General features: G+C 41.3%; 2 protein-coding genes and 1 non-coding gene across 4 annotated transcripts; all 3 read right to left on the bottom strand.

Moving 5' to 3' along the window:
- Window positions 1-29718: 29718 nt before the first annotated feature.
- On the bottom strand, window positions 29719-62893 carry KAT14 (lysine acetyltransferase 14). 2 transcript variants are annotated; one of them, XM_033094886.1, is made up of 10 exons: window positions 62182-62893; window positions 60171-60289; window positions 56111-56232; window positions 50704-50885; window positions 48848-49267; window positions 48158-48726; window positions 35654-35790; window positions 34554-34729; window positions 33018-33208; window positions 29719-30439 (listed from the first exon to the last, which is right to left on the bottom strand). In XM_033094886.1, exons 1-10 carry the CDS (start codon window positions 62438-62440, stop codon window positions 30266-30268), a joined length of 2349 nt encoding a protein of 782 aa, XP_032950777.1. In that variant the 5' UTR covers window positions 62441-62893; the 3' UTR covers window positions 29719-30265. The 2 variants fall into 2 exon arrangements, with proteins under 2 accessions (XP_032950777.1, XP_032950778.1); XM_033094887.1 differs by having other exon boundaries at window positions 48848-49264; window positions 62182-62468.
- Window positions 34554-66757, bottom strand: LOC117015949 (protein PET117 homolog, mitochondrial). Its single transcript, XM_033094888.1, has 9 exons — window positions 66525-66757; window positions 62182-62911; window positions 60171-60289; window positions 56111-56232; window positions 50704-50885; window positions 48848-49267; window positions 48158-48726; window positions 35654-35790; window positions 34554-34729 (listed from the first exon to the last, which is right to left on the bottom strand). Exons 1-2 carry the CDS (start codon window positions 66618-66620, stop codon window positions 62762-62764), a joined length of 246 nt encoding a protein of 81 aa, XP_032950779.1. The 5' UTR covers window positions 66621-66757; the 3' UTR covers window positions 34554-34729; window positions 35654-35790; window positions 48158-48726; window positions 48848-49267; window positions 50704-50885; window positions 56111-56232; window positions 60171-60289; window positions 62182-62761.
- LOC117016362 (U6 spliceosomal RNA) lies at window positions 44347-44451 on the bottom strand. Its single transcript, XR_004421886.1, has one exon. It is a non-coding gene; the product is annotated as a U6 spliceosomal RNA (small nuclear RNA).
- Window positions 66758-72089: the final 5332 nt, after the last annotated feature.

Here is a 72089-nt window from a genome sequence, read left to right as displayed (position 1 = left end):
ACTATACTTTCAGGTTTATTAGTGTTCCCACAACCAGACTGAATGTTTATGATATATTTAGTTTTGGCAAAGACTGGCAAAATTTTTTGCTGATTTTTTTTTTTTTACCTGTTTGCCTTATATAAAATAAATCCAACGTTGTTGCCATGTCTCTTTTGATCTGCTCTCTTAAATGGTGGCTGAGGTGTTGACACAGGCCCATAAATGTCTCACAAACATTAATTGATTGATATTTTCAGCTTTAGTTTCATTTGACAAAAAAATCAGAATATGCCAAGATTAATTAATGCAGCTTGGTGATTGGGTAAGCATGGGAAAGAGGAGAAGCAAAAGGGAATAATTAACAATTGTTGGGTCTTGATATGTTCCCAGCAAGATGCTATGAATATTTATAAAATGAGAATAGATCCATGGGCCATGGGCCCACATAGGGAGGTGGACATGCCAAATGGGGAAATGCTCATGAAAGCTCCTTGAAAATGCCGTCTTGGGTTGGGTTGCCCTGGAGACAGAATTTGGGTCAGGGAGTCAGGTGCACAGGATAGACTGAGGTGGTGTGCTCAGAAGAGAGAGAGGGAGGGAAGCTCTGTGCCTTCATTTCCTGATTTGCATTTAGGGATAAGTATCAGAAATTATTCACAGATTCAACAATTGTTTTTGAGCACACTATATTAGGCACAGTTTTAGGTGCTGGGTACACCACAAACAAAAGAAACTAACCCTCACCCTCATGGAGAAAACATTCTTGTGGATTCCATTACTTTCAGGTCCCCTTAAATCCCTAGTGACCAAAGAACCTTGTTCCAAGACTATCATCCTAGAGCGAGGGCCATGCAGCCTGGACTGGCATCTTCTAAGAGGCCTAGAGTCCTTGGTTGATCTGTGTTATCCTCATGGCTTGCCAGGGAGACAGAGATGGGGGTAGGTATTATTTCCACTTTATAAACAGGGGTATCATGGTCCCGGAACCACCTCAAAGTCAGTGGCAGTGGGATCCAATGGCAGTAATATGCTAAAAGTAATGTCTCCCGCTTACTAGACTTCTCCTTCAGTCTTCCAGCAACTAGCATTTGAAGTGAAAATGAATTTGGATTTAATATGAAGATTAGCTCATCAAAATCCTTCTGTGACATTTCAGACTCCTGATGATGAATGCCTGAGGCCACAAGATTCACATTAAAAGTGGATATTTGTGCTGCTGGCTATTGAAGACCTTGCAAGCACGTGCTCACCTGTCCCCAGAGCTAGGAACATGGTCCCTAACCTTGAAGGTTGAGCCTGGACAAGTGGGACTCAACAGTAAAAATATTTTGTGGCAGTGGAGATAACAACATTCTGTAATCCTGCAGCCTGAAAACAGACTCCTGTGGAAGGAAGTCAGACTGACTGGGGAAGGAAGAGTCTCTGTGATTGAACAGCTGCTTGATGAAGTAAGTGCAACCAAAGAACAAGTCTCTCTGAAGATTTCGTCCTGCTGTTCCGCCTCCATCTCTTTCAGGTGGAGTTTTGTTTAATACTGTGATCGTCATGGAGCCATTTAATTAAAAACTGTTTGGGAATGGGTTAAATGACTAGTCAGAAGCTTTATATTACTTGAGGGGGTGGGAATAGACATGGGGAGTGACTGCTAATCGGCTAATGGATGCAAAACTCCTTTTGGGGATGATGAAAATGTTCTGAAATTGAATAATACTGATGGTTGCACAATTCAGTAAATATACTTGAAACCACTGAATTATATAATTTAAATTGATAAATTTGATGGCATATAAATTATATTTCATAAAGCTGTTGAAAAAAATCTTTACATTAATTGCTAAAAATTTATAGTTTTCATAGCAAGGACAATAAGCAGAGAAATGCACATGAACCAAGTAAGGACTTAAGAACAATTTTAGCCCATTTCAATCTTAATAAAAGGCTTATTTTCTTTTAATTTCCAAATCCTGGTAAAACAAAATAATTGGCTATTGCTTTGCCTAGGTTGGAGCTTTCATAAATGATGATACATTTTGGTAACTCAAGACTTTACATTGCTGTGGGGCCCCCAAATCCATGGCTCCAGAGGTGTTAAGAAATGTTTTCATCATGATCAGAACTGTTAAGATCGATAGGAGAAGAGAGGGCCAGTGTATTCCCTATGGAAATTAATCCATTAAGTTAACGCAGAAAGAAAATGTTATATAGTCGTCCCTGGATGTTAACAGCACTGGGGAGACCAGTCCATCTGAGTTCACCACCTAATCTCCTTGTGCCTTGGTTTTCCCAGCTGTGAAACGTGACAGAGACATATCAAGTCATGTGGGATGGCTTTGTTACATACTGTCCTAGTCTTGGTCCAGTCCTGACTCTCCCAGCCTGTGAGTTTATTATTCTCTTGGGAATTATATTGGAAACCGGGGGAGGGAAGTTCTTGAGTGTGGGTCATTCAAGTTTCAGTTAAATAACTGCTTCAGTTAAATCCTGCAGACCAACTTGTTGAACTAGAAGTCTTCTAGTGCTATTGCAGGTATCTAATACGACTGCTTCCAGAATCATTACTAAGACAACACACTTGAGGTCTCCACTAGGAGAGGGAGAAGTGTGCACTTTTGGACAGTAGCTGCCCTTCTTTACTTCACTGGCAGTTTCTAACAATCATTCTCGTGGCTGTGCTCCAGTAGCCAGGTGACAAAAATGTAACCATCAGTCTACTTCCTAGAGGTTCAGCTGTGGAGATTTATTTTATTAGGTAATTCAAGGTATACTAGGAGAGACTGTACCTTAATCCACCGTGATGCTTAGTCCTGAATAAATAGCCAGGGCTGTTTCTGCCTAACCAGGAAATCCTTAAAGTATAAGAATCACGGAAGACTACAGTGTGAGCCTTGGACAAAGCCTGCTCTGGAAAGTCCTATGACAAACCTTTTCAGGTGGGTGAACAACTTTAGATGTGCCTGGTTCTGAGACACAGAATTCTTTTGAGAAAGCAAGTTCCACCTCATGGCCATGTCACAGTTGGGTGAAGTCATTTAAGAAGTATCGTAAGTCCTTGAAGGCTTGGGGAACCAGTTTTCAAAAAATTAAGTATCTTTAGAGAAAATTGAGTCATTGAGGAAATTAACAGTTGACAAGTGTGGAGTGGAGTATCTGCTTGAGGGGTGGGGAGTGGAGGGAGGAGAAGGGACAGTCTGCTCACAGGGGTCTCTTGGACAAGCAAGGCAAACAAACAAATGTACCAACTGCAAATGACAGAAACACTTCATTCATCAAAGACTCGAGAAGCTCCAGGTGGAGTGGTAGATGGTTAAGCCCTGAGACATTAGGGAGGAAGGCCACGTGAAGTTATCCTGAGATAAATGGGGAGGACACTGTGCACCCCTGCACTCCAGACAGGAAAATGGATACCAAGTCACCTGGGACTTGGCGCTCCTGGCCCTGGTGAGGCACCAAGCAGGCACTCAGGGAAAGGGAAAATAATCAGTGACTGAGAATCAAATAGAGGTAACCAGAAGGATCTCACGAGAAAGGAGAGTCCTGAAGGTGACAGTTGAGATTTCACAAAATGAGAGGGGAAGAGATTCTTTCATGATCATAGAGGACAATTTGGAGGCAGAAGAGAGAGAAATATGGAGGGAATGACCATGCTTTTGTTAATGTTGATGAAAGGGTATAATGTATCCTCCAAATGCAGCACCTCAGGATGAACTCGATCATGCTTCGCACACTTTAATGTGCACATGAGTCACTGAGCATCTTGTTAAAAAGCAGATTCTGATTCAGTGGCTGTGGAATAGGGTCTGAGATTCCACATGTCTAAAGGCTCTCAGGGGATGCCAGTGCTAGTGTCCAGTAAGGATCCAGAGCGTCTTCCTAACACACCTGGAACTTTTAAGAGAAAACCCAACCTGGCCTTTGGTGAGGACCACCTCATAATGCGCTTGGCTGACAAAGAGGATTCCCCTGCCTGTACTCGGCAGATCAATTATTTTGATCCAATAATAATAGTAATCATAATAATGATGATAATAATAATAAGCCTGATCCCTAGAGATTGGTTGCATGCAGAAATCTCTCTTTTGACCTGCAATCACCTTAGAAGAGCCCGGTTCCTGAACAGCTGTCCCAGTGAATGGGGGCCACCATCCATCTCACCATGGCTCCCGGCATGAAGGGCTTCTAAACGCACAATGAAACTGTTCCTCCCCGTAAACACACGCGGTTGTAGGACTCTGATGCAATGGGGACCAAAGGCCAGGACTGGCAATTGAACATTTGAAATCACAGAGCCCTTCAGAAGGTGTCAGGGTAGAGCCACCCTTGAGAGTGGAGGTCATGGTGCCTCTTGGGGACAGGTATGGGAAGGGGAGTGTGGGGCCAGGAGGCTTCCAGACTGGCCTTCGTGTTAAGGAAGAGCCAGGCTCTAAGATCCAAGTGCCTGTGTCCTTCATTCATCCTCATCCCCTTCACAGATGCAATGCAAGCATCCACAAGAAGAATACAAGAGGCCAGACAGCCCACGACCTGGCTCTGACCGTTGGGGATGGACTCACTACCTCGCTCTTTGCTGCCAAGAGCAGCCTGGATGACTGTTAGTCCCGAGGGCCTCTGCGGGGCTTCAGTTAAAGAACCCATCCAGCTCTGGCTATTCTTTGTTCGTTTCTTTCTGAATTGTGTATTTGACAGGAACTCATAAGGTTTTTTATATTATATGACAGTGTAAGCCACCAATACCTCATGAACATTTTCCAATGTGCCCTGGAAGATAATGAATTTAATGTATGTTTTAAATGGCTTATCTATTTCTTTCTTTTAATTTTTAATTTATTTCTCAACAGACAATAATTGTACATGGTTCAAAGCTAAAAGGTATAAAGTATTATGTAGTAAAAAATCTCCCTCCCAGGCTGGCTCGGTGGCTCAGGAAGTTAGAGCTCCATGTTCCTAACTCCGAAGGCTGCCGGTTCGATTCCCACATGGGCCAGTGGGCTCTCAACCACAAGGATGTCGGTTCAACTCCTCGAGTCCCGCAAGGGATGGTGTGTAGCGCCCCCTGCAACTAAAATTGAACACAGCACCTTGAGCTGAGATGCTGCCGAGCTCCCCGATGGCTCAGTTGGTTGGAGCACGTCCTCTCAACCACAAGGTTGCCGGTTCGACTCCCACAAGGGATGGCGGGCTGTGCCCCCTGCAACTAGAAATGGCAACTGGTCCTGGAGCTGAGCTGCGCCCTCCACAACTAAGATTGAAAGGACAACAACTTGACTTGGAAAAAAGGCCTGGGAGTACACACTGTTCCCCAATACAGTCCTGTTCCCCTACCCCAATAAAAAAAATCTTTAACCACAACAACAAAAAAATCTCCCTCCCATCCATGTCCCACAAGAAGAATACAAGAGGCCAGACAGCCCACGACCTGGCTCTGACCGTTGGGGATGGACTCACTACCTCGCTCTTTGCTGCCAAGAGCCTACTTCTCCTCTTTAGAGGCAACCAATGATACTAGTGTCACCTGTGTCTTTCCCAAAATAGTATAGGTTTATATAAGCACATAAATGTGTTTATATATAGATAAAAGGATATATATAAGAGAATATATATAAATAAGAACATATATAAAAAATATGAGAATATATAAAAATATGAGAATACACACACATACACAAACATACATACACACACACCACACACTATGTGATAAAAAATATGGTGAATGTTTAAATTAAAAAAAATTATTACAGTAAAATACACCTTGCCATTAATCCCCTTCAAAATATTCCCCCTTGTTTCGAACACACTTACCCCATCGTTCTTGCCACTTTCGGAAGCAGTTCTGGAAATCCTCCTTCATGAGTGTCTTTAGTTGCCCTGTGGTGGCTGCCTTGATGTCCTGAATCAAATTGACTTTGGAGAAGAGCCAGAAGTGTACCGTACCAGATCCAGTGAATAAGGTGGATGAGGACACACCGTAATGTTTTTGACAGAAATTGCCACACCAGAAGTGATGTGTGATACAGAGCATTGTCATGATGGAGAACCGTTGGGAAACCGTTTGCCCATTTCATAGGCCAATTTCTACGTACATCCTTTCTTAAACACTGTAATAAGCCCTTATAATACTAAGAGTTCATCATAGTATTCCTGGGTACAAACTCAGCTCACACAATTCCATCACGGTCAAAAACACAATTAACATCACTTGGAAGGCACTCGGCAGCAGCATTCACCATATGTTTTGATCACACTTCGTATATACTATCTATTGCTGCTGTAACAAACTACCACAAAGTTAAAGGCTTAATACAGCACAATTCATTATCTTATAGTTCTCGAGGTCAGAAATCCAAAATGAGTCTCACTGGACTAAAATCCAGGTGTCAGTAGGGCTGAGTTCCTTCCTGAGACTCCAGGAGGGGACCCGTTTCCTTACCTTTTCCAGCTTCTGGAGGCCATCTGCACTCTTTGGTTCACGACCCTCCTCCTCTATTTTCAAAGCCAGCAATGGCAGGCCAAGTCTCTCTCATGCTGCCTCACTCTAAATATTTTGCCTCCCTCTTTCACTTATAAGGACCCTTGTTAGTACATTGGTTTCTATGGATAATCCAGGATAATCTCCCCATCAGTTGATTGGCAACCTTAACTCCATCTGCAATCTTAAATTTTCTCTTGCCATCCATGGACCATAACATATTAACAGGTTTGGGATTAATACTTGGACTACTTACTTGTGGGGCATTACTCTGCGTGTGTGTGTGTGTGTGTGTGTGTGTAAAACAGACTAAAATAAATATAATAAATATTGTAATTTTATATATTTGTATCTTTTAACACAAATAGTTGCAAACCACACACTATTCAGATATTTTTTTTTTTTTGCATAATATGCCTTATCGGTGGTTCCAAATAAGTACACCAAGATTGAGTTTTTCTTTTTCTTACATTTAATCAATCAATATTCCTATTTGTTTGGATGAAAAACTAGCTTTAAATAAAGCATTTGCAGGAATTTGTCATTTTTACTTAATCCATTTTCAGATTGGTATGTCAAACTTTGGGTGGTAATGCTGTGGTTGTGGAGACCATAAACTGTTTTTGTCTACGTATGTGAACAACTGACCCAGCGGGCTTTGGCACAGTAAGTAACAGACTTTGCTGAAGTTATCATCACCACCTGCACTTGATCTTCCCATGGTGGGTGACTGTCCGTAGGCCAGAGCCATTGGAATCCACACCCCCAGGAATTCTAACTGTGTTGCTCTGTGAGAATTGGAATTTGAAGAATTGGTGCAACACTGGCACTCTGGCTACTGCTATCACTGTGATTAATAGACTATCCTTCATCTTTGACCCAGAAGACTCATGTCTCCAACCAGCCTCCATGAAGCTCACAGCCTAATTTGTTAACTTGGAAATAGGATAAAATCTCTAATGCCTCATAGCTCTTGACACACATGAGCAAGAAAACTGTTTATTATTGTAAATCACTGTGTTTGGGGGTTGTTGTTACACAGCATGATTGTGCAATTGCTGACTAATAAATAAGAGGGGTCACTTCATTAGTATAATTTGGCAGACTTTGCCAAAGGCTATGACTATTTTAAAGTTCTTGATACATATGACAACTTGCTTTCCAGAAGAGTTGTTTCAATATCCATTCCCACCAACCAGTGATATTTGAGTGGATTTTTCCTACAGAAATGCTAAGGTCATCTGTCCTTTTCCCCCTGATGCCTCCCCTCAAGTAACTTTTGCCTTCTTGCTCACATGTTTGTTTTGTTGTTGTTGTCTTTGGGTTTTTTATTTTTTTCAGTTGGCAATAGGACCCAGGAAATGGGGCAAAGTCATGAGTGAGTCTGTGAAGACAGCAGCATGTTAAGTGGACTGTGGGTGGGTCGATTGCCAGGAACAAAATCATGGGGAATCTCTGCAAGGCCTTGAACGATGCCCCAGTAAACCCATGCATGGCCTTTTAAGACCAGCCCCAGATTTACATAATAAATTGTATCTCATTATCTTCTCTCTGGTGCCTTCTTAGTCATCTCCAACAAGTTTGGTGGAAAGTGCTAGATGAAATGGTAGGCTTGTCAAAGCATACCCTAAGGTCAATACTTAATAACCTACTTCAAACGGGACTGTTTTGTGACTGTGCCCCTTGTAGCAGGAAGGAGCCAGCTGTCTCTGTGTGGGCCTTTAATTCCCAGAGGGTGTGTCTGCTCTCTCCTCACCTATCCCCAGTCTTAGAAATTACAAGTTCAAATCCACACCACCTCCCCAAATAAAGACCCACCAAGGCTCGGCCCACAGGGCCTCTCAAGGACCAGGATGAAGGCCAAGGAAACCCTTGGGAGTCAAAGGGGTTTTCACACAGAGAAGATAGTTGAGGCATTTAAACATGCAACTTCCACAGAAACCGTTGTTTCTCAGGTCAGAGTAGTTTGCCTTAAAGCTATAGAGTAGCCTTATTGATGAAGGTTTTAGAAAACTCAGGGAAGGTGTCAGTAAACTTATTCTGGAAAAGATCAGATAGTAAATGTTTTAGGCTTTTGTGAGCCATATGGTCTCAACGCTGCCATTGTAGCCTGAAAGGAGCCACACAAACAAATAGGTGGGGCTGTGTGCCAATAAAACTTTATTTATAAAAACTGGTTGTGGGCAGGCCATAGTTTACTGACCCCTGATTCAGGAGATAGTGATTAAAAAAAAGAGGGCTTAGCCCTGCTCTCAGCTGCTGAAGTGGAAAAAATTTTTTTTCATGTTTTCATTTAATAAACACTTATATAGCACCACTATGTTCTAGACATTTGGAAGAACTTTGTAAATACTGATGCACTTAATTATCACAATGACCCTATAAGGCAAGTACAATTATTCTCCCTGGTTTGGTACAGAGAGGTTAGGTACCTTATCCAATGTCACACCGTGGGAGGTGAGAGTGTCAGGATATAAATGTAGGCAGCTTGTGCTCTTATCCATCACCCCATGCCGAAAGGTAGGTTGGCCTTCACAGAAGGAACATCCATTGTATACTGTGCTCTGTGCTAGCCTGAGGGAAAAGGGAATGGGCACAGAGGTGATTAAGACCTAGTCCCACCCTCAAGGAGCTCCAGCCCTGTGGGGGATAGAGTAGTGCAAATTAATAATGCGTATAACCATGGGGAAGCATGAGATATGACATGATTCCATTTATATGAAGGTCAAGAATTAGCAAAACTCACCTATGGGGATAAAGGTCAGAAAAGTTGTGACTTTGGAGAGTACTGACTAGGCGAGACACAAAGAACCTTCTACAGTGCTGAAGAAGCTGATGTCTTCCTCTAGGCTTCTGGTATACTTAGGGGGAAGAAAAAAAATCATCAAGTGTGATTCAAGAAAATATAAAAAACTAAAAGAAAAAGAGCATGGTGGTATTGGGAGGAAGCTGCTCTGGTTGCAGCTACCTGAGGTCTCATCTGGGAGGCTGTCACAGTGGGCCCTTCTGGGATCTGGAGGGTCTCTTGGCCCCAATCCTATCTCCCCAGAGTTCTATGGGGGAGGAAATGGGGTCCTGGATGAGCTATGTACCAGTGTATTTGTGGACACCATTGATGGCCCCACTTGGCAGGCAGCCCCAGATAGATGGGGGCGTCTTCCAGGTCAGAGGTAAGGCCTTTCCCACAAACCCCTTTGGAATGGACTGGAGTGCCTGACAGGAAGCCTGGTTACACCTGTGGGATCTACAACACAGTCATCCAGGTGACCCCACAAAGAGGGATGGGGAAGGCCTCTGTCTGTCCATCTGCCAAGACTTGAGCCTGCAGGACATGTTCCTGACCTTTCCCAAGGCCCTTTGGAAGGGGGGCAGATTGTGAGCCCTCCTGGGAATCCTGGTGCCTTTCACAGGGTTAGAGACATGGAAAATGATCAGCCCAAACCTTTTAAAATTGACTTTGGGTACTCCCACTCCTGAAGGAAGAAAGGCTCTGTACTCACCATCCCGAGCTTAGAGGTCCAAAGATGCTCACATCTCTCTTATTCGGGAAGTCTGTCTCATTGTGGTGAGGACCTCAGACCTCAGGCTCTCAGCCTGAAGGCTCCAAAAGAGACAACATGGAGGCTCAAATTTCTTTATTTCCTGCCCCTCAACTACAGTAAAACTCAAGCAGAGAAGAGGTTATAGCTGTCCTTAGCCCCTTTCCATGCACCCACACATCCATGTACCCAACTACTCACCCAACATGTTTACTCAACCCCCAACTATCTACCAAGCCATCTATCCACAAACCACCTCCGACTTGTCATACATCTCTCCTTCAAGGAGCTAAGGGTCTTTGATAATGATTTTCTTCTTGAGGTTGACTGTGTGTGCTGGGGATTTTCAGAGAGGGCAAGATCATAAGGGTTGCAATAGTCAGGAAGCCTTCACAGACATGGAGAGACGGAAGAGGGGGATGAATGCTTACGCACTGGTGTCTGACTGCCCAGGTTCAGAACTAACACTTGGCTTTGTGAGTTTTCACAATTTTAAGTAACCTCTCAGTTCCTCGCCTTTCTGACCTGCAAAAGCCAAATTAACAAAACAGCCACAAACTTTCACTTCTCCTTGTTTTCATGCCCTTTGCAATGTGACTGCAGCATCTCCCAATCTCCCATCAAGTGGTAGACTCTATGTCCTACATCTTGAATCTGGGCTGACCTCGTGACTTGCTTTGGCCAATAGAATGTGGCAAAGTGATGGCGTGTCAATTCCAAGCTAAACTTTAACAAGCCTTTGCACACTTTGTCCTTCTCCTTCTTCTTCTCCACCTGTCCACTCTCAACCCTTCCCCCACCACGTAAACAAGTCTAGGCTAGCCCGTTGAAGGGTGAGACACAACATACATCAAAAATCCCCATTGCTTCCGCCAACAGCCAGCCAACTCCCAGAAGCTGTGCTCCCTAGCTGACCTGAGGCTATTCACAGACCGGTGAGGGAGCCCAGCCGAGATGAAAAGAACTGCTCAGCCTAAATTATTCACTCAGAACCGCTATTTTAAATCACAAGTTTTGGCGTAGTTTTATGCAGAATTTTTGTGGAAACAGGTAAGTAACAGACCTTGTATTTCACAGAGTTGTGGAGGGAATTAAATGAGGTTGTCTATTTAAAAGTATTTAGTTCAGTGCCTGGCATGAGGCAACATTTCATAAATGCTAACTATTATTCTTGGTGTGAGGCACTGTCTCCCATGTGGAGATCGAATGATGATCTCAGCCAAATTATTTTTGCTAGAAGTTGACTCCACCTGAGCATCCAACTGGCTGCTTGTGTACCATATGTGGCCCCACCTACAGAAGCCTGGGCTCTGCCTAAAATTTCTAGCAAAACATTCTTAAAGTTATATAATTAGCAGGCCCCCATGAACTAGCTGAGAAGGGATGTGTGAAGTTGGGTCGAGATGTGATAATGTTGGACTCAGCTTCCATATAAAGATGAGGCATCTGCCAAAAGACAGCAGACAGGTTTCAACAGTCTCTTCATGTCTGAAGAGAAATGTGGTGTGGCCAGCTTCCTAGAGGATGCTTCTGTCCTGCTCTGAAAAATTCTAGGTGTACAGGCCACTGGACATGAGGTATGAGCAGATGGCCTCTGAAGACCAGTCTTACTCCCGCTGTAGAAGAGCTCTGAGTGTCATGGATTGGGAAGAATTTGTGGTGCTACTTGACTCTGATTGAAATTGTAATTTCAAAAGTGAGTCACAGAGTATTTGGCACCAATACAATGGGGGTGGGGAGGGGTGTGAGACAAAGTGCACAGATTTCCATCCTTAGTTAGTCCCTCCAGCCTGTGGGTCTCAACCTCAGCCATCTGGTAGAATCACCAAAGCTGGGAAGCTTTTAAAACTCCCTGTGCCTAGGCCATACCCTAGACCAACTACAGTTGACCCTTGAACAATGCAGGCGTTAGGGGTACCCACACCCTGCACAGTCAAAAATCTTAACTATTAATAACCTACTGTTGACTGGAAGCCTTACCGATAACATACACAGTCAATTTACACATATCTTGTATGTTACATGTATTATATACTGTGTTCTTACAATAAACTAAGCTAGAGAAAAGAAATGTTATTAAGAAAACCATAAGGAAAAGAAAATACATTAACAGTGTTTTTTGAAAAAAAAATCCGCATATAAGTGGAACTGCATATGAATTCAAACTCATGTCATTCAAGGGTCAACTGTACATCGGATTCTCTGAGGATGGGACCCAGACACTGGGGTTTTTGCAGCCAAGGCTGAGATTACACAGTTCCAGTTCCATTTTAACTAGGGATTCCTCCACTCCCCTGAGTGTAGCCACCACTATTGTATGCCCACCAGCTACCAGGCAGCATGTCAGGTACTTCACATGCTATCACACGTGCTGCGTTCTTAACAAATAGGAAAACTGAGGCATGTCCAGCAAGTGGCAGGTGCAAGAGTCAAACCTAAACAGTCCAGAGGCCAAGCTTTTTATATCCCTGCCACACACCTCTATGATACAAATGACTGGAGAATCAGAAAACAGAAATGTCCACGAGATTCAAAAGGAAGCCAGGGCTGCGTAGGCAGAAAGAGCAGTCCACTGTCGCTGACTTGAGGAAGCCCAGAGAAGAAAGTGGGGTTCCTGGGATGGCTGATCTGGCAAGACCAGGCCTTCATAGACTAATTGGAGCAAATGAAAAGTGGAATTGGGCTAAGCAGCTGGAACAAAGGACACCGAGAGAGAGAGAATAGAAGCCCGGTTTTTCCTTATAGCCCTTTCTTCCAGGACTTGGAAAAAAGTATGGCAGTTGGTTGAGGACCAGCTGAGGGCCTGGTAAAAATGCTGCAAGACCTGTCTTTAGGTTGTTTTGTTTTTGCTTTGGTTCCTCTCTCCTTTTGTCCTCCTTCCCCCCACCACCTCCCTCTTTAATGAGTCATGAAAAAGACTTTTGAGGGACCCTCTCCACAAATTCCCCAGATGGAAGCAGCCATCTTAGATTGGATGAAATCACCATTTCAATTGTAGAAAGAACTCATATAAATGAGGAGAAACAGCAAGATTCCTGTATTCCCTTGATACTGATAAAGGACACTAACAATTTATAAAAGAAGAAATACTACTAGAAAACACACAATGGAAAATGTTCAACCACACTAATAATTTTTAAAATGGTGAATTATTGCCTATTTAAAAATTAGCAAAAAATAAGTGATAGTACCTAACCTGGTAGTTTTGAGGTGAGATTGGTACCTTAATACATTAATGATATATTATCAATAAGAAGGTGGCAATGAAAATATTCACATCCTTTGATTTACAAATTTCATTTCTGGGAATGAATCTGGAAATAAAAAAAATCCAATCCATGGCAAAAGTTCTTAAGCACAAATATGTTGTTGACCATAAACAAAAGTCGACTAGGTCTTTCATCAGCAAAAAGAATTTGGACAAAAAAAAAAAAAAAAAAAAGATTGCAATCTGCTATATGCAGCCATGGCAAGCAATGTGCAAGAAGAGCAAGAAGGAAATTGTTTTTAGAGGGGAAAAGGAAGTTAAGGGGAGGGGCTGCTGTAACCATAGAGCTCTCTTGTAACTATTGTTCTTCCTGTAGGGCTTTTGATAGACATAGGGTATGAGAGTTCCTCCCACAGACCTCCCCAATTCTTGTCTTAGTTAAGGTCTCTGTAATAAATTTTGACAATGTTTACTGCAATGTTATTTATAAAAGCAGAAATCTTAACGATGAACAATAAAAGAACAACTAATAAAATAGAGTCACTAAAAATTGGTCCCATTTGCTAATGAAGTCCATTTAGCAACTTGAAAAAAATGACTGTGATATAACATTAAGTGATAAAAGCACACAAAACTTCATGTGTACCATGATTACACTATGCTTAAAAAATAAACTGGCCCCCCAAAATTAAAGCAATTTTAGACTGTAAAATTGTTTTTTGCCTTCTTTTAAAAATGTTCTATATTGTGTTTATATTAATTTACAAACAAAACGTCCGGTTTATTTTATAGAAGCAAAAGCATCTAGATGAGGATGAAAGCAGAACAACGACACGGCTAGTACAGTAACTCAGGCAGGCAAGAGAGGACAAGAGAAGGTGATAGAAAAGGGTGAAGAGGGCATGTTAGAGTCAAGAAACATTTAGAAAGCTAAATGGCAGAACTTGGTCCTGACTGGCCAGGAGGAAGAAGGATGGAGTAAATCGAGGCTCGAGATATGAGTTTGGGCAGTGCATTGACTAGTGAATGGTGCTTTTCCCTGAGCTAGAAAACACAGAAAGGGGAGAAGACTGGAAGCAAAAAAGGGCCCAGGTTTTTTTCTTTTTTCTCCTCCTCTTCTTTCTCTTCCTTTTTAACAGTTTTATTGTGGTATAATTACATACCATAAAAGTCATCCATTTTAAGTGCACGACTCAGTGTTTTTCAGCATATTTAGAGCTGTGCAACCATTGCCACTATCCCATTTTAGAACATTTCCAATAAGAAACCTTATACCCATTTACAGTCACTCCCCATTCCTATCCCTACACTGAATAATCCCTAATCTACTTTCTGTCCCTATAGACTTGCCTTTTCTGGACATTTCATATAAAAGGAATCATACAATATGTGATCTTTTGTGTCTGGCTTCTCCCACTGAGCATAATGTTTTCATGGATGATGTTTTGTCCATGCTGTAGCACTTATCAGTGCTTCACTCCTTTTTATTGCTGGGTAGTATTCCATTATATATATATATATATATATATATATATATATATATATATATATATATATATCACATTTGTTGATCCATTCATCAGTTGATGGATACTTGGGTTGTTTCCATTTGGAAGCTACTGTGAATAATGTTGCAATTAACATTCATGTACAAGTTCTGTGTGAACATATTTTTTCATTTCTCCTGAGAGGACTGCTGAGTCACACGGTAATTCTATGTTTAATCTTTTGAAAAATTGCCAAACTGTTTTCCAACATGGCTACACCATTTTACATTCTCACCAGCAATGAATGAGAGTTCCAATTTCTGCACAGTCTTGATAGCACTTTGTCACGCAGGGAGTCATGCGGGGTCTCAGCTCCCGCTTCCCACATAAGAACGCAGGATAAGGTGAGGCCAAACAGGAACAGCCACGGAGCCATAGATCGGGGAGTCATACCACTATAGTCTCGCTGGTGGCTGGGTTGGAGACACAGGAAGCAGGAGCCACACAATCTGCAAACTGCTGTCCACTTGTCTCTGCCAACCAACCTCACTTGCTAGCTGCAATCCGCCTCTCTGCAATCCGTAATCCACACTCCACCAGGCCGCACCACTAACCACCACCTTGCTAGCTTAGCCACGTGCCACGTGAGGTGTCATGCAGGGTCTCTGGTTCTGCTCCTCACATAAGAATGCAGGACATGGTGAGGCCAAAAAGGAACACCCGTGGAGCCAAAGATAGGGGAGTCTTACCACTATATTCTCACTGGCAGCTGGGTTGGAGACACAGGAAACAGGATCCACATGACCTGCAACTTGCTGTCCGCTTCTCTGTCAACCAACCAACCCCACTTGGTAGCTGCAATCCACCCTGCTAGTTGCAATCCACCGTGCTAACTGCAATCCTCTCTTGCTAGCTCAGCCACCATCTCCTTGCTAGCCCCCATTTGCTGCTAGCATAGACACAGTAGTTATATTAGTGGCCAATGGCTCACTGGTTACAGCTGATGGCCAACTAGCCACAGCAGATGGCCATTGAATCACAGTTGATGACTATTTACTACCTGAGTGAGCACCTTTCCATGTGAGGCTGAGAGCCTGGAAACTGCACTCCTGGCTCTGTCCCCACACTCCACCCCTACAGGGTCTCGCCTCACAATCTAGGCGACAAGAGTCTTTCAAGAGGGACCCTGTGCGAGAAGCCTGGAGGTGAATGAAATATCCTGGACACAGCCAGGCTCTCTGGGCACAGCCAGGGTTTCTCAGGGCACCACCAGACCTTCTGGGCACAGCCAGACTTCCTGGGCTTCTTAGGGTCCCACTAGTCTCCCCGGGCACAGCCAGGGCCTCTCAGGGCACTGCCCCTCTCTCTGGACACAGCCAGACTTCCTGGACTCAGCCAGGGCTCTCAGGGCACTGCCACTCTCTCTGGGCACAGCCAGACTTCCTGGACTCAGCCAGGATTCTCAGGGCACTGCCACTCTCTCTGGGCCTCTCAGGGTACCGTGCTGGAACAACAGCGGCTCACAGTCAAGGTGCTTACATATTCTCAATGGCGGCCGGTCAAGACACAAAAGTAAACATCTGCCAGTTCCACTACATGGTGGTATGTTCCCAAACAAATAGTCAAGCTGTCCATTAAATTAGGGATGGAAGGCAATTCCCCATAGTCCATAGTCATTGCCAGGGCTGTCCTGGGGGTGAGGAACGACCTTGACCTCACCCTCATCTCCCAAGGAGGACTCAGCAAGCCTTTCCTCCTGGGACAAGTCCCGCATCCCGGCTGCCTCAGCAAGCACTTCCCAGCCCACAGGGACGCAACAACCTTCGCTTTCTCGGGCCTATGCTGGTTGGGGAAACTTCCACGTCTTTCCACCCCTCCACGGGGGTCCAGCTCTCCGGCAGCTGCTCCTCCTGGTCTTCCTGAGACTGAGTGTTCATACGCACAAACTGCTCCACCGCCCTTCGGAGAGCTTTCGCCAGCATTGTACCCTGCTCACTGCGCCATTTGTCATGCAGGGCAGCCTGTGGGGTCTCTGGTCCCGCTCCCCACATAAGAATGCAGGACATAGTGAGGCCAAACAGGAACACCCACGAAGCCATAGATAGGGGCGTCATATCACTATAGTCTCACTGGCGGCTGGGTTGGAGACACAGGAAGCAGGAGCCACAAGATCCGCAACCCGCCTTCCACTTGTCTCTGCCAACCAACTTCACCTGCTAGCTGCAATCCGCCTCTCTGCAATCCGTAATCCACACTCCACCACGCCACGCCACAACAGGACACAACACCACCACGCTACACCACCACCTTGCTAGCTTAGCCACCGCAGTTATATCAGTGGCTAATGGCTAACCGGTAACAGCTAATGGCCAACGAGTCACAGCTGATGACCATTTACTATCTGAGCCAGCACCTTTCTATGTGAGGCTGAGAGCCTGGAAACTGCTTTTTGGGCTCTGTCCCCAGACACACTTATTATGTCTTTTAGATTATAGCCATCTTAGTGAATATAATTTCCATTTCCCTAATGACTAATGATGCTAAACATCTTTTCACACACTTATTATCCATTTGTACATCTTCTTTGAAGAACTGTCTTTTTAAATCATTTGCACATGTTTAAATTGTATTGTTTTTATTTAAATTGGTTTTTTAATAGACTTTTTTTTAGAGCAGTTTTAGGTTCACAGAAAAATAGAGCAGAAGGTACACCTCATCGCCACATACACACAACCTCCAGCATTATCAACATCCCAACCCAGAGCAGTACATTTGTGTGGGGACAGAGTTTCAGAGAGCAGTTTCCAGGTTCTCGGCCTCATGTGGAAAGGTGCTGGCTCGGTTATTAGATGGCCATCAACTGCAATCAGATGGCCATCCGCTGTGGCTGGGTGGCCATCAGCTGTTACCAGTTAGCCATTAGCCACTAATATAACTGCCGTGGCTATGCTGAGGGGTTGCTTTGTTGGCAGAGAAGTGGACGGCGGATTGCAGCTAGCAAGTGGGGTTAACAAGTAGGGATCACCATCCCTGCTTGTGGATTGTGGATCATGTGGATCCTACTTACTGTGTCTCCCCCGGCTGCCAGCGAGACTGGGGTGCAGGAAGACCTCTCGTTGGGTTACTGGCAGATGTTTGCTTTTGGGTCTTGACCAGCTGCCATTGAGCTAGCAAGTGGGGTGGGTTGGTTTGCAGAGAAGCGGATGGTGGATTGCGGATCGTGTGGATCCTGCTTCCTGAGTCTCCAACCCAGCTGCCAGCAAGAGTATAGTGGTGTGCGACGACCCAAAATCTATGGGATGCCGCGAAAGCAGTCCTAAGAGGGAAATTCATAGCTTTGCAGGCCTACCTAAAGAAACAAGAAACATCACTAATCAACAGTTTATCTTCACATTTAAGGGATTTGGAAAAAGAACAGCAAAATAAGCCCAAAGGGAACACAAGGAAGGAGATAATAAAGATCAGAGCAGAAATAAATGAAATAGAAACCAGAAAAACAATACAAAAGATCAATGAATCCAAGAGTTGGTTCTTAGAGAAGATAAACAAAATCGACAAACCTTTAGCCAGACTCATTAAAAAAAAGAGAGAGAGGACCCAAATTAATAAAATCAGAAACGAAAGAGGAGAAGTGACAACGGACACTGCAGAAATACAAAGAGTTTTAAGAAGTTACTATGAGCAACTATATGCCAACAAATTTGACAATTTGGAAGAAATGGACAATTTTCTAGAGGCGTACAACCTTCCAAGGCTAACTCAAGAAGAAACAGAAAACCTGAATAGACTGATTACCACCACGGAAATTGAATCAGTAATCAACAGTCTCCCAACAAACAAAAGCCCTGGACCAGATGGCTTTACAGGTGAATTTTACAAAGCGTTCAAAAAAGAATTATCACCAATTCTCCTCAAGCTCTTCCAAAAAATCCAGAAGGAGGGAAGACTCCCAAACACTTTTTACGAAGCCACTATCACCCTGATCCCCAAATCAGACAAAGACACCACAAAAAAAGAAAACTACAGGCCGATATCTTTAATGAACATAGATGCAAAAATCCTCAACAAAATATTAGCAAACAGAATTCAGCAATACATTAAAAAGATCATTCACCACGATCAATTGGGATTCATCTCTGGTATGCAGGGGTGGTTCAACATCCGCAAATCTATTAATGTGATACACCACATTAACAAAATGAAAAATAAAAATCACATGATCATATCAATAGATGCAGAAAAAGCATTTGATAAAATCCAACAGCCATTTATGATAAAAACCCTTAAGAAAGTGGGAATAGAGGGATCATATCTCAACATAATAAAGGCCATATATGACAAACCCACAGCTAACATCATACTCAATGGGGAAAAGCTAAAACCATTCCCCCTAAGATCAGGAACAAGGCAAGATTGCCCACTATCTCCGCTTCTATTCAACATAGTTCTGGAAGTTCTTGCCACAGCAATCAGACAAGAAAAAGAAATAAAAGGCATCCAGATTGGTAAGGAGGAAGTAAAGTTATCATTGTATGCAGATGATATGATACTATATATAGAGAACCCTAAAGACTCCACCAAGAAGCTATTAGAGCTGATAGATGAATTTAGTAAAGTGGCAGGATACAAAATTAATATTCAGAAATCAGTTGCATTTGTATATACCAATAATAAAACATCAGAAGGAGAAATTAAAAAAACAATCCCATTTACAATCGCTCCAAAGACTATAAAATACCTGGGAATAAATTTAACCAAAGAAGTAAAAGATCTATACTCAGAAAATTATAAGACACTGATGAAAGGAATGAAGGAAGATATAAATAGATGGAAACACATATCATGTTCATGGATAGGAAGAATTAATATAGTTAAAATGTCCATACTGCCTAAGGCAATATACATATTCAATGCAATTCCTATCAAACTGCCAACGTCGTTTTTCACAGAAATAGAACATATAATCCTAAAATTTATATGGGACCATAAAAGACCCCGAATAGCAAAGGCAATCTTGAGAAATAAGAACAAAGTGGGAGGTATAACAATACCTGACTTCAAATTATACTACAAGGCTACAGTAATCAAAACAGCATGGTACTGGCATAAAAACAGACACATAGATCAATGGAACAGAATAGAGAGTCCAGAAATAAATCCATGCCTATATGGCCATTTAATCTACGACAATGGAAGCAAGAATGTACGATGGAGTAATGACAGTCTATTCAATAAATGGTGCTGGGAAACCTGGACAGACACATGCAAAAAAATGAAGTTGGACCACCTCCTTACACCATACACAAAAATAAATTCAAAATGGCTTAAAGACTTAAATGTAAGGTCTGAAACCATAAAATACCTAGAAGAAAATATAGGAAGAAACTTCTCAGACATTACCCGGAGTAAGATTTTTACTGATATACACCCTCGCGCGAGGGAACTAAGAGAAAGAATAAACATGTGGGATTATATCAAACTAAAAAGTTTTTTCACAGCAAAGGAAACCATCAATAAAACAAGAAGGGATCCTACTGAATGGGAAAAGATATTTGCCAATGATATATCTGATAAGGGATTAATATCACAAATCTATGGAAAACTTACTCAACCCAACTCCAAAAAAACAAACGATCCAATTAAAAAATGGGCAGAGGACTTGAAGAGACATTTCTCTGAAAAGGACATACAGATGGCAAATAGACATATGAAGAAATGCTCAACCTCACTAACCATCAGAGAAATGCAAATAAAAACCACAATGAGATACCACCTCACCCCAGTCAGAATGGCTATCATCAATAAATCAACAAACAACAAGTGCTGGCGCGGATGTGGAGAAAAGGGAACGCTTGTGCACTGTTGGTGGGATTGCAGATTGGTGCAGCCACTATGGAAAACAGTATGGAGGTATCTCAAAATTCTGAAAATGGAACTACCTTATGATCCAGTAATTCCACTCCTAGGTATCTATCCGGAGAAATCCAGAACTTCAATTCAAAAATCTCTGTGCACTCCTATGTTTATTGCAGCACTATACACAATAGCTAAGACATGGAAACAACCAAAATGCCCATCGGTAGATGACTGGATTAAGAAACTGTGGTACATTTATACAATGGAGTATTATACAGCCATAAGGAAGAAAGAAATCTTACCATTTGCAACAACATGGATGGATCTAGAGAACATTATGTTAAGTGAAATAAGTCAGACAGAGAAAGATAAGTACCATATGATCTCACTTATTTGCTGATTGTAAAGAAAAGAATAAGTGAATGAACTAATCAGAAACAGTTTGGGAGACAATGAGGAAAAACTGAGGGTTGCTAGATGGGCGGGGGGGGTGGGGGGTGGGGGGGAGGGTGAGGGGATTGGAGGGCAGTTGGTGACCACAGGATGGCCAGGGGGTTTGAAAATTAATCTGGGGAACGTAATTTGGTGGTTACCAGAGCGTAAGGGGGTTGGGGGGTGGGGGATGAGGGTGAGGGGGATCAAATGTACGGTGATGGAAGGGGAGCTGACTCTGGGTGGTGAACACATAGTGTGATTTATGGATGATGTGATACAGAATTGCACAACTGAAATCTATGTAATTCTACTAACAATTGTCACCCCCAATAAATTAAAAATAAATTAAGAAAAAAAAAAAAAAAAAGAGTATAGTGGTGTGAACCCCGTAATCCATGGCTCCATTGGTGTTCCTTTTTGGCCTCACCATATTCTGTGTCCACCTGCCGGGAGCAGGACCAGAGACCCTGCATGACAATTTGTTACAGTAGAACCTACATTGACACATCATTATCAACCAAAGTCCATAATTGACATTAGGGTTCACTCTTGGTGTTTATTCTATGGGTTTGGACAAATGTGTAATGGCCTATATCCACAACAATAGTATCATACACAGTATTTTCATTGCCCTTAAAATCCTCAGTGTTCTGCCTATTAATTCCTCCCTCCCCCACTCCCAGAAACCACAAATCATTTTACTCGCTCCACAGCTTTGCTTTGCCTTTTCCACAATGTCAGAGAGTTGAGATCATGCAGTATCTAGCCTCTTCAGACTGGCTTCTTTCACTTAGTAATATGCATTGAAGTTTTCTCCATGTCTTTTCATGCTTGATAACTGTTTTTTAGTTTGTTTTTTAGAGCTAAAAAATATTTCATTATCTGGATTTATCAGTTTTTCCATTCACCTACTTGGTTGCTTTCAAGTTTCGGAATTATGAATAAAGGTTCATGTGCAGGTTTTTGTGTGAACATAGACTGTCACTTCATTTGGGTAAATACAAAGGAGTGCACTTGCTTGACTGGGTGGTAAGAGTATGTCTACTTTTGTAAGAAAATGCCAAACTGTCTTCTAAAGTGGCTGTATCATTTTGCATCACCCCCGGCAGTGAATGAGAGCACTTATTGCTCCACATTCTCACCAGCATTTGGTATTGTCCTGATTTTGGATTTGAGCCTTTCTAATAGGCACGTCGTGGTATTTCATTGTTTTCATTTAGAATTCCCTAATAATATATGATGTGGGTCATCTTTTTATGTGCTTGGTTGCTCTCTGTATACCTCCTTTGGTGAGGTGTCTGTTCAGGTCTTTTACTCATTTTTAAAATCAGGTTGGTCGTTCATTTTCTTATTGTTGACATCTAAGATTTTTTTGTATATTTTGGATAACAGTCCTTATCAGATGCGTGCTTTGCAAAGATATGCTGTGTATGGCTTGTCTTCTCAGTCTCTTGACAATCTCTTGACAGTGTCTTTCACAGAGCAAAAGTTTTCAATTTTAATGAAGTCCAGCTTATCAAATCTTTCTTTCACGATTGTGCCTTTGGTGTTTAATCTAAAAAAGTCATCAGAATACCCAAGGTCATCTAAATTTTCTGTTATCTTCTAGGACTTTTATAGTTTTGCATTTTATGTTTTAGGTCTATGATCCAAGTGAGTTGATTTTTGTTAAGGGTCTAAGGTCTATGTCTAGATTAATTTTTTTTTCATGTGGATCTTGCTGTTTCATCATGGAAACATTTTTGAAAAAGACTGTGCTTTCCCCACTGTATTGCCTTTGCTTCTTTGTCAAAGATCAGTTGGCTCTATTTATGTGGATCTATTGCTGGGTTCTATTCTGTTCCATTGATCTATTTGTCTATTCTTTTATGAATACCAGTGTCTTGATTACTATACCTTTATAGTATAGTGTCAGTCCTCCAATTTTGTTCTTCAATATTGTGTTGGCTATTCTGGGTCTTTTGGCTGTCCACATAAACTTTAGAATCAGTTTGTTGATATCCAAAAAAATAGTAACTTGCTGGGATTTTGATTGAAACTGTAATCTATAGATCAAGTTGGGAGAAATGACATCTTGACATTATTTTTTGTATTCACAAACAGAATCTCTTCCCATTTAGTTAGTTCTTTGATTTCTCTCATCAGTTTTGTAATTTTCCTCATATAGAACTTGTACAAGTTTTCTTAGATTTATACCTAAGTGTTTCATTTGGGGAGGGTACTAATATAAATGGTATTGTTTTGAATTTCAAATTCCACTAATTCATTGCTGGCATGTAGGAAATTAACTGACTACCCTTGTACCCTGCAATCTTGCTATTATTCACTTATTAGTTTCTTTTTTATTTTTTTTTGGTTAATTCTTTCAGTTTTTCTACATAGACCATCATGTCATCCGCGAAGACAGTTTTATATCTTCTTTCCCAATATATATACCTTTTATTTCATTTCCTTGTCTTATTGTTTTAGCTAGAACTTCTAGCACAATGTTAAAGGAGTAGTGAGAGAACATCCTTGCTTTATTCCTGATCTTACGTGGAAAGCTTCTGGTTTCTCACCATTAAGCATGATGTTGAGGTGTAGGCCTTTTGTATCATAGATTATCAAGTTAAGAAAGTTCCCCTCTACTCGTACTTTGCTGAGTTTTTTTTTCATGAATAGGTGTTGGATTTTATCATATGCTTTTTCTGTATCATGTCATATAACCATGTGATTTTTCTTCTTTAGCCTGTTGATGTAATGAATTACATTGATTGATTTTCTGATGTTGAATCAATCTAGCATAGCTGGGATAAATCCCACTTGGTCATGGTGTATAATTCTTTTTATAAATTGTTGGATTTGTTTTACTAATATTTTGGTGAGGATTTTTGCATCTATGTTTATGAGAAATATTGGTCGGGAGTTTTCTTTTCTTGTAATGTCTTTGGTTTTAGTGTTTGGATAATGCTGGCCTCATAAAAGTTATTCTCTCTGCTTCTATTTTCTGGAAGATTGTAGAAAATTGGTGTAATTTCTTCCTTAAAGGTTTTGTGGAATTCACCAGTGAACCCATGTGGGCGATTGCTTGTCTTTTTATTGTAGGGCTGTAAGAGTTCTTTACATATTCTCTATATAAGCACCTTATCCGAGTCATGATTTCCAATTGTTTTCTCAGTCTGTGGGTTATCTTTTCACTTTTAGGTGGTATCTTTTGAAGTGTGAATGTTTTTAAGTCCAATTTATCAACTTTTTCTTTTATCACTGTGCGTTTGGTGTTGTATCTAAGAAACTATCGCCTAACCCAGTATCATTAAGATTTATTAGATTGGTGCAAAAGCAATTGTGATTTTTGCAATTATTTTTAACCTTTTAAACCGCAATTACTTTTGCACCAACCTAATACTTTGTTTTCTTCTACAAGTTTTAAAAAGTTTTAATTTTTACAGTTAGGTCAATGATACAATTTGAGTTACTTTTTGTATGGTGTGAGTTAAGAGTACAAATTTACTTTGTTTTTGCATGTGGATATTCCATTGCTCTAGCACCATTTGCTAAAAACACCATTCCTTTTTTATTGATCAGGTGATTATAAATATAAGTGTTTATTTCTGGGTTCAATTATATTTCATTGTTTGATATTATCTGTCCTTATGCTATCACCATACTGCTTTGATCACTGTAGCTTTGTAGTAAGCTTTGAAAATGAGAAGTGTAGTTTTCCAACTATGCTTTGGAATTTCTTCTTGAACCTCACAAATTGTCTATTCAAAACAAAAGTAGGAATTGTAGGTGCAGTTCAATGGGTTGAGTTATAAATTAAAAAAAAAAAAATTGTGTGGTTAAAGGTTCTGGAGCGAGACAGGCTCTGCCAGTTACTAGCTGTGATATTTTGGGCAAGTTACTAATTTCTCTGTGCCTCAGTTTTTTTCACTGGAAAAAATGAGAATCCTAATAGTACCCACCTCACTGAGCTGTTGAGATTTAAATCCGTTTCTGACTTGTTCAAGGCTCTTGGAATAGTGCCTACACATGAGAAACACTCAGTAAACAATAAGCATTATTATGATTGCACTTTGAGGCATTGTATCTCCTTTAATCCAGCAATTGTATTTCTAGGAATGTATTCTAAATAAACAATCATGGATATGCATCCAGATTTAGCTTCAATAATGTTCAATACAGTACTGTTTACAATAGAAAAAAATAAAAACAAAAAGGATTTGTTTAATTATGGTACACTCCTATAATGAAATGCAATCTTATCATACATTTCTAAAATGTTTGATAACTTGGAATGCTGTTTGTGATCACTTAAAGAAAAAAATAGAAAAAATTGTATATATTATAGATCAAGGTATACAGCATGATCACAGCTCATTTTAAAAATTAGTACATGAAAAACAGTTGTTATATGCAAGGGCATGTGTATGCATAAAACAAAAGGCCTTGGAAGCTTTATACCAAAATATCTAAAGTGTTTGGCTCTGCTGAGTTAGAGACACCTCTTTGGTAGCTGATAACAGAAAACGAACTTGAGGTAAAGCCAAAAAAGGTTGTTTGACATGTTGTGTCTAGAAAAGGCAAATCTACTGACAGAAAACAGATTAGTGGCTGGCTGGGCTGGCGCAGGAGTAGGACTGACTGCAAATGAGCATCAGGCACCTTTTTGGCCCTGTGTCTAACACTGGATTGTGCGCTGGTTATACAACTCTACAAATGTACTAAAAATCAACGAATTGCAGTACACTTAAAATTAGTGAATTTTATAGTATGTAAATTACACCTCAACAAACTTTAAAAAGGGAGAGGGGCAATTTACTATAAGAATACAATGGGTATAAGGGGAGGTCTTTACAGATTTTGAGGAGGAACCACAGCCAGGCCTCGGGGAGAGGCCTTTCACCTCAACTCTGTCTGCAACTGTCTCACCCTTCCTTTCCCTTTCCTAAGACTGGCCCAGAAACAAAATGAAAAATAAAAGACCATGGCCATTCCAGAGTTCCTACACTATGGCCAGTAGTAGTGCCCTTACTAAAATTCCTAGCATGGGTACGGTGTCCACCTGCTATGTCCTTCCCAGACGTCCAAAATAGGCTATTCCATGCTGGGCAGCTGCTATCTAGATGTCAGAACTTGATAATTTTTCTTTAATGGCCTTTTGTGGCTGACTATATTTTGATGCCCCTCCGCCCCCAGAACCACCTATTCTGGTATTTGCCCCCTGTGAAGCCCTCCCACATGGACTAGGAGCCTGGCCATGTGACTGGCTCCAGCCAATGAGTCAATAGTAAGTATGTTAAAAGCAAAGGCTTGATAAGCACTTGCAGTTGGGGTTTGTCCTCCTGGAATGTAATTAGGAATGTTTCTTCTTGGAACCCAATCACCATGCCATGAGGCAGTCCAAACAACCACATGGAGAAACCCACCTGGGAGAGAACTGAGACCCGCGTCTGGCCAGCACCTCCAGCTGATCTCCCAGGTGGCAGCAGCTGGCCCAGTGCCCTAGCCGGCACCATGTAGAGAGCACCACCCAGAAATCTCACAGACTCCAAGAGAAAATAAATTGCTATGGTGTTAAGCCACTAGATTTTGTGGTGGTTTCTTATATAAAATAGGTAGCTAAGACATCCTTTATTCCTTTTGCCATCAGAAAGTTCTGGTGAATGATGAGATGCACAACCTACAAGGCACTGAGTGACTGGCCCCAGACTGAAACATCTCCACCTTCCCATGACACTGCTGCTGTGCTCCTGCAGCGGCAGTGGGAATGCAGGAGTATTTGCCAGCATTTTATTGAAGGTGACAGAAGTGAAAGATCTGCTCCACACACCTGGGCTCTCACTTGAGCCCAGTGCTCAGTGTACAACAAAAGACCGGGGCATTGCTGACCCAGCTCTAAAAAATGCTTCCTCAGAAAAACCTGGGCAGCTTTCCTCTTTACATCTAGAAGGCTAAAAGGACATTGTCTGGATGCTAAACCTAGTGTGGAAAGTTTGAGAAGTAACACGATATTTACATCATCTCAGTGAATCTCCTCACAAAATAGTTATTTGCGAAGAGTAAAGGATCAAAGTTAACTTTGTCAGAAATGGGAGTAATAGACAGCACGTGCTTCCTAAATGATGTGCTGAGAACTCAGCATCTCATTGTGGTATTTCTGCCAAGTGCCTGACGGAACTCCGAACAGGAGGAAATAGCAGACACCCCGAAGTTCAGGGACATTCTGCAAATCAATTAGCCAGTACGCTTAAAAATGTCCACTTTAACAGAGACCAGGGCTGTTCCTGATTGTAGGAGACGAAAGCATGACAACTGAACGCAACGAATGATCTTGGTTTTCTTTTGCTATAAAAGGAAGCAATAGAACAATTAGTGAAATCTGGGTCTGTAGATCAGATAACAACATGGTGTCAATGTTAACTTTCCTGATTTTGATCATTGTACTGTGGCTAAGTAAAAACATTCCTTGTGTTTAGATATGCAAACCAAAATATTAAGGGTAAAGGGGTATGATATCTGTAACTTACTTTTAAATGGTTCAGAAAAAAAGTGTGTGTGTGTGTGTGTGTGTGTAAAGAGAGCAAGAGAAAGGCAAATGTGTAAAATATTAACATTTAGAGAATTGGTATAAAGGGTATCTGGAATTCTTTATCCTCTTTTCCAACTTTTCTGTCAAACCTGAAATTATGTCAAAATTAAAAACAAGACATTTTAAAGGTATTGTTTGCTGAATCATTCATTTTTAACCTTTGTCACAACCACCTAGCTGGCTCTAGAGAGTTCCCTCGCCAATCTGAATAGGCTTTGTTACTACTTTTTGGCTCACACACCTTTGAACACACCCCTTTGATGAAGCTTCAGGTCCCCTCCCAGAAAAACATTTATACTTTTATACTCACACTTACTTGCCTTTGCACACAACCTCCTTAGGTTACAAATCCTGACCTGAGAGATCGGCAAGGAATAGCCCCACACTCAGAAGGTGGGAGGTTCAAGCAGCGGGCAGGTGGGCTCAGCTCAGAATCACAGGTCACCATTCAGGGACCAAAGACCATTTATCTCGGGGAGAGCTCCTCCTCCTCTTGGCACACCTCTGTAGAGAGGGAGGGGCTAACGCAGAGGCAGTTCCAGCCCAGATGGAGCCACTGTCCTCTGCTTTCGATCTGCACCACCTTGGCACTGAGTTAATCAGCCCAAGCTTCAGTTTTCTCTTCCATAAATTTAGAGGCCATTATAGTACCACTTCATAGAGTCCTTGGGAAAATTAAGAGCTCAGAAGTGGAGCTGCCATTAATTTTGTATTTTTAGCACCTAGTATGTGTCTACTCAATGTCTTATGGACTGAGCGGTTTCCACCCAACCCAAAGAGCGTTGGCTCTGGAAAGGCTGAGTGCAGTCCTGCTGCTACTCAGGCACACGAGGCTACTGCCTCAGGCTTAAGCCCCAGAGGCCCAAGAGGCCAACAATTCTTGTTTTTCCAAGAGCCTCCGAGATGGGACCTCTACTTTTCATCCCACTTAGAACCTAACGCCTTTTGTTAGATGTATTTAATTTAGCTTTTAAATACTCAGTTTAACTATAATACTAGACATTTTGGCTAAATGTGAACATACCGAGTAGTATGTTTGCTTTTCAACTATACTCATTTTCCCCTCGAAATTCTTAAAATGACTCGAATCATAAGTGTCCTTCAAAGTGAAGACAGGGCTGTGTTGAACCCCTACAGTGTCACTGTTGAGGAAAAGAACAAGACTGCAGCTCTATGCTGCACCCTGGGGGCTTGTCTGAGCAGAGGCTCAAACTGCCCAATCTTTTTAGAGTGTCAACACTACCTGAAGCTTTGGGGTTAAAAAATCCATTATTTTAACATTAAAACAGATACACTTAACGAGTAGAATATAACATACTTTCAGTTTTAATAAATCTTAGAGGACACGAGTGCATGTCAGGTGACAGCTGGTCCCACCCTCTCTGCTGGGTCCTTGAAGGGCAAAGCTGGGAAGTGCTGGTTTAACTCTCTGGGAGTCCAGAGGAGGCAGGCCTTCACTGTGGGGAACTTGACAACAGTGATTGTCCGTGTCTAGCCCTGGGCCCAGTGCTGGGGAGGACAAAGCAGCATGGCAGCCTTGGCTCCAGGAGCCCTGAACCTGGTAAACAGGGACAAGCGACAGAACAACTTGCAGATCATCTTCAGAGGAGCATGATACACTTCCCATGAACAAAAGGATTCAAGTTGGCTCTCAGTACAGCCTCTAAGGCAGAAGTTCCTCATTTGTGGTCCACAGCTCTCTCATCCAAAACTTTAAATGTGCACAGTTTTCTAGAGAGTATTTAGTTTTCTTTGGATTCTCAAAGGGATCCATGTCCCCCAAAATTAAGAACCACTGCTCTTAATTAAAGAGAGATTGAAAGCAAACTGATTAGATTGACACTCTGGCCATAGGTTGTTACAAGGAAAGATTTTCGAGGACATCTAATGCTTTTGGAAATGCTCCTGCCAGATCCAAAAAACCTGAATATAGTCCATCTCCAACACCTCCACACACACACCAAACAGCCTAGTAATGCAGACAATACAGGTCTGTCCACAGCCAGTTCTCCTTCCATCACTGCACAGCTCCATCCAGTGGTACAATCTAAAAGCAGCCTGCTCAGCCATTCCAACCCCAAACCAACTTCACAAGCATGGGGAGAATGAGATCTCTACTCCCAGGCCAAACCCCTCGCGGGAGATACTAACCGCAGAACAGGTAAAGCAACAGGTAGACACAAATGTTTCGTTTATTTTGACTGTGACCAAAGTCACAGAGAGATAATAGAATCTCAGTGCCCTAGAAGTCCTACTGGGTTCAACGATAACACATCAAGCTGGGAAAAGGGATGGCATCCCTTTACGTAATCATCCCATAATTTCTCATCATCCCAAAACAGGACAGTGCCTCTCAGGTACTGCATGAATCTTTAATAGCGATCACATGTGCTCTTCCTTTAAATTAGGATAGATTCTCTCTCACCAAGAGTATCAGTTTGGATACTCTTTTGTTCTTGCAAACCGTCGGGTGGCAGGAGGACAGCAGCATTTTTCAGTTTGTGGAGTCCTAAGATATGGGTCGGAGGCCTCTCCAGGAAGGACTGGACAGCGATTTTGCTGAAGGGCTGCCCACTACTCATTCCACTGCCCACCTCTTTTCTCATTTCATTGAGAGGTTTGAATGAATGTCTAATCACAGAGAAGATTAGAACACACAGTGAAATGAGTAAGGTCTATGTGGAGACGCGTCTGTCTGTGAAGAGCTGTATTCAATCCACATCAGCGTCGGAGCCTCAGAAAGAATGCGTGTTTACACTCTGTGCTTTCCAAGGAGTAATACTTATCATAAAAATCTAAAACGTATTCTTCAGTCTTGAATCCAAACTTCTGGTACAGCAGCATAGCGGGGTTGCTTGCTGAGACGTGAAGGGTTACATCCTTGCCCATGCAGGTCTGTCAAAAGAGTGGAAAAATACAAGATGAAAAGGAGAAAGCCCGAGGGAAAATGAGTAGGTGAAGAAACTCTTTTAAGTACAGATAGTTATGGAAACCGGAGAAGTCAGGGACTGGAGCTGAGACATTGCAACACCTAGCAACAGCTGGAAACCGAATGACATTTTGCCACTGATCAAAACATTCACAAAAACATACATCAAGACTAAGGAAATTGATGGTATGCTATGTGTTCTTTTTCTCTCTGAAGCAAAGGGCCAAGTGGGATATTTTATTGTCAACTGTATTATTTATACTTAAATTATATTTAAATATGTCAAACATATCAATACCAAACACCATGACAATCTTGAAGAAACATCAAATAGGATAAGAAGTTCTGCTTTTAAAAACTAGATTTTATCCTGCAAGGGAATGCTAACAATTCCTTTCCTAGATCTAGTAGAAAAATATGTTAAATTATGTGCCAGATATGAAACATGAAGACTTTCATTTAAAGAGCCTACATAGGCCTTCTGAGTCCCAAAGCGCACCGCCCATTCCTCCCGTCCTCAGAACCGAGACTTCCATATTTAGCATTGGCCCAATCCTAGGGGAAACAGTAATAATCGTTCTATCAGTCTAAGGTGAGTCCTTAGATTCTTTAGCTACAGAGTAAAGGACCCCGAAAGTCATATAAATAAAGAACTTTTCAATGAGGAAGGCAATGAAATACTGAGGTTCATAAGGTCCTTGGATTTTATCGTCCATGGTTCCTAAAGGGCCTCTATTTAAGAATGTTGTCAAAGGTAGACAACTACGTTCTTTTTCTGTCTTAAATTCACATTCTTCATCCAAAGGTGCTTTTTAGGACTAGAAAGAACTACTAGTATACCAAGGACAAGAGTGTGTTGTGAGTGTGTATAAAATAAATTTTGTGGGGTGAAGTTAGTGTTCTTTACACTGCAAATATGCAGTCTGACCATGGCCACCACCCAGTACTACTGACTGACTGAGTAGGGCTGTGTTGGCCTATGGGTGTGGGCTGGCTGGAGGCCAGGCACCCGCATACAAAGATGAACACTCCTCCCACCCAGGGAATGCTCTTTGAGGACAGCCGGGGCCAGGCCTTGTATCAGGCACACACAAAACTGTCATCCCTGCCCTGCCCTCAAGCCCTTGCCAGTGAAGGGAAAGGCAGAAATCCTGTAGGTGTTCTGCTAGGACAGAAGGATGAATACAGAGTAGGGGTCAATTCTGTGAGTGGATTGGGGCAGAGAAAAGGAGGAACATGGTAGAAGTAACTGAGAAGGTCTCAGTTCAAGATAACCACAGCAGCACATATTAATTCCCACAAGAAGAGAGAAGAAAGCAATTCTTAGGAAGACGGTTTTCAAGGTTCCTGCCAACACTTGGGAATTATTGAGCAAGTTTCATTAAAAACCAGAAAAACAACATTTTATCATCTCCATCATCTACTTAAAAGGAATCCTAAAAAAACCCAAGCTTATAGATACAGAAAATAGACTGGTGGTTGCCAGAGGTGGGGGATGGCAAAATGAGTGAAGGAAATCAAAAGATACCAACTTCCACTTAAAAAAAATAAGTCATGGGATGTAATGTACAGCATGGCAACTATAGTTAATACTGTATTGCATATTCGATAGTTGCTAAGAAAGTAAATCTTAAAAGTTCTCATCATAAGAAAAATAAAATTTTATAATTATGTATGGTGATGGATGTTAACTAGACTTAATCATTTCACAACGTACACAAAAATCGAATCATCATGCTATACCTCTGAAATTAATATAATGTTGTATGTCAATTATACTTCAATAGTACAGGTTGGTGCAAAAGTAATTGCGGTTTAAAAGGTTAAAAATAATTGCAAAAACTGCAATTACTTTTGCACCAACCTAATAAAAATCACCCCCCCACCCCACAAAAAGAATCTTGACCAGTAACACAAAATCATCCACATCAAATGGTTTCTAAATAAAAGTTACCAGAAAATTTCTGGGGGTGAAAATCCTTACATGTTTTTCTGAGGTTAGTATATATATATATACAGTATATTTTCTTTACAGATATATCCAAGGATGAATTATAGTTAAATATTAGAATCAAGTCTTAGAAGGTTCACACCAGCTTACACAATGATAGTAAAAACAATCAGCAATCGAATATGTACTGCCGAGTGATACAGTTTAGCTAAAATGTTTAAGTCCTTAAAAACTAAAATGTCCCACTTCCACTTCTCTGTCTCCCGGAGCTGAATCTAAGAGCAACAGTGTTACCAATTTGGATAGTGTAAGTGCTTCAGGCTCTCACTTTCGGTATTTTCTCATTTTATTTACTATACATGTTCACAAACTGGCTTCTTTGAAACCTAGATCTAAATAGTAATCTTATTTTAGAGGGGCAAAGATTTTTGTGTTTTAATGACCTCATGAATGATGGTGACTGGCTTTCTTTCACTTGGTCTCACATTCCACTGGGCCGTGCTGGGAGGGCCCCCACTCTGTTTCTCCCCTCTTCCAAGTCTTTTGAAAGAGCCCAGAGACAAATGGGCAGATGATGAGCACAGACAAAATACCTGAATCAGATGATAAATCATGAAAGTTGCAATCCCTGCTCTTCTCCATTCAGGATGGACAAACAGAAATGAAATGTAAGCTTCATTGTACTTCACATCGGGAACCATGAAGCCAAAGGCAATGATGACTTTTTTATACAAGACAACAACACTGAAGTCTGGGTACTGCAGGCACTCAGATAGATCAATGCCTAAAGAAAGCAGATAACTGGAGATTAAAACAGTGTGCCTTTTGGCATTAATGCGTACCAAGTTGTTCAGTTGGTACTTATAGCTACACCTGCATGCTAAGAAAAAAAACAAAACAAAACAAAAAAATAAGACAAAGTATTACCATAGATACCACACATTCAGCTCATAAAAATAAAAGTGAATTTTAGAAAAATATCAAAATTAACCTCATCTTTTCTAAAGACATATGTTAAAAGAAGAGAAGCAGGATAGGGTGGATAGTAGAAAGCGCCCAGAGGTTCAGAACTGGACACACCTGACTTTGAACTCAGCCTCCTTGGCCACATGTATCAGCGGGCACATCTCTAAATGTCTGGGTCTCATTTTCTACAACGTTTCAGAGAGTGTATCTATACTTCACAGAGCTGGAATAAAGATCTCCTGAGACGGTCTGTATCATTGTATTCTTTACCTCAGGGATATTCAATGTATAAGCTCTTTTGTACAAATACTATATTTTATAATAAGGAGGTTGAATAAAAAATAATTCCTTCCATAATGTATGGAAGGCACCTAATACAAAGGCAGAGAGCAGTGAATGCTCCCAGAATGTTCCTCTCAGCCCCATTCCACTCCCAAAAGAGCGAGCACAGCTCTGCTACCACATGCACTGTTACACGATTATCAGACAATAAAGATGACAAAGCTCTCATCCTGATGAAATCTTACCTACATCTGGAAGACATACATTATTTCCTTTACATTTCAAAACAGAGCAATAAAGCAGATTCACAAAGAATGTGTTTATATTTAGCAATAAAAATGTGTTCCTTTAATTGATGGCTTTGGTCGTTAGAGACAGTATGTTAAGGCTGATAAAACAACAAATCATACTGAGTTTATTCTTACTTTCAAATTCTGTGACTGGGGTATTTCGCTCTCTAAAAACACCTTTTGGTTGTACTAATACTCTGTAAGGAACAGCTAACTAAACAAAGCATACAGAATTATTAAGCAAAAATCAAAAGTGTCCAAACGGCCCAGCTACCAGTCTGTGTATGACTGATAGACATTACCTGATATCTAAACATATGTAGAAGCAAACAGGGTGAATCTTTTATTCTGGAAGCAGAGACAAACAGGGAAGAGAAACAAACAGAAACACTGTTTATTACTTTAATTGCAGGCTTCTTCTTGATCTTAGGAAAGAAAGAGGTGTTTATATTTTAATATTAGTAGAGAGAAACTGAATGAAATCATATAAGCAAAGATTTTAGGGTCACATGACATATACTAATTTAAAAAATTACTAAAGTGAACTATACAGAAAACTGATCTTCCCAGTTTTGGGGGTGGGGGACATACCAGGCCAGAAAAATTCCTGACACATAGAGTTTATCGTTGGGATGTGATTTGGCCGGACATAGCAGTAATCGAGTGGTGCATCGGGCTCTGGTATCCAATGAGGGTTACTTCTGTGCAGGTAGGAACGAATCTGTGACAGGAGTTGCAGTTTGGGTGGCTTTGTTTCATAATCACGCCTCCAATACCACCGAAAATAAAGAAATTAAAAAACAAAAACAAAAAATACAGTATTATGCCTAGCCATTTGGTTCACACAAACTCTTTGATGTACTTGAAACTTTGAACTATTTTGCAGTACTTTAAATGGCAGCTAGCTTGATAACAGCTACAATACTTCTCTGGTATGAACTTAAAATTTACTCTATCAACATTGTCAGACCAAACCCCTCTGGACCCACCAGGAACTCTACTCATGCTGGTAAGCCTTATGAACAGAGGGAGGAAATAGAAACAGCATCCTAATTTAACCTTCTGAGTGCTCTGACCAGGACAGAGCCCAGGCCAGGTAAGGCCCAACTCTGCCAGGGCAGCCGAGGAGCAGCAGAGACCAGGGGAATGGGGCAGGCTCGCACACTGCCTTTCCACATGTCTGCCTAGGAGGCAGTGCCAGGCAAGAAGGATCAGGTGACTGTGGAGCTGCACAGCCTGGATGGTCAACTAAGACCACGTGCTCTGCCAATCAGCCGAGACAGCCGAGACCGGGGAGCTCTCCTCAGTTCAGCTTCCACAGCACAGCCAGGACTCTTCATCAGAAATGGTCCCAACATCTAGTCCAGATATAGGCCCAACTGAGATATCTCTCCCATTTTTTTTTTTTAATTTCACAGATTATTCAATATATATAACTTTAAAATTTAAAACAAAACAATGAGTATGATTGATCATCATAATGAATCTAACAGAGTTAATTTATCCTTGCTTTTTATGTTTGCATCAAAAGACCATCCTTTCTGCAGAAAAGTACAGTTGAGACAAGTCAGAGCGGAGGCTGGACACAGATGCCTTGCTCGCGGGGTTGGTACTTACTCACCCCCGCAGAGGGCGGGGGCAGGAACCACAAACATTACTTCTCATGACTTCACAGCCTTTTCTCCACATACCTGATGTACGGTTTCAAGATCCGGGATGTGTACGGGCTGACAATGCTCTGGTCCACAGCCAAATCTTCTGATCCCACCAAGCGATACAAAAACTTGGTGCTTTGGTGCCGAAATCCTTTCCTGGATGGCAAGGCAGTCTATGAGAAAGAAACACTGGTTATCGAAAAGTAAAATTGCTCAAAGGATTGATTGGTTTAATGCCACAGAGAATTAGTACTTACGACATTTTTATGTCACAAAGTAGGCATTTTTACATTATATATTTGAAAAGCTCGAGTTTCAACAAAAAATTCATAGGTACTTTTGCAAAAAATTTGATATACAAAACTAATCCTGGTCGCAATAGTTTAAAATCAAAATAACTCAAAAAATTGTAAAGTTATTTAAGTGACTGCAATGCACTATTGAGCACTGGATTTACAGCTTCTCTAGGTTTCATTTTGTCTATTACACTGTCAGTTTGTTCATCAAATATTAAACAGCATTCGTGACGTGTAGGTAACATACACATGGGTCATGTTTTATGAGTAGTTCGTTATTCAAACAGCCATGAGGGCCAATTTTTGCTGTACCTGTATATGGGTTTATTATAATATGTCTCCACTGCAATGAGTAAGTTTGACAAAAGTAGGACTGATGTAAATTACATTCTAAAAGAAATCACAATAGTAGAGAGGTCCTACCGGAGGTTCAATGAGGATGTGGTCTTTGCACCTTAGGCAGGTATCCTAACTGAACTGGTGGGTTTCACACTGGGAACCAAGTGGAGATGTCTGTTCTTCAGTGAGTGTTGCTCCAGGGCCCTTAGTCATGTAGTAAGAGAACATGTGATGGAAGACTAAAAGGCACATTTATAAAGTAGTTTGCCAAGTGTTGGATAAAGTTTAGAAACTTGAGTTGTTTTTGTAGAATCAGTTTGCTCTTAGCCTAGAAAATAACTTTGTTGGAAGAAGAGCAAGAATTCCTTCTTTTATAATTTGTTCTCTATTATTGTCCCAAACTGGACACCAAAACTTTCAAAGGCCAACTTTGAAATTCTTCCAGGACTTTAAGTTTCAAAGTGAAATTGAAAGCTGTGGTATATAGTTTTAAATATGGCGCCAATATTTCTTCCCCTGCCTCTGGGTACATGTGGCTCCTCATATCAAAAGGCAGAGTCAATTTCCCCTTCCCTTGAATCTAGGTGGGCCTGTGACAGGCTTTGATCAGTCAGAACTGGCAGACGTAACATTCTGGGACTTTTGAGCCCAGGCCTTAAGAAGACTGACAGCTTCCACTGTTTCCCTCCTTGAGTCCAGCTACTATGGTGTCCAGGCTGGACCACTGAATGACTAGAGGCCACATGGAGACAGGCACTGGAGGAAGAGAGGCCATCCTGTTCATTCCAGTCCTGACCCTGCTCCCAGCTGAATGCAGCCACAGAAGAACCACCCATTGAGTCCAGTCAACCCACAGAATCAGAAGAAATATTAACTAGTCACTGTGTTAAGCCACTAAGTTTTGGGATGGTTTGTAATGCAGCAATAGATAACTGAAACACTAGCCCATGAAATATTACCTGGTTAATGTGTCCAGATGAGTCCTGGAGAACTTTAGAGATGTTTTATACTACCCTAGCTTCTTTCCATCGCCACTGCTTTCTCCCAAATCTAAACCACCCTCACTTCTGTCTAGGTCACTGCCTCCTACCAGTCTCCCTGCCACCTGCCATTCTCACCCCTTATCATCCTTTCTCCACATAAACCAGATTCTTCCTTTAAAAACCAGTAAGTTCACCTCCTGTAATGGAAACACCGACGTGGCTTCCCACTGTATGTTCATAAACAATGGAAACTCGTCGTCCAGGACCCACAGGATCTGGCCCCCATCACCGCTGCTGCCTCGTCTCCCACCACCCCCTCCTCAGTCATCACTATGTTCCCGCCCCATACACCACACTAACTCCTGCCTTAGGTCCTGGGCGGGGGCCTTCTGCCTACAACCTTCCTCAGCCTGGCTCTTCCTTGTGGAGCAGGACTTGGTTCAGTGTTACCTCCACAGAAAGTCTGTCCTTAACTACCCCATCCAAAGCACCCCACTGCCCTCTGCCCCCTCCCCCACAGCATTCAACCTGTAGGAGGCGATCCTGCTGGTTTAGGGAGTTAGTACGGTCATCTCCGTGCTCGCGGATGGCACTTACATAAGGGGGGGGGGGGCATTATCTGTCTTCATTTACTGCGGTTTCGCCAGATAGAATAGTGCTTGACACATATGAAGTACTTACGTTAGTTGAACAACAAAATGGTGGGGAAAAAAGCACCCAAGGTCAAATAAGTTTGGAAAATGTTAAATGAGCTTCTTCTGGGTCTAAATGGAGAGGTAGGTGGGCTGCTGGGTCCCTTCCCCAAACCCAATCTGGGAGATGCCAAAAAGTGAGAGGGAAGACAGAACACAAAGGCTGTGAGAAACCCCAAGGGAGATCAAAGGCGCTGGGTACAGGTAAGGTGACAATGGGCAGCCTTGAGCAGGGAAAGGATCTGCACCACAATGGGGACGAGGGAGCTTCCTGTTTAGACCACTTCCTCTGCTCTGGATGGATCTCTGCCAAACCACTTTGCCAGCAAGCGCTACCTAGCGGGGGCTGATATTAGAGCAGCCTGGAGCCCTCCTGAGATGTAGGGTACAGACCCTCAGGACAGCCCCTGAGCACTCCATAGCCCCACAGCAATAATGGCATAGGGAGATAAAAGGAACACAGGGGCCAGATGTCCGGGGAGGTTCCCTGAGGGGAGCTTCCCTAATTGTGGAAAAGGTGAGAATGGGAAGTGGTACAGCCCAGAGCGTCCCATTTTACAAAAGTTGCCAAGAGGGTGACAAGCGAGGAAGCAGGCTTTTGCCTCTCCCTCCAGGTGTATACAGCCAGCAACGGCAGCTGGTACTACTAAGGTAAAATGCATTCACAGGGAATAAAATCAAGACATAAATAAGTTGTTAAAACAAAAAAGATAGCAAAGTAAACACACTGTACTGGAAAAGGCAGGAGTAATTTACCAGACAGACAAAATTATTTTAAAAGCACAATAAGTAGTCATCAGGGAAATGCAAATCAACACGACGAGATAACACTTGATACCCAGTAAGATGGCTGCAGTCAAAGTGACAAGCATTGGTAAGGATGTGTGGAGAAATCAGAATCTTCACACAGCACGGGCGGTAATGTAAGAGAGCGCAGGCATTTTGGAAAACAGCCTGGCAGTTCTTCAAAAAGTTAAACAGGATGTTACCATTTAACTGGGCGATTCCACTCCTAGGTATATACCCAAGAGAAACTGTGGTTAGTAGTCACATAGCAGGAGCCTGCAGCTGGGGAAAACAATCTTGAGTCACATTCTCGGCCAGTAAGAACCAATGAGCGGATAATCGCAGAACAGAAGTAAGTGGGTCCAGGAAAGTCCCTAAAGTGATGCCTGCGTATTAGTTAAAAGAGCTGTCCTAAGTTAACCTTTCCTCATTGTCATAGTAAAAAACACACTCCTAGGTGGAGATTTAAGATGCTAATGAGACAAGTGACATATGAAGGAGCGTGTAGTTATACTGCGCAAGTGCAGGGAAGGACCCACCTCAATACACTTTGGGTGGCCCCTCACCCTAAGAGCCCATGAAAACACTGTATGTGTAAACCTCGGGGAGCCATATCCATTCTCCTCCAGAGTGTGCTCCCTTTCTGCATCATGCTTTCACTTTAATAAAGCATTCTCTCTACAAAACTGTTTTGCCCACTCTCTTAATCTCTAGCCTGAGAGGGGCAAGGCCCCCTGTGCCAGTAACAAAATGAAAACACGTCCACATAAAAACTTGTACACAAATGTTCACAGCAGCATTATTCGCAACAGCCAACAGGTACAAACAGCCCGCTGTGCATCACCTGATGAATGGATGAAGGAAATGGGATGTATCTGTACCATGGGATACTATTTAATCATAAAGAGGAACGAGGTACTAACATATGCTACAACATGGATGAATCTTGAAAACATTATGCTAAATGAAGGAAAGCAGTCAGGAAATACCACATATTATATGATTCAATTTATCTGAAATGTCCAGAAAAGGTAAATCTACAGAGACAGAAAGATTGATGGGGGCTCGGTGTGGGGGGTGGGGGCGAAGGGGTTTAGGCAGTAACAGCTGGAGTTCAGGGTTTCTTTTCAGGATAATGACAATGTTCTAAGATTGATTATGACTGCAGTTACACAACTCCATGAATATATTAGAAACCACTGAATTATACACTTTAAATGGGTGAATTGTATGGTATATGAATTGTATCTCAATAAAGCTATTTTTAAAAAGTGTAATAAATAGGCTCCAAGGTACTAAAGACTGGAAACAATAAAGAGAAGTTATGAAGCATTTCTTATTCATTATCAGATATTAAATACATGATCACTGAAATAAAGCACTCAGTGACTGATGTGAGGGAAGGTTGAGGATCTCTTCAAAAAGGCAAAGGAAGAGATAAAGAAAATAATATCATATTTCCCCGAAAATAAGTCCAGGTCTTATATTAACTTTTGCTCCAAAAGACGCATAAGGGCTTATTTTTGGGTGATGTCTTATTTTTTCATGTACAACAATCTACATTTATTCAAATACGGTCATATCATCTTCTGGAACACCGTCATAACATAATTCAATTCTGGCTTGAATTTCTTGCGACTCCATTTCCTGTAGAACCATTGGCCTCAATCTCTCATGTCCAGCAATAGAGCTCTCCTTAAATGAGCACTTCTTGTCCACATAGGCTGCTCGTAGTGCATTGGCAACACAGCTGTCAGTGATTTTATCCCATGAATTCTTCACCCAAGTCACGACGTCTTGCAGGCTAGCTTCACAAAATTTCCACGCTGATTTCACTCCATTCTGTTTTCAGTGTAGTCATTGATGTCCACGCACAAATGGTCCTTGAATGGCTTGTTTACTGCAATATCAAGAGTCTGGAGGTAGGCAGTCATTCCTGAGGTTATCATTACTTGATCTAGTCTTCTCTCTGCAAGGAAATTCTTCATGTCTTTAACGCGCTGAGTGCTGGCTGAATCCCAGACTAGCAGAACTCTTTGGCCACCTCACAAAACAAGTGGCAGCAACCCACCTCCTTATAACTGCTTGTGTGCACCAGGCTTCTTTGGTTTCAAGAACATAATACCTGAAACACATTCAACCTTATCTTTCTTGCCCTTAGTGATGACTAGAGGTGGGGCTTTCTTTCCATCCAGACGAATTGCCAAAATACAGGTAACACGTGCACTTTTGTAACCAGTGGAGGGAATGTACATTGACAAGGCACCCCTCTGATCAACTGTCGTTTGAGATCCTTGGCCCATAAACACTGCAGTTGCACTCGTAGCAATCATGTAGGAGAGCTGGTATTTAGAAAAGTCGATGCCATCAACAAAAGACTTGAATGCAAGTGCACGTTTAATAACTTCAGTATCTTCCAGCTTGAACAGTGTTGTCGATCTTAGAGGCAGTTCATATCGCTGAAGGAAGCCATCCAGCCAGTGTTGTGATGCTTTGAATTCTTCTGGGGATATTTCTAACTGTGGTGCCATTGCAAGGGCAAATGCTTGAATATCAGCCCTGCACACAACCAAGGCCTTTGCTCTCCTGTCAGCAATGCATTCACAGATGATGTCCTCCAGCTCGAGAAATAATGGTTGCTGACCTGATCCACACTTGTGTTTCTTAGCATTTCCCTCGTCCACCTGTTGACTGAGGTTATCATATTCTGCTTGCCATTTACAGACCATTCGGAGATCCAACTTCTCTTTGCAAAAAGCGATTCTTGCCCTGGGAGTCCTCCACGATTTCTTTCTTGTACTCGATGGAATAGCTCTTTCTTTTTGCACTCATCTTGTCTGGGGGTCGAAATATTATTCCCTTTTAATGTACCATTAAATCAAGTATTAATTGAAGACTTACAAGGCAGGAGTAGCAACAAAAATGATGACAGCTAAGAATGATGGTCCACACAAAAGTGACAAAAAATTGCAGGCACCAAAATTCAGAAAACGTTTCTTTATTTCACTCAAGTGCATTAAGTACTTCCATTGCAACACACGACGTATCGAATTATGAAAATTCATGTTAGACACAACCACATCCGTTCGTTATCAAGTGCACATGTTATTCATGTGTTATGTCTGTACTCCAATTGGTCATTCGGCAATAAGTTCGAGTTCATCTGTTTACATAGGCAATTACCTCTCGCCCAAAGGCGCCCGCTTGGGTATTTACAAATACTTAATTATAATTTATATTATCATTTATTTTATTTTTTTATTTTTATTTTTTTTTTTATTGGGGAAGGGGAACAGGACTTTTATTGGGGAACAGTGTGTACTTCCAGGCCTGTTTTCCGAGTCAAATTGTTGTCCTTTCAATCTTAGTTGTGGAGGGTGCCGTTCAGCTTCAAGTTGTTGTCCTTTCAGTCTTAGTTGTGTCGGGCGCAGCTCAGCTCCAGGTCCAGTTGCCGTTGCTAGTTGCAGGGGGCACAGCCCACCATCCCTTGCGGGAGTTGAACCGGCAACCTTGTGGTTGAGAGGATGCACTCCAACCAACTGAGCCATCCGGGAACTCAGCGGCAGCTCAGCTCAAGGTGCCGTGTTCAATCTTAGTTGCAGGGGGCGGAGCCCACCATCCCTTGCGGGACTCGAGGAATTGAACTGGCACCCTTGTGGTTGAGAGCCTACTGGCCCATGTGGGAATCGAACCGGCAGCCTTCGGAGTCAGGAGCATGGAGCTCTAACCGCCTGAGCCACCGGGCCCGCCCTATCATTTATTTTAAGTATTAATGTCAATAACATTATTTAATTATATATTAATATTATTTTATAACTCAATATGTTTATCGTGTGTTGCAATAGATGTACTAAACGCATCCATCTGGCTGACGATCTTAACTGAGACTTATTTTTGGGGTGGGGCTTATATTACGAGCACCCTGAAAAATCGTGTTAGGGCTTATTTTCCGGTTGGGTCTTATTTTCAGGGAAATCCAGTAGTGTCAACATCTGTATTAGGAGTGTAGAAGAAGAGGAAAGAAATAAAAGGGGAATATATTTAAAGAAGCAATGATGAAGAATTTCCCAGATTAAAGAAGCATATAAGAGGACTTCTAGTTTCCAGTCCAGCACATAAGGGGATTGGAAGTCACTACTGTATCCTAACAACAAGTAAAACGTTGAGCAAACTGAGGATCAACAACTCTTCTTCAATCCATCAGAGAACTGAGGTCATGGGGCAAACTGCTGCCCCCAAAATTGAAAAGATGGACAGGCAGACACAGAGAATCACAACTTATCAGAGCAGAAATCCATGAACAGAAAGCTCTGGGAACAAATGCCAGGTAGAAAAATCCAAACTGCAGTTGACAAATCGCTGGAGGCTCAGTGCAGACAAATCAGAGAAAAATCTCGGGGTCTGGGCAGTTGACAAATCGCTGGAGGCTCAGTGCAAACAAATCAGAGAAAAATCTCGGGGTCTGGGCAGGGCCAGGACATGACACATTTTTGTGAGTTTTACTTCCAGGAGCTCTACCAGGTTTTCATAGTGAGGATCAAAGAAAAATCTCCTTATGCTTCCAGCAAGGGGAGGGGGAAGTACCCATTTTGAAATACAACAGAGCACAGTGTATTCTGTTTTTCTTAATCAGGCCTGCCTCAAGAGAAACCTCAAGAGAAACCATTTTGCCAGAGCCTAACTTATTGGGTTTTTAATAAGTAGTTTATTAAAAACATTTCTCCCCCTGTTTTATTGAGAAATAACTGACAAACATCACTGCATAAGATTAATATGCCTACAGCATGATGGTTTGATATACATATATTATGAAATGATTACCACAATAGGTCCAGCTAACATCCATCTTTTCATATAGATTTACAATAAAAAGAAAGAAGAAGAAAAAAAATTTTCTCCTGGTGATGAGAACTCTTAAGATTTACTCTTGTTAACAACTTTCCTATACATCTTACAGCAGTGTCAGTGTGGGGACAGAGCCAGGAGTGCAGTTTCCAGGCTCTCGGCCTCATGTGGAAAGGTGCTGGCTCAGGTAGTAAATGGCCATCAGCTGTGGCTTGTTGACCGTCAGCTGTAACCAGTGAGCCACTGGCCACTAATATAACTGCTGTGGCTACACTAGCAAAAATTGGGTTAGCAAGAAGATGGTGGCTGGCAAGCGCAGATTGCAGTTAACACGGCGGATTGCAGCTAGCAAGTGGGGTTGGTTGGCAGACAGAAGTGGATGGCAGGTTGTGGATAGTGTGGCTCCTGCTTCCTGTGCCACCAGCAAGAATATCGTGGTATGACTCCCCTATCTATGGCTCCGTGGGTGTTCCTTTTTGGCCTCGCCATGTCCTGCGTTCTTATGTGGGAAGCAGGACCAGAGACCCCGCATGACCCCCTCCATGACAGTTAACTATAGTCATCACGTTGTACATTAATTACATCTCCAGTACTTATTTATCTTGTAACTAGAAATTTGTACCTTTTGACCACCTGCCTCCAATTCCCCCTCCCGCCACCCTCTGCCTCTGGTAACCACAAGTCTGATTTCTTTTTCTATGAGGTTTTTTTTTTAATTCCACACATAAGTGATATCATACAGTATTTGTCTTTCTCTGTCTGACTTACTTCACTTAGCATAATGCCTTAAAAATATGGAAGGCTTCACAAATTTGCATACCATCCGTGCACAGGGGTCATGCTAATCTCTGTATCGTTCTAATATTAGTATCATGTATTGCCAAAGTGAGCACACCGGGGTTTTATTAAGCCTAATCAACCTGTGGAAAGGGAATACCCAACTGCAGCTCCCTCTAGCCATCCTTTCTCCCTAACTGGGGAGGAAAAACTGAGAAGCACTTGTGAATTTCACAACCTAGGGGCACATGCTCACTAAGACAGGTAAAAGCTATGCACCCAGTAATAAAATCCCTAAAACCCACCTCAGCTCCCTGCTGCCAAGTGGCTGCCCTCCGCACAGAAGTCTGGAGGTGTGATCTCTAGAGGAGGTGTAACCAGGGTTCTGGACAGGGTAGCTCACGTGGCTGAGGTGTGAGTACCATATAAGCTAAAGGCTAAGATCATCCTTCCCCCATGTGGCAACCAGGGTTCTAAGACATGAACACTCCTTTATGGGGACTCTGACAAGAGGAAAGACCTCAAGGAAGAAACACATTAGGGGTCTTCAGCAGAGGACTCACCTAGATAATGGGGCCGTGTATAAAATTCCAGGTTCAACTTCATTTTCCCTCAGAATCTGAAAGCACTGCTCCATTGTCTACTTGTTTCCAATACTGTTGTTAAATCGGCTCTCAACTCTACCAAATGCCTATTTGGAATTCTGGCTTTCAGACATGGAAGGTCTCAAATTTCACTTCCCAGGCAGCTTTCCTCAGGAAGCCACTAAGGATGTGCTCTACTTAAACAGAGACTAAACCTACAAAAAGGTAAAGATGGGACACAAGAAAGAGGAGATTCAATACAGAGGAGGGGCAAATGAACCTCCAGTGAGGGGTGACCCTTGGACCATTGAGTATCACACACAAAGGGAAGCCAGTAGAGTGACAAGTGTGACTCAAGGGATAGACATTCTGAGTCTATCATCATAAGTCCTGTCACCACCAGACCGACTTTTAACTCTTAAGAAGTTGCAACCCAGAATCTCATCTGTGCCCCGCTCTGCTTCACCATGTACTGAGAATGTACTCCCTCCACGTTCGTTCCCTGGATAGACTGAGGACACTCACCCCACAAATAACTGCTGTGACCTCCGATAAGCTGGAGGGAAGCAAGTCAGACCGGAGGCAAGAAACACAGAGAAGCCCACTCCTCCGGTTCAGACTTCTGCCACACTCCCTGGTACACGCTGCAGCCCTGCCTGATGCTCAGACAGTGGTGGGCCTTATGTTCCCAGGACCTCCTAGTGACCTTGTCCACTGGCTTCTCCAGGAGCGGCTCATGGAAGCTACAGCCAGAACATGACTGTGTCAGTTTCCTGGGGCTGCTGTATCAACGTTCCACAAACTGAGTGACTTAAAACAACAGAAACACACCCTCTCACAGTTCTGGAGGCTAGACGTCAGAAACCAAGGTGTCAGCAGGGACATGCTCTCTCTGAATGCTCTGGGGGAGAATCTGGGCCAGGCCTTTCTTTTGGCTTCTGGTGATACCGACAATGGGTCTTCCTTCACTTACAGAAGCATCGCTCTATCTCAGTTATCACATGACATTCTCCCTGTGTGTCTGTCTCTGTGTCTCTTCTCTTCTTATAAGGACGCTGGCCATATTGCATTAAGGGCCCACCCTATTCCACTATGACCGCATCTTACCTAGTCATATCTGCAAGGGGCCTATTTCCAAATAAGGTCACATTCATGAGTACCAGGGGTTAGGACTTCAATATATCCTTTTGGGGGACACAATTCAATCTACACCAATGACCCACAAAGACTGTTTAGCTTAACTTCTCCTGGAAACCTTCATCTAAGAGACAATTTTCTTACACAGCTAGATTTGTGCTTCCTACTTCATTTTTTAAAAAACTAAAAGTATATTGTTGAGGAATATAGACATTAAAAAAAGCAGAGGAATGATTAACACTAAAAGTCAGAGAATGGCTACCTCTGAGGGGAGCAGACAGTGCACCGAAGGACTTCTCAGGCGTTTGTAATGCTGTTTCTTAACCTAGGAGCTAGAAGCACAGGCATTTATTTTATTCATCTCTAAACTATACCCATATGTTCTATGCATTCTTCTATGAGTATGACACATTTCGTAATTAAAAAAATAAAATACAGAGATTAAAAAGACAAGAACAAAGAACAGGTGAACAGATGACAGCAACAAAAGCATATGAATGAGTGGCAAATGACTTAGAACAGAGAGCCAAAACCGAAGGCAGCCGTGAAGACAGGCCAGGAGCAGTGCGATTTACACAGTCGAGTCTCAGCAAAGTGCAGCAATTGGAGGCACCAGGTCCTGCCAAAGTCAACAGGTTAAAGCCCCCACTGCACACATCCAGAAATGATCTTTCCCTCTATGGTAGAAGACTAGATTCCCTGGAGAGGCTCAAAAGAGAGATTCTGGAGAGAGGGGCACCTGACACAGCCAACAGGGGAAGTACAGTTCTGAAAACAGGGTAATTCAGTGGAAGTTTACCAGCTAAACGGTCAGCTCCTGGCCCCTCTTGCATGGCTCCTAGGATGCAGACAGGGAGGTTACTATTTCCCAGGAAAAGAAAGATGGAAAATAGGAAAAAAAAGAAAATTAATGGGATCCATCTGGAGTAGGCGTCATCAGCAAACTATAGCCCATATGCCAAATCCAGCCTGTTTTAGTAAATAAAGTTTTATTGGAGCACAGCCAAGTCCATTCATTACGTCTTATCCGTGCTACTCTTACACTACAACAGCAGCATCGAACAGTTGCAACCTATAGTTGAGACCGTGTGGCCTGCAAAGAAGAAACTATTTGCTATCTGACCCCTTACAGAAAAAGTTTGCTAACCCCTGGTCTTGAAGGTCCAATATCCAAATAATAGCAGTGCTCTAAAAAGACAAGCTAGAGAAAAATAGAAGATAGGAAATTAAGAAGACTGTCTAGAACTCAAGGAGAGTTTCAAATTGAAAGGGCCTACACACCAAATGCTGAGCACAATGATATGGTGCATCACTGACTGAATAATATCAGAACAATGGCAATCAGGACAAGAGCCCACTAGTTTCCAAAGAAGAACAAGATAAATGTGCAAAGAATCCAAATACGCAATTCACAGAGAAACAACTAGGAAACATGAAAAGCGTTTAACCTCACCTGTAATCAAAGAAATGTAAATCAAAAACAAGATTTCACTTTATAGCCATCAGCTAAACTAGTTGAAGGCTAGTTAAGAGCGAGTGCTAGCAAAGATACAGGGAAACAAGACCTCTCATTCCTGTTGTGTGAAGGTGTGTTCTGGCAGTTTCGAGTGGAATTCATCATTCCTGGAGCACACTTAGACTCGGGTTCCACTGAATAACCTCAAGCAACTCTGACACCACCCTGATCCCTTGGCTGCTCTTTCTCCATGCTGTCTCCTAACCACTCAGATGTTTACACGTCTTCAGATCCTGCTCAACACAGGGTCTGGTACATTATGTCCTCAACACAACTGTCAATCAAAGCTGTGATATAAACCATGTACAGCTACCCTCAGGGACTAAGAGACACAATGAAAATGCCTAGGTTCTGCCTTGAATGCCCAAAGGGGAAAAAAGCCAGATGTACTAAGGGGTATTCACATTGAACAATTTCAAAAAATAAAGTCCAGCAATTTTGGTATTTTTCTCTCTCGCTGTTTTCTTCTATCTCCCAAAATTACTCATGATTTTAAAAGTCATAGCACAACTATGTCCTCTCTGTGGTGCTGCCTGCCCCACTTCCACTCCTACCCCCCGAGTGTGAGAGCATGTGCCAACTCACCTGGTATCGGTCAAGGATTCTGAAGTCCTGACAGGTGGTTCTGTACGTGGCTTGGCCCACGGGAAGCTGGGAAACTCCTCCTTCTTTGGCTCCATAAATCCCATCAACTAACAGAAGAGCAGCATTAACAACTTGATCCAAGTCAAAAAGTGGTAATCCCCTATCCCTCTTTGCTTGTCTAACAATCAGTTTACGCTTCAGTCTCCGAGCTTCTGGTGTCATGGCAACAGCACTGGGACAAGCTTCTAGCCTCTTCAGGAGCAGCTTCTCCTCATAGATGCTCACAGGAGTATACTTGGCCCCTTTAGGTTTCCTGTCCTTCTCCAGCTGTGGCTTCCTCTTTTCTCGAGCCCTTGTTTGCAAAGATGTGTTAGAATCTGTGTCTTCGCTGTCAATGTCCATCCTGTCAGGTTTTTCCTCCTCACTCTCTACCTCCTGCTTTATCTGTTCAGGTGCTCTGACCTTCTTTCTGCCCCCGACCACTGTCCCAGAAGCTGCTGACCCAGCAGGGGGCGGAACGTACTCCATCCCTGGGTCTATGACTCCATCACCTTCCATCTCATCATCATCTGTGCAGAGAATAAAACAGGAAAGAAGAAATGCAGAGCACACCACCCATACGGTGAAAACATACACTTTTATATCATGGGCCATACATAAAATAAAAGACCCAAGAAAGGTAAGTCTTACCGTGAAACAAGGCTTGTGGCGGCATCACATCTGGAATCAGATCTGCTTCTGAAAGCAAGCTGGGGGTGGCTGAGTGCGAGGCGGGGGTCCCGGGGGCAGAGAAATCCAGAGACGGAGAAGGAGATGGGCTGGTCAAGGGAGTGCGATCAGAAGAGCTCAAAGATGAAAAGTCAATCACTTCTCCTTTTTCTAGAATCACGTCAGGCCTGCGGCCTCGGCTTATGAATTTTACAGGGGTCGAAGAAGTGCTCCTGTCAAGAAAGCCAGCTGCTTCCTTCTGGGCTCTTCTAATGTCTTTCGCTTCCTGAGTACGAGACCTTTTCTCTTTTAATTCCATGGCGGATTCCACAGGATTGCGACTTGCCCGTTTTCTAAGTCCCTCAACAGTAATGATGGGGTCTAACGTTGGTTTTGAAGCTGCTAGAAAAGAAATAAATATCTAAATTTTCAAATAACCATTCAACTTTAGTGTCTTTTGCTAATTTATTATTGTGAATCTACTACCACGTTCAAAATAGAGAAATGTTCAATGAATGCCCTAAACTAGGACTTAGATAACTCTTAACAAGAAATAAGAAATTACAATACAAATTTAAACAATTAGATACTATCTTTCATCAACTGGAATCAGTAAATATTAAAAGTTTGATAATGTTCAGCAAGCATATGGAGAAATGGACACCTTGATGCCTTTTTAGTAGGACATAAATTTTATTACAACTTTCTGGAGGTTAATTTGGCAACACTGATTAAAGTTTTGAATAAATATGCCTTTTGATACAGCAACTTGTTTCCAGGAATTTATCTTTAAAAAACTGCACATATAGACACCTGTACAATTATAATATTGTTTAAATAATAACAAAAGGTAGAAAAAACCAAAATACCCATCAACAGGGGTTTAATAAATTATCATATAGCCATTCGATGGAATGCAATGAAACAGAAGAAAATAGGGTAGATCTACATGTACTGCTATGGAAAGATATTCAAGGTATATTGGTAAGCGGTGGTGGTCGGGGGTGGAGAACAAGTATTATAGTATGAGTCCATTTACAGTTTTTTTAAAAAGTAAGAAAATGCTTAAATGTGCAGAGATAATTTCTAAATGCATTCACAAGAGACAACAGCGGTTACTCTGGGGAGTGAAAACGAAAGCAGGGGAGAGTGCAGAGGAGCCACTTCCGGACTTTATACCCTTTAATCTTTTATTTTTTTCCCAATATTTTAAAAAATTTAAAAGCTCATTAAAAACTTTTTGGATTAAAAAATCAGATCAATATGTTGTTACCATTAAAGAGTTATTAATTTTTTTAAGTGTGAAAATGGCATTATAATTAGACTATAAAACGAAAGAGTCCTTATCACTTAGAGACACATACTGAAATATTTAATAATGCAATGTTGATGCCTAGGATTTGCTTTTAAATAATCCAAGGGTGGGGATGAATGGAGGTTGGGGGAAAGTACCCGGGGTCTACATAAAATGAGGTTGCCAGCAGGTAAGTGCTGAAGTGAGGTGAAAGGTACATGGGGATTCATTATGTTACTCTCTTCACATTTGCATATGTTTAAAATTTCCCATAATACAAAGTTTAAAAACAAAATCAGATTGAAAATAGAGAACATTTCAGCTATCAAAGGAAATTTATAAAGCTGGTGATCTGATTAGAAAATTATCAAATAATTTTTATATAATGTTTATTTACGGCATACAAAAAGTATCGTAATAAAATTGCAAAGCAGAGTCGTTCGAGGCAGATGAGCTGTGCGTGGTAAGCAGGATTGTCTCCTAAACTCACACATGCTCGGACTCGGTCACACTAGCACCTCTTGTACTGTTCTCACAACAGTACCTTTTGCTTTCAAAGTAGAGACAGACAACTTCTCTCCTTCAGGTTTCATTGTCGGGGGCTTGTTGTGAACAAGTTTCCACCATCCTGGTTCTCCGAATTCTTGAGCACCTGAACGGAAGTACATAGGACTTCCCACGCTGAGGCAGCCCGCCACTGTGCTCCACCAGGTCGAAGTCTTTTTCCTGGTAAGTCCGAAATTTAAAAATGATTGGCTTTTCAATCCTATCGTTATATAGAAAACACACTCTATGTATACTCTAGGACTCCTAGCCTGTGATATGCTACGGAACCTCCAATCTTTGAAGGAACAGAGCATGAGAATCAAGAGGGAGGCTCTGAAGTCTGTCTGGCTTCAAATCCTGGCTCTATCACCTTTTTAGCTGCCTTAGTGTCTTCACCTTTAAAATCAGAATCATAGAACTTACCTCTCAAGGTTGCTGTGGAGATGAAATAATTCAAACAAAGCTCATAAAACATTTCTCATGACAATCATCATGATTACAGAGTTCTACAAGCTAATTTTAATTAACTTGAGTTGATTTTATATGTGAATTAAACATAGCTCTCAAGAAAGCAAACAGGAGACTCATCAGCCATGGTAAATTGTTCATTTTACCCAAGGTGTCAGATGCATCTCTCAGTCTGCGCCATTGGCCTTCACCTAGTTGAGTGGGAATAAAACTACATAGTACGTTCCACAAACAGAGTTGAACCTTGGGGGAATAACTAACAGGCTAAAAAGAAAAGTGATCATTTCAAAATAACTACACAAGAGTATATGTAACAAAATTTGTAAATGATATGTAAAATGTCAACTGTTCAGTTTCCTGTTGAAAATTCTTTTAAAGACAACTGTCCCATTTCTACCTTGAAAGCATGAGTCAATTACCAGAAATCCTAAAAAAAAGTCTTTAATAAGATGTCTAACAGTTAGAAACTATTTCTAGGGAGGCAAAAGAAAAAGCATTCTTAGGAACAAAGATGTACTAGAAACCTGCCCTTTCCCCCCACACCCCTGCCGCCCCCCGACCAAAAGGCATAGGCACTATCTGAGATGGGACAAATGACACATTAGCTTCCACCAGCAACATTTTGGTCCAAGAGTACTTCTCGCCAACTCTTAATTTTTTCTAACCTTTCCAAGCCCCCTCCTCTTGCCCAAAGGATACGACCAAGGAGGAAGCCATTCCACTTGCTTTCTCATTCAATGTGTATGTTAGTCCAGCTAGTGGTGTCCCACAGGTCCGCTAGGCTTTGTTCTCTTTGATCTTTTTTCTGTTCCTCAGCTCCGATAATTCCCATTGTTCTAGCCTTAAGTTCAATGAATCTTTCTTCTGCCTGCTCAAATCTGCCTTTGAATCTCTCCAGTGAATTCTTTGCAGTTATTGTAGTTTCCAGCTCCAGAATTTATTCTCGGTTTCTTTTTAGGTTTTCTCTTTATTAATATTTCTATTTTGTTCATACATCATTTTCTTGACTTTCTCCACATCTTCCTTTAGTTCTTTCAGTATCTTCAAGACAGTTTTTTAAAGTCTTTGTCTAGTAGATCCACTAGTAGGTCTTTTTCAGGAATGGTATTTCTGTTGGTTAATTTTTTTTCCTTTGGATGGCCCATACTTTGCTATTTCTTTGTACTACTTTCAATTTTTTTTTGTTGAAAATTGGACATTTGAATTTAATAATGTAGTAAGTCTGGAAATTAGATTCTCTTCCTTCTCTAGAGTTTATTGGTTTTAGTTTTTTGATCATTGAAAGCTGTCTCCTTGTGCCACAGATCAGCCTGAGTTGTATCAACTTAAGGTCTCAGATCATTTTTGAGCCTGCATCTTCCCCTGAGCATGTGTGGTGACTTTGTAATTTCCCCTGTATATGTAGCTGCTTCTCAATGTTTCAGTCTTCATTGTCTGACTCCAAAAATGAGAACAAAAAAAAAAAAAATGAAGCGGGGAGTGGAAGGTGCCAGACTATTAAATCCCCTTAAAGTTGGTTCAGCCAGAGGGGCCTGCAACAATGGGGAAAGTGCAACAAAAATGGTTGCCCACTTCTTTGTCTGCACCTCTGTGATCAGAAGCAGCAATCAGAACAGATCTTAACATTTGAAGGACAGGGTCTTTTTTGTCCACCCTGGTTCCCATAAGCTGTATGCAAGCTGCTCTGAGAACATGCACATTGCTACCTGACCCCAGGCTGAAAGGTGTGGGATGGGCAGAAGCTAAAGTGCTAAGAGTTGAAATTGACTGAAATTAACAGCAATTTACTGTCCAAACCTTCCCCTGGAAGTTGTAAGCCTTCAACAGACTCCAGAAATCCAAAGGACTTATGTAAGTCACATTCTGCAACTGCAATTGTTATCCAGGTGGGGAGACAGATTTCTGGTGCTTCCTATTGTCCCATCTTCCCAGAATCCTCATTATATAATTTTTGGAATTTTAAATATTATGAATGTGCTGTATCATAGTTCATCAAATATAGGATCTACTGACTTTAATATACATGATTTTAAGTATAAGAATACTTTCAAATTTTGACACACCATCACAGGTAAGATATATCCAGCTGTCAGAGAAGTCAATATATGAAATATTGTGCATCTTAAAATCAATGAAATACGGTAATATAAAAAAGTATTCCAATATGGTTAATAAAGTGTTCTGGGCGGCTGGGTAGCCCAGGTGGTTGGAGCGCCGTGCTCCTAACACCGAGGTCGCCAGTTCGATTCCCATATGGGCCAGTGAGCTGTGCCCTCTACAGCTAAGATTGAGAACAATGGCTCCACCTGGAGCTGGGCTGCCGCGAGCAGCTGGCATAAGCTGGCGTAAGCTACCGTGAGCTGCCGTGAATGGCTGGCAGCCAGCAAAAGCGGCCGGCAGCTGACACGAGTTGCCATGAGCTGCAGTGAGCAACCAGCCAGCGGCCGGCGACGACTGGCTCAGCTGGGTGGAGCACAATGCTGATAATATCAACATGGGTCAGTGAGCTGTGTCCTCCACAACCAGACTGAGAACAGCGGCTTGACTCGGAGATGGGAGGGAGGGGCGGGGGGGGGGGAGGGGAGGAAGGGAAAAAAAAGAATATTCTTCTCTAATCCTTCTGGAAGATCTTCTAATCTAAGCCTTCTGGAAGAATTCAAGGCTCGGCTTCTGAAAGGAAACTGAATGATCACACATACAATGGCAATTAAACTGTAGTAATTAATAATGCTTTGTATACTTTTTGTTTCTACAGGAGGTGCATAACGTTATTTAGGTTTGCCCTAACTAATCCTTTACACATTTAAATCTTAATAAAAAAAATTAAAGGCATAAAGCAAAACCTGTAACTATCTGAAAAAAAAGTATTCAAATTTAGAACTTCATTACACAGTATACTATTTTCTTAGCTTCTATGGCTAATGAGAAATGGTTATTATTGTTAAGAATTTAAAGCATGTTGTATGGGGAGCAGAATTAAACTCTTTAGTAGCTATGACAGAAGTTGGACTGGAAATGCTCTCGCAGTCTGCTTCTCTAGGGTGCAGGACTGATTCTGTCTATATTCACACAGAGAGACATCTGAGTGTGCGGTGACCACCTCAGGTGAGCGGTTTCGGGTGACTTTCCAATCACTGATGTTTAAAGCAGAGTTCCCAAAGTGAAGGTTAGCACTAGGCTGGAAAATGAATGACAAGGAATTACAGAGTAATTTTTAATTCTCTTTCACTCCTTCTGGTTAGATCAAGGATAGTTTGTGGCTTGAAATTCTCACTAATACATGTAGCCTCCCCTTTTGATCAAGAAAGAGGGCCTCAGATTGCCTCTACAGGCCATGGGATCCAGCTACAACTTAACAGCATTTTATTTTTAGTGCATTTATTTTTATAGTTTCATTCTATTTATGGCAAACGATACGAGTTTTTTGCTTACCAAGGTGGTATGAATTTTCTTTTTAAAGTGAATGTATTTTTTAAATGCCTGATTTAAATAAGCAAATGATAATCCATGTGATACACTAATATGGCCAAAAGCACTAATTTAATGATTAAACTACATACATAACAGCTGGAGAGTAATTAATGCCTTTCAGTAGAAGTATTAAAAAGAGAAAAGCTTTAGCTGATCCCTCTCAGAACAGGCTCTAGAAATGAAGAATGAAAACGAACAACTTCTGTTAAAATAGGCAATATCCTCAAAAACAGGCAATTTAAATCCAATCTCTTCCAGAAGACAATCCAGTAAACAGAACAGCACTGAGAGATCATGACAACATTCCAAGATCTAATTTTATCAGTTTTTTCCCTTTCTTGTCCCTTATAAATGGGGCATATTAAGTTCCACAAATAGTGCTAAATCATTAAACTAAAACAACAGATTTCCTTTCTTTAAGAAAAGGAACCAGTTACTCTGTCAATTCTTTTCTTAGTACCACCAAAACACTCAAGAACAAAAATAACTCCTTTTGTAAAAATGTACTGAATCTATTCTATTTTTTCCTCACAGCAAGTCTTCAGAAGGTTGCCCCTCCTTTCAAATGCCTTTCCTGATTTCTCAGCAACATTAGCAGAGCTGTGACTTTTTGTTTACACTGACCCAATATGCAAGATTTATGAATCTCACGGAGGACTTCAGATGGCAATTAACAATCAGAATCTCAAACAGAATTCACCAATGCAATTGCAAACTGAGTAATCCCTAAATAGCAATAAAGATCTTATTAGATCCACATGGGCCTTTAATTAAAACATATGGTCTCAATGTCTGTGCACTGGCATCCCTAAGTCTGATGAACCAAAGCAGCCACCAAGGAGGAGTGCACTCAGCAGCAAAATCAAAGCATTATCATGAAAAGAGGAATGAATGAATAAGCCATGTATATTAATGTACCTAGATTTTGCTAAGCACTATAATACCCAAAAGTATAAAACAGTTTCTCCCTTCCAGTTAATAAAAACAAATACTAATAATGTAAGATTCTATTAATGAAAAGCAATTTAAATAAGTGCAACAGATAACTGCCATTATTTTTCTTCTGATCTCCTACAAGGCACTGATTTTAAAAGGACGTAATAATGCTAACTCCTCAAATTAAATAGTTACTCATCCACTTACTAAACAGCATCATTTAATCAAATTATCTTTTAACATTCTACAAAACTCTTCATGCTCAGTAGAAGCTAACAGCTTTCTCTGGAAGATGAGTGAAGTATAGAAACTTACACCTTTAATAATATACATTTCTACTCTGATTTTTCATAAACAAGTTTTTAAACTTAAAACAAGTAACATTTTCTGGATTACAAAATTCTCTGTATTTGCCACAAGTAACTGCATGGTCTAATTCCCTAGAGGGCTGCATTAGGCTATCTCAAATCTTATATACTTTGTTCTTTACATCTTTGTTCAAGTATAAGATTTGTAAAAATCACGTTTACCTATTCCCTAGTAAAAAAGTCCAATGTTTCTCAATAAAAGCGCAGATATCCTCTTTCCACCTGAAATAACCTTGACGTCCACTTCCTTCCAGAGACAAGTTGTACATTGCCAACATGACAACCTGAAACACAAACAAAACAAGGGCTGGGAGAAAGGCATGATTAAGAGTGCTGATCTTTAGGGGGAAACATTTGCTATTTTACGTTCTGGGTATAAAGCAGAGGAACGGAGGGGAAAAAGGAAGGATAGTATCTTGGAATATTCTCAGAATAGAATTTTACTTCCCTTTTTGCTCTCCGAACAATATCACTAGTGCAATTAATTATATGCAGTTGTTTTTTACATGTTACATGTGCAGGGCTGATGTGTGGTTGAACTGATTATAATAACCACTGTCCTAAGTAAACTACCCCCATCCATCCTACACAATGCAGCATTAAATACAGTGTTAAATATTGCCCATCAGGAGGCCTCCAGGTGCCTACTCTAGCCAGCATCTTCTGACTGACAGTGCTAACCTTTATTTAGTATTTTGAAAATCACCCCTGTATATATATTTTTCTAAGCTCTTTAGAGGGAAGAAATAAATGACTCTCAGAATTGCAGAACTGAAAATTATGTGAGACATCACCTACACGGTATTAAAACATTTTTAGCTGGGGAAACCATTCTTCAAATGAAAGCAGCAGGCGGGGCTGCTCAGCCCATTCTCAGATGGCTCCAACACACTCCCCAGAGCTCCATGTGAAAATTCCTCATCTAGTCCAACCTGGTTATTTTATAGGTAACAGAATCACGGCCCCGAATGGGGAAGTATTTTCCAGAAATATAAAGAACACATGCTCATTGTAGAAGACTTCAAGAATAGAGAAACGAGCAAAGAAGGATGTAAAAATCACTTTAATCCACCATTAAGAAATAATCACTTCTAACATTTTCAGTGTCCTTTCACACAGTTCTCTTTGCATCTATAGATAATTTTGTAATTATGTAATTTTATTCAAAACCATGTTTTCAACCTAATAAAAATAATGATTAATTTTGGGTCATTGAAATTGAAAGGGTGACAGAGAACCTAAGAAAAGAATCCTTAAATAATTATTTCCATAAGCAGTATCTTGAAGCTGTAAGAAATCTAGTAAAGAGCAATTCATGCCTCTGACATTTGGGTCCACAGCACTAATTCCTCAATGGTCCCATGGGAAGACCTATGACTTAGGTAATTCTGATGCTTCCACTAACTGAGTTTCAATTTCCCCCATCCTAAAACTTGTAAAACTTGCTAATGGTCTAATAATTAACCCATGAATAGATTTTTCAAATTCTTCCACTTATTTTTGCATTAGGTCTACATCAGTCAACAAGCGTCTTCCTTTAAAGTTATTGTTCATGGGGGAGTTATTGTTTAATGGGTATGTAGTTTCAGTTTGGGAAAGTAAGAAAGTACTGGAAATGGATGGTGGTGATGGTTGCCAAACAATGTGAATATATTTCATGTCACTGAATTGTATGTTTAAAAATGGTTAAAATGGTAAACTTTTATGTTGTGTATATATTACCACAATTTAAAAAAGTTATTGTTCAAGAAATACTTTAAGGAAAAGAATGAATTTCTGCCCACTCTCAGACTCCTAGAGTACCTCAGAAACATGTATTCAGTTAATCTCAGTGGTAGATATATAAGTGTCTGTTAATTTATTTCTGGTACTTTTTTTATGTTTGAAACATTTCATGACTTTAAAAGTTACAATTCACATATTTACTTGAACATAACTTTACCTATTATCACAATACTTAACTGAGGAAACTACAAACTCAATACATAAATCCTCTCCTAGAATTTGTAATCTAAAAGAATGAATCCCAGTTTAGTTTTCTGCTCTCACACTATCAGACCAAACTCAGCAAATTAACAGGCCAGCCTTGTGAACCAGTGTATCCCTAGGGCCTACCTCAGGGCTGGCACAGCCACAGCGGGTACTTCAAAAGTATCTACTGAAGAGTTATCATTGTATCTTTCTTTACCTGCAAACTAAGAATGATTGTCCAGGACAAGAATGTAAAATCCACACTATCCTTCCTAAACACATGATAAAAGTTTCTCTTGCATTTCAAACTGTTGTTCAAGACCAACCAATTCTCTTTCAGCTCTTCCATGAGAGACTGAGTTTTTTAAGTGGAACTAGAAACAGTGGTCAGTAGTTTGCCAAAAACCAAATATGTCTGATCTAAGTTATCACTTCAACATACCAGTATTATCTACCACCAATGTGTCTTTTGGAAGTAAAATATAACTTTCAGGGGCAGCTGGACGGCTCAGTTGGTTAGAGCGCCAGGTCTTAACAACAGGGTTGCCGGTTCAATTCCCACATGGGCCAGGGAGCTGCGCCCTCCACAACTAGATTGAAGACAACCAGCTGCCACTGAGCTGCCGGTGGAGCGAGTGGATGGCTCATTTGGCTAGAGTGCAAGCTCTTAACAAGGCTGCTGCTTCAATTCCTGCATGGAATAGTGGGCTGAGCAGCCTGCAACTAAGATTGAAAATGGCAACTGGACTTGGAGCTGAGCTGCACCCTCCACAACTAGACTGAAGGACAACGACTTGACTTGGAGCTAATGCATCCTGGAAAAACACACTGTTCCCCAGTATTCCCCAATTAAAAAAAAAAAAAAATTTTTAAAAGATACTTTAAAAAAACAAAAATAATTTTCAAGTGATGTTAGTCTAATTAAATGTGCAACTTGAACAAATATTATATATTCTGAGCAATACAATCAAAATCCAGTTTTTCTTTTAAAAAGAACCTCCACAGAAAACTCATATTCTTGAAAATAACTAATTATATATATTTGTTCCTCTTCTGTTCTATAACTTTTGAGAAGCTACTTACTTGTAGGCCAAACGCAAATCTGCCTAAGAGTGCACACATCAGAATAATCTATTAATACTAATTGGACCTTGTCTACATGAAGCCCCCATGTACATCTTGAGAAAAATACCGCAATTACAATATTCATAACACTATATCCTCAATACAAACTTCCCTTCATTTTCTACTTTTATTTTTTCAGACAAGTCAAAAAGGCTCCCTCCATTTACCACCGACAGATTTCATTAGACGTCCTAATAAAGGACTGATAATTAAAATAAATCTAAGGCTGCTAAAGCAACCACAACTTACAGGGAACACTTTCACTGGCTTGCATGGTATAATCTACAATCTCTTTCTTATTACCCTGCTTATTGCCTTCACAGCAAAAAAGCGCTATGGGTAATTATTTATTTGTCTGCTTATTATCTAAAATAAATGTCCAGAATGTAAGCTGGTTGGGGCCGGGGTCTTAGCTGTCTCGTTCATCACAGTAGTCTCTGAGCCTAAAACAATGTATGGGTTCATCATAGACACTCAATATTTGCTGAATGAATAAACATAAAATTGTGTATGTATAACTCATTCCTTTTTAGAACTTAAAGACTATATACATTGTGCCTACTATAGACAATATAAAAACAAAATCAATAAAATACAACCAAAGAGTGTAAAAAGCTACTCTTCAGGCTATATGGTTGGATAAAGGTGTTAGTATTGAAGATGATTAAAAGCAGACATAAGTATTCATCAAACAAAAAATATTCAAATATGTGAGTTCAAATGAAGAAAAGCTAGATGATGTTGGTTCTGCAATCAGCCACATTATGTCTTCCAAATCTATTTCTAATGTGGCCATCTTCACATTTTAAAAAATTTTATTATTCCAAAAATAGCTGCCAGAAAAATGTAAATCTCATTCTCAATTAAAATCTGAGTTTGGCATTATTATATGTAAATGAAATTGTGTGTGTGAAGTTTTCAAGAATCTCAAACCCAATTCACTAAGTTAGCAGCGAGTACCAATAACTTTCAGTACATATTCTGTATATAATTTTCATTGGGAAATAAAAAGTGACCCTCAAGACAACTCAAAAGCTCATCATTTAAATTCCTTTTTCTCTAGATATTCCAATAAATTCCTTGGGTGACCAACCTTATGAATTCTACAGAAGAGCTTTTTACTCACTTGTTGCCATGTTAGCTTCAGCCTTTCACACTGCTCCTTACCATCTTCTGAGCAATCGGAACAAGTAAACCTAAAAAAATTATCACCCTTAAGGTAACTGAGCTGTTCCCTCAGCTGACCTAGGAGGAAAAAAAAAAGGCATATTATAAGTTTATCTAGAGCACTGGTAACCCAAAGGTTTACAAATTCTCCAAGTTTCCCATGCTGTTTTTCCTGTTTTTAGCCAGCCCATAGCAGGAAGTGGGCAGGGAAGGGAGCAGAGAAGAAAGATGTTTATTCTTCCAACATCTAGTGCATGCCCACCAAGATCAGTGGTTCCTTACTTTCAGGAGAAAAGATACTGGGAAAAGCATGTATTATTGCTCCCACTGGATTTTCCAGCTGTTAACATTCTTGACTCCTATAGGTCTCTTCACACATCCTTTCAAAACACATCTGAGCTCCCACTGTCAGGCACTGGGCTAGAAACTGGGCATACCACACCCAGAACAGCCATACTGCCTGCTCTGGGTAGTTTACAAATGCCGTAAGGGAGACGAGGACAGATGTAATCACAACGGCACAGTGGCCCTCCATCCTCACTGCGCACCGGAATCACCCAGGGAGTTGTTTTCTGTTTTTAATATGCCTCAGCCTACCCCACATGAAATGAATCAAGCTGTGGGGCCTGGGTTTCTGCATTTTTTAAAGTTCCCCAGGTGACGCTGATGTTCTGGAAGGCATAAAACCATTGCAATGAAACATGATCTGTGGCAAGGGCAATGTTAAGGCACATAAAAGGGGAGCCCAACCCATATTAGGAAGATAGGAGAGCTAGAAAAAGTGGGTTCTACAGGATGCCTAGAATTGGCCAGGGGGAGAGAGAGGCACTTGTGTATATGGGTTGGGGTGCAGTGGGGGTGGGAACGACATGGAGGCTATAGAGATGCATATTCCAGAGAGGAAATTAACATGTGCTAAGTCCTAGGGATAAAAAGGCTTGTCTGTGAATTGAGAGCTCACCCTAACTGCAAAGTTCTATTTAACAGAGGCTAAAGTTAGCAGGTTTCCAATCATAAAGGTCAGTTTAAAATATAGCCTGTAAGGACAAAGGGAAAGCCACTGAGCTTTTCAGGCAGGACCCTGAATTAATAAGCAGAAAGAAACAACTCAAAAGCAAAAACTACCTAATATGTAATAAATTCTAGGTTTGTTTTCTGTGCAAAAGTTATCTATTAGTAGTAACTATTAATATGACTAGTTGAATCTTAACAGAAACATTTCCACATGCCAGAAAATGACCCACTTCACAATTATATACATGTAAATATTTCTCTGACCTAGTTAGAAATTCTATCACACAAAGTCTCTAATATATACGTCTCTACTGGTTATCTGCCTAATGGAAAAATCCTGTTTTGGTAAGACTCATGATGACTGACAAAGCATACCCTTCCTTTAGAACCAGGAACCTAGCAATTGAAAAGACTGAGTTGAAAGACTGAAGTATCAGGGAACCATGTGTGTATATATCTCTTGCCAGCAGATCAAAGAGACCAACAAGTAGAAAACAAAAATGGTTCTAGACGAGCACGAAACACTTCTAATCTGCTAATTCTGACCTTGCTTCAGCATACAATAGCAGTTTTCCATGTAGTTAAATATTAGGAGTAATTTTTATGAACACGAACTTTAATTCTACACTGGGCCTAGAAATTTGGCCCCAAATTCTTAACATCATCTTGTTACGAAACTCTGGATAATTCTTTAAGTAACACAGGACTTCCAATTATCTAATTTTTATTGGGTTGCCATCAAGAATGTTCAAATTTAACAATGTGATAGAGGTTGATAGTAATTTTTATTGGTACAAATGTGTCTGTTTTATATAAATTTGTAGTTAATCAACTAAACTAAAAATAAATATACTAATTATCTTTTTATTTAGGTCTAGTTTACATTCATGTGTCTTTCAGTTAGGAAAAAAACCACATAGGACTTGACAAATGAAAGGAATTGAGAAGCTCCTTACTAGCAGGGATCCACTTTTGGCACTTGTCACAGAAGTAGGACAGCTGCTCCTCCATCCAGGACACATCTCCCTCATCACTGTTAAGGGAATCCCCACTCTGATCATGAGACAGGTCCACTGATGCCTGGTCCTCGGATTCAACAAGCAGCAGAGTTTCCCCCTCCACTTCACCCTCCTCCAGTCCTTCTGAGGTAGATGTTCTTGTGGCTTCATCATCGTGGCGACTTATCAAACTACCCAAGTGGATGTTACTATCCATCCCCTCCTTCTCACAGGGTCAGAAGTGCTTTTCGTAACAATCCTAAACTCTGGACACCAAGCTTAAAGCAGCTTCTATCAGGATTACACAAACAGAAAGAGACTCTTCAGAAGTGTCAGCCCATTTCTCTATTCAGATATAAAGAACTTTTAAAGTAATAATTTAGAATACATGGCCCATTGTCCTTTTACTTGATCGAGTTTAAAATGACAGTGACAAAAACAGGTTGAAGATCTCACTAAGCTATTCTCCATCAACATATTCACACGCATATACACTCAACATTATCTGTCCCATCAATATTCCACATTTCACTTTAAGTCAATGTTTTTTGAGATCCTTTGCCAATAACGTTTTCTCTCTTTCTGCTTCAAGTTGTTCAGTCAAAATAATCTGTTCTCCCAAAAGACGAATGTTTTCTTTTTTCCGATTTTGCCTCTCAATGTCTCTGATCACTCCGTCACGAAGCCTCTAAAAGGGTAAGAAACAGATTTCAGTAACACCCTGAACAGGTGGTTCCCATCCGTGTGCCATTCAAATCCAAATAACAGTGTTACCAAAATACACTTAAAACTTTCAGATTCTAAATACCCAATTACTATTTTAACTTTCTGTACAAATGGAAAATGTAATAAACCATCAAATTAATTTGGTAGTGTCATCATTTAAATGACTACTTACCATATTTAAAGAAATTCATAAACATTTAGTATAGAAAACTTGATTGGAAATAACAACTAAAAATAGAAAAAACTACCACTATGTTGAATTTTACAAGGAGTTTGGTATGATTCTTTAAAAGTTTAAGGAGTTACTACAGTAAGTCTGTGAGCTACTTTCCTGTTAGCAATTATCCTAGCTGAAAAAACATCAAAGAAAAAAAAAAGATTACTAAAATTTGAACAAGCTGTAAGGTGCATGCAAGAAAGTAAAGAACCCAGGGTGGCCCGGTGGCTCAGGCAGTTAGAGCTCCATGCTCCTAACTCCGAAGGCTGCAGGTTCGATTCCCACATGGGCCAGTGGGCTCTCAGCCACAAGGTTGCCAGTTCAATTCCTCTAGTCCCGCAAGGGATGGTGGGCAGCGCCCCCTGCAACTAAGATTGAACACAGCACCTTGAGCTGAGCTGCTGCTGAGCTCCCAGATGGCTCAGCTGGTTGGAGTGCGTCCTCTCAACCACAAGGTTGCTGGTTGGATTCCTCCAGTCCTGCAAGGGATGGTGGGCTGCGCCCCCTGCAACTAGCAACGGCAACTGGACCTGGAGCTGAGCTGCGCCTTCCACAACTAAGACTGAAAGGACAACAACTTGAAGCTGAACGGCACCCTCCACAACTAAGATTGAGAGGACAACAACTTGACTTGGAAAAAAGTCCTGGAAGTACACACTGTTCCCCAATAATAAAGGCCCATTCCCCTTCCCCAATAAAATCTAAAAAAAAAAAAAAAGAAAAGAAAGTAAAGAACCCAGCTTCTTCTCATATATAAAAAGTAAAAATTATACAGAATTACTAATCAATCACATAAAGGGAGAGAAAGGAAAAAAAAAGAACGCTACTACCACAGGAAAAACTAAAGGCCCATTAATGGTAGTTACTTTGATAAGCACTAAAGACAGGTAGAAAACTCCAAAACATGGACCTGACACCTAAAATGAGACTTTAAAGCATCAATCCAGTCATTACTAACAACTAACATTTTATAGTGTACAGGTCACAAAATGCTCTAATAAGCTTTTAACAGTAGCCTTGTGTGGTAGAATTAATGGGGCTTGGGCCCAGGGCCTGGATGTGTTTTTTAAAATTATTATGTCTATCTAAAAGTAACCAAGTACCTACTTGCTAGACCTCCTCCAGGCCTAGAGCTTCATTCTCTATTACAGGGGAGTAGAGAAATTTAAGTCCTGGGACCGATAACTCAACTGACAGCCAACTTTCTTGATACCTACATCGTTGGCAAGATCTCCAGACAGAAATGGAGGTGCTCATTCCACTGCTCCCTCCCCAGTTCTTCCTGTCCTGTGCTCCTGACACCATGACATAACTACATATCCACCCCACCCATCAAACCCCACATTGGCCACTGGAATCATTCCACACCTGCCTCTGAGATTCTACCCTGCCTTTTCAGAGACTTTAGCTTGTTCTCCATGCATTATTTGCTTCTTTCTCCAAGTTTCAATGTCTACGCTGATTGCCTCCTACATCCTTCTTGTGACTTCCATTACTAACCTTACTAACCACTAAGACCTCTTCATTATTCCAATTCTAACTCTGACTCCTCATGTAAGTACTATTTGTTTTGCTGAGTTCCTATGAGGATTAAAGATGATGTTCTTGAAGAGCTTAGTATAGTGCCTGGTATGCGGTAAACAGTCAAGAAACAATAACAATAGTTATTATTTCTTGCTTCCTTGAACCTTCTGACACATCCACTATGTCAATCATGTAACCAACTCTTTCCCACTGCCAGAAATTAAGCCCAAAATAAATGACTGCATATAAGACAAACACAGGTTATTCTAATCAATCTGTTCTTCATCTCTAACTTCCAGCTATCCAAATCTTCCTGTTCTTTCATTCTCTAACTGCGGTTCTCAACCCTGGCTGCATGTTGGAATTCCCTGGATTGCTTTTGAAACGCCTAAGATGGATTCCCATCCCCCAAAGATTCTGATCTAAAAGGTCTGGAGTAGGGCCCAGCCTCAGTTGCGTTGTAAAAACTTCCCAGGAATATCAGATGTGTAGCTAGGGTTCAGAACCAAACTCTAACCCAGCCATACCAGACACTCTGAAAATCCCTGTTCACGGACCTCGGAGCTACATCTGACATACCATCCTCTACTCCATCTCAAATTTTCTTAGGATCACCATCTCTTCCTTCTTAGAAGAGGAAGACTCCTGCCTCTATTCCAAAAGCTAACCAGTTAGAACCCATACTTTCATCCCAAATCTCTTCCATGCCCTATCATTATTAGCCGTCCTGTGCCTTCCTCCCGAACGTTCCTGTATCCTCACAGGCTTCCTCTCCTCTGATTTCTGTGGACTGTGAATACCAAGGTCAAAGACCAGTCATCTCTGTATATTGAGGACACAGCAGAGTCCAATGCAAGAAATGAGTTTAAGGTTGATTCATCCAGTTCATTACTTTCACCCTTGGCAAACTAGGCTCAACCAACAACTGCGCCAAGGTATTCTCTAAGAGTTCACCAATGACCTAGTTCCCGTTCTCACACTCAACATTCTGCACTGTTTTGAATCATTTATAGTCTCAGAAGCGGCTGTGCTTCCTTATCTTTGTTTCCCCAAAGTGCCTAGTATGGTGCCTGGCACACAGTGATCAGTCATTAAACGTTTGCCAACTTGAATAAGAAAATATGAATTGAAAGACACAGAATGGACGGTCAGTTCACTGATCAGTAAGCCACGGATATTTCCAGAAATAAAAGTACCAAAAAAAGAAAAATTGGAGGCTAGTATCGCTGTCGTTCCCAGAATATAGTTTCCATAGCAAATTGCTGCTTAAAAAAAAAAATTCAAGCATCTCACCAAATTACCTTTGCCAAAGGCACGAAGGCGGGTGCAAGGATGCCTTCTTCATCATGGGATAAAATCTTTCTAGCATTTAAACAAAGTAGGACCCAGTCTAGGGTCTGGGGAGTGAAGAGAGGCCGGTAACTTGCTGAATGCACCCCAAGGAAGCCGGTTCCCCTCTTCTACTCTCTAGCGGCCCCAGTGAGATGCTGAAAGGTTCTATCACTGCAGGCTGTCTGTGACTTGAAAATGGAACCGTTGACCACCCCACCCGCGGGCGTTCGCGGAAGCCAGGCAACTTCAGCGCGGAGGGCCGGGCTCCAGGCGCGGGCCAGGACGGATTGGCCTGGGTCTCGAGGGCGCACGCGGCCGCTGGGGCTGCAGAACCCAGGGCCGAGCCGGCGGCCGCGGGACTGCACTAGCTAAAGCGTGGAGGCGCCCGGCCGCGCCGCCCGAGAGGACAGAAGACCAGGAGACGGGAACCATGCGGACACCGGAGAGGCCAAGGCCGCCGCCGCTGGGCGCCCCCCGGAAGAGATGGTCACGTGACACCGACCTGCTGATCCTGCCGCTGCTTCAGATGGACGCCGGCCACGGTGGCCACCGTCAGCACCACCGAGAGACCCAGCACTACCTTCGAGGTCCTCGACATCCCCGCGCGGGCCACCGCGGTCAGCCCCTCCTACTAGCGCGAGGCCCCAGGGCAACAGCTTAACGCGCGTCGCTGCCTGTGCAAGCCAGGCCCGACAGCTCGAGCGCAGAGCCTCAGTCTTCGCGAGTGACGCCAGCGGCTGCCAGGCCCGAACAATCGAGAGCCGAGCACCGAGTGAGGCACTAAGACTAGAGGGATCCACTCCCTACCCTGCGGGCGGCGGGGTTAAAATCCTCCCAATTCAAATTCTAAAGAGCCCTGGCCCAAAAGTGGCCACTGCACCTTGCGGGGGTGTGGGGGGGAAGGATGCTTGAGCCACCTCATTTTATTCCCCTCCCGCAGCGACTGGGGGCGTCCTGGGGTGGGAGTGCTGGTGTAGCGGGATTCCTACCGGGGTACCTTGCTGACTCAGATGCTTTGCTCAATACCAGCTTCATCAAACACAGCCCCCATTGTACTTTTGACCGAGGAGGTGCCACCAGGAGATGGAGTTTTGCTAGTTAAATGTAGACGCGGTCACCTGCTTTTACCTTGACGTTGTGGGGTGCTGCTCAATGTCTGATTTTTCTTAAAATCAAAAAGCCTTATAGCTAAAGAGCATTCTAACTGGGCAGCACACCTCCCTGCCTCCTGATATGAAGAGAACTGATTACCTTGTTGCCCATGTAATAAATCCTTAAGAGGTCACTTTTACCCACATCACTAGGAACATAAATGATAGGATGAAAGAGTGATTCGAGAATAGTGGAAGGTACTGTCCAAGGCACAGAAAGACGTTTGGCTTTTTAATGAAGAGGTGTTATCAAGTTATTCTTTCCCCCTGGAATTCACAGAGAACAGACTTCTTGCTGTGGAAACAGCTCTGGAAGATAATTGATTTGGGCTCAGTTTTGGTTAGCCTCTCCCAAGGGCTTCTTCGACATTCATCTCTGTTAGTGCTGTGCTATTCCAGGCTCTGCTATGCGAACATAAATGGCATGATGTGATATTGCTCTTAAGAAATTTAACATAATAAAAATTTAAATAATTAAAAAATATTAAATACCTTTTTCAAATGTCATTTTGTCCACAGCATTTTTATTAGCAGGAGGAATGCACCATTGACTTGGAAAACGGGATTCCTGCTATAACATACCTTGGAGTTAGAAGCTATTTATTCACGGTATATTTGCATATTTCTTTAAAGAAAAAGAAAAAAAACATATTATGCTGCTTTTTACTTGTAGTAAACTCCAGATATTTTTTCCCTCCGAGTCAGCGGGCCTTCAACAGAGCTACGTGTCCTTAAAATGTACCCCAGAGAGTTAGATGGTCTTTCATTCTATGATGACTAATTTTTTAACTTGTCTTCTTGAAATGTTTTGTTATTTCACTTAAAAAAAAATCCTTTTTGTGTTAGCCATGTCAAATTAAAACATGGATTATCTGTTTAAATATTTATAAACCTAAGCAGGATGTTTTGTATGATTATTGTCTTATAAATTACTGGGTTGTGAGAGAATGACTGCATACCATCAAACATTGAAACCAACTTTTTTCCCATTAAAATAATTTTCATCTAGTTTATATTTTTAAGTGTGTGCAGTGTTTAAACAAAAGCAGTTTTCTGGGATAACTTGAAGAGTTTCTACTAATGAATACATTTTCAAAAAGGAAAGTCCAGATTTGCTGATTTTCTCTTCTTTTTCAACAAACTTTGAATGTGCTAGGAGCAGTGGATTCAAGGTATCCCTATCCCCAATCCCATCCCTCAAGCAGATCAATGCCTGGAAGGAAGACAGACTGGTGTATCAACTAATCACAATAAAAAAGACAGTTGACAAGTAGCATCTGTTATGGAAAGCATGTTTGTGTCCCCTCTCCCATTGTTATGTTGAAATCATAAACCCATTGGCATGGTATTAGGAGGTAGGCCCTTTCGTACAGTAAGTAAGTTTAAATGAAATTATGAGGTTAGTGTCGCCATTATGGGAATAGTGTTCTTATAAGAGAAAGAGACTAGAGCTCCTCTCTCTACCATATGAGGACAAGGCAAAAAGGTGGCCATGTGCAAACCACGAAGAGGGCCTTTACTAGAACCTGACCATGTTGGCACTCTGCTCTCAGGCTTTCTAACCTCCAAAACTGTGAGAAATAAGTTTCTGTTGTTTAATCCACCCAGTCTGGGGTATTTTTGTATAGCAGCCACAGCTAAGACAGCAATGAAACTGTTTGTTCCCCAAAGTTAAATGTGAGTGTGGATCTACTACTCTAAAGTCAGTGTCACCCAACACAGGAGAAGATTCAAGACCGAGTGCTCTGTCAAAACCTTCCAGCAACTTTCCTTCAGGAACTAGGTGCTGGCTGGTATTGAATTCCTCACTTTCTTCCTCTCAGTGGTAAACTATCTCTAATGCTGACTAAATGGGAAAGTCCAGCTTAGCCATTGGAGACTCTAGCTGAGATCTGCTCCTGAAATAATCACAGAAATGACTACAAGCGGAGTTCCTACTACAAGGTCTAAAACTTAAAATTGAGGCCCACTCGCCGACAAGAATGGGGAAGAACTTACTTCATAATATTAGCAAATACTTAACACATGTACCACACACATGTTAAAGCTGTTTATCCTTTGACTAGCATCTCCCCATTTTTCCCACCCCCCTAGCCACTGGCAACCACCATTCCACTTTGCTCCTATGAGTTTGACTTTTTTAGATTCCACATGTAAAAAGTATTTGTCTTTCTGTATCTGGCTTATTTCACCTAGCATAATGCCCTTCAGTTTCATACATGTTGCAAATGGCAGGATTCCCCCTCTTTTTGTGGCTGAATAATATTTCATTGGGATATACAACCCATTGTTCTTGCCACTTTCTGAAGCAACTCTGGAAGTCCTCTTTTGTGTCTTTAGTTGCGCTGTCGTGGCTGCCTCGATGTCCTGAATCGATTCAAAACATTTACCTTTCATGGTCACTTTGACTTTGGAGAAGAGCCAGAAGTCAGATAGTGCCAGATGTTGTGAATAAGGTGGATGAGGACACACCACAATGTTTTTATTGGACAGAAATTACCATAACAGAAGCCAGGTGTGACACGGAGCCTTTCCATTGTGATCACAAAGTGCGGTGAATGCTGCTGCCTGTGCCATCCAAAGGAAAGGGAGAGGGATCTTCAATACAGAAGTGGCACATCGAACCTTAGTAACAGTGTGTGACAAGTTTCAACTTGTTCGGTGTAGTCATTCGGGTCTGAACTATGGTTGAGAGAAGGTGTGTTTTAAAGTGTGCCTTAAATCATCCTCCATCATGACAATGCTCCGTGTCACACATCATTTCTGGTGCAGCAATTTCTGTCAAATAAAAACATTACAATGTGTACTCATCCACCTTATTACGGGATCTGGCACGGTGCAACTTCTGGCTCTTTCCCAAAGTCAATTTGATTCAGAACAAATTGAGTCAACCACGATAGGGCAAATAAAGACACTCACAAAAGAGGACTTTCCAGAACTGCTTCAGAAAGTGGCAAGAATGAGTTTGAAGTGAGGGGGAATATTTTGAGAGGGATTAATGGCGATGTGTCTTTTATTGTAATACATTTTTTTAAATTTAAACATTCACTGTATTTGTTGAGCACACCACAACTGTTGATGGGCACTTAGGTTGTTTCCATGTCTTGGGTATTATGAATAATACTGCAGTAAATATGGGAGTGCAGATATCTTTTTGAGAGCCTGATTTCATTTCCTTTGGATAGAAGTGGGATTACTGGATCACATGGTAGTTCTATTTTTAGTTTTTTGAGGAGTTTCCTTTTGTTTTCCATAGTGGCTGCACCAATTTACATTCCCAACGGTGTACCAGGGTTCCCTTTTCTCCACATCCTCTCCAACACTTGTTACCACTTATTTTTTTGGTAATAGCCATTCTAACAAGTGTGAAATGATATCACTGTGGTTGTGATTTGCATTTCCCTGATGATTAGTGATGTTGAGCACCTTTACATGTACCTGTTGACTATTTCAGTTATAAGATGAATAAGTTCTAAAGATCTAATGTACACTATGGTGTACACTATAGTTAACAATAAATGTTGCATGTATACTTGAAATTTGCTGAGAGAGCTCTTAAGTGTTCTCACCACACACAAAACAAGGTAACTACGTGAGGTGATGGATGTGTTAATTAGCCTGATGGCAGTCATCATTTCACAATGTATAGGTGTATCAAATGATCACGTTGTACACCTTAAATATATACAGTCTTTTTTAAAAAATGGTGCCTCAATAAAACTGGAAACAAAAGAAATTTTAGATGTTTTTTAAAAGCACCAAAAAGAAAAAAATTATATACATGTATACACACACTCAGAAAAAAACAATGAAGTTCTGATACATGCTACAACGTAGATGAACCCTGATATCTTGAAAATTTTATGCTAAGTAAAAGAAGCTAGTCACAAAAGACCAGGTATTATATGATTCCATTTATATAAAATGTCCAGAATAGGCAAATCCATAGAGATGGAAAGTAGAACAATGGTTGCCAGGGGCTTGGGAGAGGGGAGAGGTTAGGAGATGGGAACTGCTAATGAGTTTCTTTTTGGAGTGATGAAAATGTTTTTGAATTAGATCAAGGTGGTTGGTGCACGACTCTGTGAATCTACTAAAAACCAGTGAACTGTTTACTTTAAAAGGGCAAATTTTATGGTACATTAGTTATTATTTCAATAAAGCTGTTAAAAGAAGGTAAAAAAAAATAAAGCTGTTTATGTGTATTAACCCATTTCATCTTCCCAATGACCCTGTAAAATAAGTGCTGTTAGTGTCCCCATTGTCCAGGCAAGGAAACTGAGGCACAGAGAAGTTAGGTAACCTGCCTAGAGGCCACAAGTTACAGAATGACTTGATTGGTCTTTAGTTTTGTTTTCAACTGACATAAAAGATTAAATTTGCCTGGTTTAAACGTTTTAAAACAGAGAACGTAACTCTTCAGTCAGTAGATAAAAGGAGAATGTGTATATCTGGATTCTTCCAATTCCATATTTTAGCTACTTAAAAAATGGTTGCAGAGAGACAGGCAAGAGAGGGAGGGAGATATGAAGAGATACACAGATGGGAGAGGAGAGAGATAAACAGAAGAGAACAGACAAGCCGACAGGGACTCTAAGTATGTTCTGAGATAACAGCATTTGCCTCGTGGGGATGTTCACCGGAATGGACTTCTGAGAGACATGCCCGTTTATGTGGCCCTTTAGAAGTTTGTTTTGGGGCCCTCCAATCCTCCCTTTAATAGGAGAGCCCTGCAGCCCTCCCTCAGGATATCATTTTCAGAAATTGGCCTCTGAGCAAAGCTCTGCTGCAACAAAGAGGTGGGAAGCAGGGCTTCTGATTTCACCCTGGGGACAATTCCTTTCATTTTGGGGCCTCACTTTCCTCCTCTGTATGATGGGGACAATGCTATGTCTGCTATCTCCTTGGCTTGCTGG

The sequence above is a fragment of the Rhinolophus ferrumequinum genome, chromosome 23 (assembly GCF_004115265.2).
Source record: "Rhinolophus ferrumequinum isolate MPI-CBG mRhiFer1 chromosome 23, mRhiFer1_v1.p, whole genome shotgun sequence".
Taxonomy (NCBI): Eukaryota; Metazoa; Chordata; class Mammalia; order Chiroptera; family Rhinolophidae; genus Rhinolophus; species Rhinolophus ferrumequinum.
Note: the sequence above shows the minus strand (reverse complement) of the source record. Positions and strands in the feature narration are given on the sequence as shown.

What these genes read in the sequence shown, in the direction of transcription:
- KAT14 (XM_033094886.1), bottom strand. Translation starts at nt 62,440, where the DNA reads ATGGATAGTAACATCCACTTGGGTAGTTTGATAAGTCGCCACGATGAT. An exon ending in ACTTTTTTACTAGGGAATAG is followed by an intron (nt 50,886 to 56,110) that starts GTAAACGTGATT and finishes CGGACTTACCAG; the next exon opens with GAAAAAGACTTCGACCTGGT. An exon ending in GAATCCTTGACCGATACCAG is followed by an intron (nt 35,791 to 48,157) that starts GTGAGTTGGCAC and finishes TCTTTCTCATAG; the next exon opens with ACTGCCTTGCCATCCAGGAA.
- LOC117015949 (XM_033094888.1), bottom strand. Translation starts at nt 66,620, where the DNA reads ATGTCGAGGACCTCGAAGGTAGTGCTGGGTCTCTCGGTGGTGCTGACG. An exon ending in AGCAGCGGCAGGATCAGCAG is followed by an intron (nt 62,912 to 66,524) that starts GTCGGTGTCACG and finishes TTACCCTTTTAG; the next exon opens with AGGCTTCGTGACGGAGTGAT.